Genomic DNA, 72,089 nt, shown 5'->3' with positions numbered 1-72,089 from the left:
AAATACGACTTCGGATTATCGATTGAGTTGATGACTTTGTAGAAAATGGCTACTCACGGGATCTGACAGAGTTTTGCCTTATTAATTTCTTGATCTCTCGATGGCGTGAAACTCGTGTGAGATATCGGATTTTGACAAAAATTTGATGAGTTTTGAAATTTGGATATTTTTTGTCGTGTTTTAACAAATCGGAGTTGAATGCAACTCGAAAGGGTTTTTAAAATTCTTTTGATTTTTGATAGATTTCTTGATTTTTTTTATTTGATTTTTGATTTTTTATTTTTTGTATTTTCTTAATTTTTATGGGTTTTTATATTTTCTTGATTTTTGATTTTTCTGATTTTTTGACTTTTTTTATTTATGATTTATGATTTTTTTTATTGATTGATCCGTGCTTATGATGTCAAGGCGAGTTCCTCCCTTGGTCTCGAGTGGTAAAGAGGAATGGTATGCCTTCATTTGCAACCTTCATGATGAAGAGGTGATATGGGTTGGTGCATTCCCACCTCGGGGGTCTCCCGTGATTACATTTGATTGGGCCCATTTTCTTGTATTACTACTCCATGAGACGACTAACTATGTACCATTTCGGGTTCTTCGACAATTTGGCTATGATCAAGGTGTGTTTATTCCCGATAATTTTAACGAGTTGGTTGGTCCCTTATCAAACGTATTTATGAGTCGACTCATGAAAAAATTGAGCCGAGTTGAGATTTTGAGTAGACCCGTCTTTGCAGCCTACCTATTCTCGTCATACTTGCATTGGATTCAAGAACTCATCTCTGGGAGGCAATCGGTATCGATAGTGCCCCAAGCACATCCTGGTACTTCATCCTTCTTTGATTATCAAGATCAAGTGGAGGAGTCCCCAAACTGATCATCGTCGAATTCAGGCTATTTGGCTCAAATCCGAGAAAAATATGCAGAAGGAAACTGCTCGACTGACATCCGAACTTGCATGATCGGGATCTAGTGATAGTGGTGAAGTGGATAGGTTTCGAGCTGAAATGGTTGAGTTGATGGATAGGCTTGCCCAAAGTCCTCATTTTGATGACTTTGCAGCAGATTTGGTGAGTCGTGACACTTCAAATGCTGAAAGAGTATGACTAACTAAGCTATCCGGATTCGTGCTTTGGAGGAACACCTTGACTCTTTTTTCATTTCTTACCATGATGTTTAACAGGTTGCGTGTTGTATTCCCATTTTTTGTATTTTCTTGACATTATCTGAATGTATGCAAAACGTTGAAAGATTTAATTCAAAGAAAATAGGTTTTGTACTTACTTAACCTCAGGTATATCTAACATTCTTGAAAACTTGAAGTTTTGTTGAATAAGTCCTAGATTTGTCGTTATTGGCCAAAATAATAGTTTTTTTTTAATGAAATGTCTTTATCAAATGAGTATGATAAGTTCAAAATTTGTGAAATCTTTGATTGCGATGATCTTGGTATTTTTGTCAAACACAGGGGATACGAACGTCAATTGTTCTTTTGATTTCTTTAAAGTTATCCCCAGTGCCTTGGTATTGGAAGGCTACTATTTGTTCGGGCCTCGGGATTTGTGGAAAGATTTTTACCGTTCACTGTTTATACTCTTGCGGGCCAGGAATTTTTTTCTATTTTTTTTTTCTATTTGCCCTTATTGCCCTTGGTGCTAGTTACGATTTTCACCATACCCGGTTTCCACATTTTTGCATATCAATGCCCTTTTGGGTTTTCATCGTGCCGATGACTTTGATCTTGTCATAATCTAATTTTTTTACTCATAATGCCCTTTTAGGTTTTCACTATGCCATTTCAGATTATGCTTATATATATTTTGCATTACAAAACTTATTTGGAGTCTTTGAGTTTGTGTGGCTTGGTGATTCAAGTTGAGCTGCAAAATCAATGACTCTACTCTTGTAGTGGTAATTTTTCTTGAGTGATCGATCTAAATTCTCCTCTCGAGTTTGCTAACAACTATTCGTGGTTCGACAACTCAAGTTGAGCCGAGAGATCGGTTACTTTACACTTCGAGTACTCTTTTTTTCGACTATCCGATCTAGATTCCCCTCTCGAGTCTTCTATCGACTAATAAGACTTTGAGATCCGGATCAAGTTACAAGATCATTGGTGTTGCCATCATCATTGTAATGCCTAAGAACATTTCCTGATCCAAAAGGATTTTTAGTGGGACGAAACGTTGGCTTAGGCTAATAGTAATTGAAGGATATAAAAAGGTTAAAGTTAGGGTCTTAATTTATTTAAAGTGAGCTAGACATGGGGTTCGTCTATTTATGTTTCGAAAATTTAATCTTTGTCTCCTTCCAACGTCTCTTGAACTTATTTAGGCTAGAGATTTGGGTCGAGTTCAAGATCAAGTGTCCGAGTTTTTTTGAATTTTTTTATTTTTTTGTATTTTTAGCCATTCATAGTTTATCCTCATGCAGGCCAGGAGTATTTTGATGCTTTTGATTTTTCTGTTTTTTCTTTTTTTTCATTTGTTTTTTGTTATGTTGACTTGCCCCAAGCTTAGGTTAAGAAATGAACGTGATGGCTCAAAAGGGTTGACTAGGACTGATAGTTAGTTTAGGATAGCAAAGATGGCCTTTCGTCATCTCAGGATCAGTTTTTAGGCGTAGTAGTTCTTAACAGTGTCAGTATTAATTGGTTGCGGGAAGACTTGTCCGTCCATTTCTGTAAGAATCAGAGCTCTTCCAATCATTACCTTCTGCACAATGAATGATCCCTCATAGTTTGGTCTAAAGTTTCCTCTAGCGTCTTCTTAAATTGGCAGGATTTTCTTTAATACAAGGTATCCTTGTGAGAAATCTCTAGGTTTGACTTTTTTTGTTATAGGCACTAACGATTCGCCGTTGGTAAATCTGTCCGTGGAAAATAGCTGCAAGGAATTTCTCGTCAATCAGATTCAGTTGATCATACTGAGCTTAAATCCATTCAGTTTCATATAACTCTACTTCTTTTAAGAATCGGGGGAAGGGAATCTCAACTTTGACGGGTAAGACTGCTTCCATTCCGTATACCAATAAGTGCGGAATTGCCCCAGTCGAAGTCATGAACGAGGTTCGATAGACATGAAGTGTAAAAAGAAACATGTCGTGCCAATCTTTGTACGTAACCGTTATCTTTTCGATAATTCTCTTAATATTTTTTTTGGTTGCCTCGATTACTTCGTTCATCTTGGGTCTATAAGGTACAGAGTTGTGGTGAGTGATCTGGAAGTCCTCGCACATCTTGATCATATCCTTGTTCTTGAAGTTTTTTGCATTGTCAGTTACCAATCCATTGGGAAGTCCATAACAACAGATGATGTTATTCTCGACAAACTTTAGGACGTTGCTTTTCATGACATTGGCATAAGATGCATCTTCTACCCACTTGGTGAAGTAGTCAATAGCAACTAAGATGAAGCGATGCCCATTTGCAATTTTCGGCGAGATCTGTCTAATGATGTCCATGCCCCAAAGGGAGAAAGGCCAAGGGGTGGTCATATAATGTAATTCTGACGGTGGAGCGTTGATCTTATTAGTATAGATCTGACAAAGATGGCATTTACGAACGTGCTGATAGCAATTACTTTCCATTGTAGTCTAGTAATATCTCATTCTCATAATCTTCTTAGCTAGCATATGACCATTCATGTAGGGTCCGCAGACTCCGCCATGTACAGTCTCGATTAATCATTTGGCTTCTACTTCTGTCACGCATCAAAGCGAGACTTCATGATGTGATTTCTGGTATAGAATTTCGTTGCTAAGGAAGAATTGACCTACCAATTTCTGAATGGTCCTTCGATCATTTGGCGTTGCATTTGATGGGAGTATTCGATCTTCGAGGTATGCCTTGATGTCCGAGTACTATGGCTTCTCTTCAGACTCTTCCACTTCGACTGGTAGACAATAGGCCGGCTCATCTTGAATCCCTATCTCGATGGGGTCAATGACTAAATCTTCTAAAATTAATCATGGAAGCGAGTGTTGCTAGCGCATCAGCAAATTGATTCTTAGATCTCAGCAGGTATGTGAATGAAATCTTGTTAAAGCTTGAGCTTAATTCTTCAAGATACTCATGGTAAGGGATCAATCTCTATTCTCGGGTCTTCCATTCTCCAATCGTTTGATAAACTACTAAGTTTGAATCTCAGAACACATCGATTTCATCTACCTCAAGATCTAACGCTGCTTTCAACCCTACGATACATGCTTCATACTCTACCTCGTAATTGGAACATTGGAATTTCAATCGGATGATGATCAGAACATGAGATCCATCTAGGTAGATCAAAACTGCCCTTATTCCATTTTCTTTCTGATTTGCAGCTCCGTCGAAATACATCTTGCAACCTTGATCTTCATCACTGTCTTCAACCTCGGTAAACAACATGGTTTCATCTAGGAAATTTGTCTTTAATGGCTCATAGTCAGGTAAGGGATGCTCAACTAAGTGATCAGCAATGGCTTGCCCTTTGATTATTTTTTGAGTGACATAGGTAATGTCGAACTTAGATAACAGTAATTGCCATTTTGTAGTGCGACCTGTCAGTGCTGGCTTCTCGAAAAGATACTTTAGGGGGTCCATTCTGGCAATAAGCACAGTTGAATAACTAAGCAAGTAATGACGCAGTCATTGAGATGCCCAAACTAATACACAGCAAGTCTTCTCCAGTGTCGAATATTTTACTTGATAATCAATAAATTTCTTGTTGGGATAATAGATGGCATGTTCCTTCCATCCTGATTCATCGTGTTGTCCTAGTATACATCTCATTGACGTTTCTTGCACTGAGATATACATAAGCAGAGGTCGCCCCAACGTAAGAGGGACCAAGACTGGTGGATTGAGCAAATATTTATTGATCTTGTCGAATGCCTCTTAATAGTCTTTGTTTCATTTCTTTGACATATCCTTTCTGAGTAGCTTGAAGACTAGCTCCCAGATAGGCGTAAGTTGAGCAATGAACTGGCTGATATACTGTATTCTCCTCAAGAATGCTCGAACATCTCTTTCTGAAATAGATGCATTCATCTCGAAAATATATTTTGTCTTTGTCGGATCTATCTCGATACCTCTTTTACTAATGATAAACCCCAGTATTTTGCCCGAAGTTGTCTCAAATACATACTTTGCCGGGTTGAGTCTTAAATTGTACTTCCTTAGCCTGTCGAACAAATTCTTTAGATTTACCAGATGGTCTTCTTATACCAGACTTAGCGATCATGTCGTCCACGTAGACTTCCATTTTCTAATGAATCATGTCATGGAATAATGCGGTCATTGCCCGTTGATAGGTTGCCACTGCGTTTTTTAACTCGAATGGCATGACTTTGTAGTGAAAAGTACCCCATGGCGTGATGAATGCGATCTTTTCTTGGTCTTCTTCTGCCATTTTTATCTGGTTATAGCCCAAAAGTACACATGTCTGCCCTGCTGTACTATCGACTAGAGTGTCGATGTGTGGTAGTAGGAAATCATCCTTAGGATTGGCTTTGTTCAAGTCTCGATAGTCAACACACATGCGTACCTTCCCATCTTTCTTGGGTTCTAGGATGACGTTAACTAACCACTCGGGGTATGTAGAAACTGTGAGGAACCCTGCTTCGAACTGTTTCATGACCTCATCTTTGACCTTGAGGGTCCATTCTGGCTTCAGTCTTCTCAGTTTTTTGCTTGATCAACTTGCTTCCTTGAGCAATTGGCAATTTGTGGACAACAAGATCAGTGTCTAACACAGGCATATCTATGAATGATCATGCAAAGATGTATTGATAATTTTGTAAGAGTTCGATCATTTCTTCTTTTTTTTGTGTCAGTTAAACTCCGATTTTGACGATTCATGGGTCCTCTTCGGTACCAAACTTGATTGAGTCTGTATCTTCAATGCTTTGCTGAACACCTTTCTCGTGATGTTCTACCAAGTCTTTGATTTCTTTAGGGGGGTATTCCATTTCGTCCTCAGACTCTTCTTTGATCCCTATGAGATCAAAGTCGAGTTCGATATCAAAATCATACTCATCCCTTTCAAATTCTGTTTTATCTGAGTACTCATTTGATGAAGACAAATCCCTTGAAAACTCTTTTTTTCATTTTTGAAAAATATCTATTTTTTGCAATTTTGAAATATTTTTTATTTTTTTTATTTTTGAGAAATATTCATTTTTTTGTTATTTTCTGAATATCTAAAATAAGAACAATCATGCAAATTCATTAGTAAAGATAGGGATCCCTCAAAACAGTTTTTACCCGAGGACGAGGGCTCGTTATGATCTTTGGGCAAATTGGATTTGTCTAATGGCATTTTTTGGAAGCCTCAGCAGCCTCAAGAGTTAAAGAGAATTCTTCCCAGTTGTTTAAGACTCCTTCTCTAAAGGGGCGGATGAAATGAGAGAGTGAGTCTTTTGATGGTTTGGAGATGGTCATTACATCCGGTTGATTTTTGTCAGAGTTGGGCATAGTCCCCCCCAAGCTTAGTGGGATGACGATTGATGCCCAGTCAATGCTGATAAGGAAAGGTGATTCTTTTCCTTTGCTCATAGTGAATTCTATTTCTGTGGGCTCTTGGGTTATTTCTGATAGACTCTCGTTGGAATCCCCATTGAATAGGGTATCAATTCCTTTCATGAAGGATGGTCGGGACTCAACAACTAAGTCTTCTTGAACGTGTTTGGGTTTGAAACTTACTGTTTTCGACTTTTTAGTTAGCTTTGTCGGCAGCTGTTTGGATAGACTGTCGGGTCTAACTTGAGATTTTGAAAAGTTGATGTTAATGTGAGGAACCTTGCCCAGATTCCAAATAATTGGTTCATGGTTCTGCTTTCTTGTTAGTTCTCTCTTTTTGTCGTACATATCTGATATATCCTTCTTCGTAGGCCTGAACCCCAAATTGAAATAAAAAGTGTGCTTCTTTGTTTTGACTGGCGTGGCTTTCCCTTTTCCTCCCTGTCCTAGCCATTACCTGGGTCGATAACCTGTCTTCTTCAAAACCCAACCAACCATCAGATTTGCCATTGAAAACTCTGTTTTTTCCTTTTTCTTCCCCTTTTTGACATGATTAACGGCAACAAATTGATAGAAGTGGTATAGTACCTTGTCCTTGGTCATTTCTATATCAATAAATGGCACATCCGGTGCTCTCCCAGTCGGTATCAAGTTTTCTACTAAGACAGAAATCATCCTCTACCATATGATAAACTTGATTCTCTAGTGCAAAGAGGAAGGCACTACCCCAAGCAATATGGATCCATGGCCTACCCAGTAGTAAGTTAAAGGTTGTCAGTATCTCCATGACCTCAAATGTTACCTTGAAGGTGTAGGGTCCTATAGTAATCGATAAATCCACTTCTCCCAAAGAGTCCTTTCTTGAACTATCAAAGCCTCGGACAACTTTATTGTTAGGTTTGACATGCGACCAATTAGCATTGAGTTTTTGAAAAGTTTCAAGAAGACAGACATTGAGGGCTAAACCATTATCAATCAGTACTTTGGCAACCATCATACTCTTGCACATTACCATGATATTTAATGGTTTCACGTGTCCCCGTCCCTCCGGTATGAACTTACTTTTTGTGAAGATGATGGGATTAGGGACCATGATCTGACCAACTATCTACTCTAATTGTGTTGGTGAGGTAGTTGCAGGTACATGTCACTTTCCCAAGACTCTCAACAGTCCTTCTTGATGTTCATCTGATTTCTGTAAAAGACCTAGAATGCTAATCTGAGTCGGTTGTTTATTCAGTTGGTCCACGATTTTGTGCTCACTCTTGTGAATGAGCTTAATGAAGTCTGCTGCTTCCTTGTCTGTCACTTCCCCTTTCTTCCCTTACTTGCGTTCTTTAATATCTCATTATCTTTGTCATGTGACCAATGTTGGCCACCATTGCCCTTTTCATTGTATCGACCCCTGCGGATGTGGTGATGATTGTCTCGTAGCTTCATGGGACCACTTGGTTAGAGTTATATGGAAATGGTTTTGGTGAGCGTATGGTTATTGGGGGTGGGATCTGGTTTTATATTGAGGATGAGGGATGGTGGCGATAATTTGGAGATAGACATGGTGGGAAGAGCTACTTGAGGAATTTGGAGAGTGTAGGGAATGACGAGTGGTGGTCATGAGGATGAAGTGTAAGGTATATGAAGGGGGGTCGATGTGGCGCCCCGCCGAACGCTAACACAAATCCCCATGTCAGATCTCGAGGTATTATGTAGCACCTCGAAATTTCGGCATGGTCTCCTCTGTTTATGTTAGCATTCCAAGGCGTTCAACCTGCACCTGATAAACGACATACAATCCTGCATACATATACGAAATATAATACTAGCGGAAGCTTATATATATGTCTAATATCGCACGATAGATCAGAATGCGGAAGAAGAAAACTTATATACAGGATTATACAGAGATTCCTCACTCTAACAAAAGTCCTAACGCTCATAACAGAATCTATAATATTACCTAGACAAACTAACACCACTAGACGGATGTAGCCCCAATACTCACCAAGTGACGAACTCTGGCTGTCTATCTGACCTACCAGATGATTCTCACTGATGCTCTATACCTGTCTCGTCAAACTTCAGATCTGAAACTAAAAAAAATAGAGAAGAAAAGGGTGAGTAACAATGGTTACCCAGTAAGGAAGCAACAATTTCTGCCAATAACCTCTCCTAACATGAACGAATAAACATACTGAATCATTTTAAAATAAACAAAATTTTACAGAAGAAAACTACGATTAACTGGTACATAATGCCAGGGATGAGCAACTAAACATTTTAAAACTCACATTACATCGATCAGCAGTACTCACTATAACATTCTCTTTTTATACAAATCTAATTGATCAAATGGAAACAATAAACATGCATTTCATCTTATATATCAAAATAAGCAACAGATACATAATACACAATGGTGGAGTATTGGAATTAGAGAGTTGGGATTCACGACTGGATCACTCCCAGTCGGGACATGATGTTACAATTCTTCTCGGGCTTTTAGTTCCTGATTTTGTGGCTGGTCGCTGTTTACCACGCTTGGTTGACCATTTATCCGGCTCAGGCTGGCCGTTTGACGTGACCGTAAGCAATGGGTCTCCTTTCGATGTGTCAGAACGTTCGACTACTATAGATTGTTAGTGATCACTGACTAATCATCTTCGTCTATGCCTATCAGGCGTACATGTGATTCCCAAAGATACAAACCATTCGTATACGACCACCTTTACATTACAAGTTCACTGGTAAAGATATAGAGGAATAAACCCGGATTCCAATTGTGACTCCACTCTCATGCGCGTCCCATACCACGTATGAGTTTGGTGGTCCCTACCGTACATCCCAGGATAGTACACCACTCCGGATGATATGATGCACTATCCCTTCAGGCATTCACAAACTCTTTAACAGCTCACAAAATAGCTACTTATATATATTATTTTCATTTGAAAACAAAAGAGAAATTAACAATACAAGGTTGAGAATAGATATCCAGTTTCCTACCATGCAAGTGTGGCCACCCGGCCTAAAATAAATAACATAACAGAGCGCCTCGCGCTAACAGAAAGTAAATAAACATGCAACCAGTAACATTATCCCTGGATATCCGTTCACCAACCTGCATACAACACAACAACGTAAAATGCAGACATCACCCCTCGGGTGTGACTCTGACATTTTACCGTTTCATACCCTTTTTCCCTTTTTCCGATTTTTACAATTTTCAATCTCTTCAATAAAACATTCATTTTCTGATATTCATCAACTCAACATGAGTTAATTGAATATTAAATCACATTTTCTAACTATAGAATTTATTTCTATCAATAATATTGAAAAAGAATACAATTTTTATATCAAAACGGGGTCCGAACAGTGCACAAGACCCAATTTATGGAAATAACCCGTTATAATACTCTACCCACGTATAATTTGTTAAAAATACAATTAAACATATCAAACATGCAATTTCTGACGTGAATTTTTAAATAACATAAGAATTCTATATTTTGGAAACTCACCACAAATTTTTAATAAAATCCTAAATGCAATTTTCACAATCTGCGATTACTAATAGAAATTGAGAGTTCCTTACAATCACTAGGCGACGGAATTGAAGCACGTGCGCGGAAATCGAGATGATTGGCGCGAAAATCGAGGCGGACCGAACTTCGAAGCGGCTGATTTTCGAAACTGGCTTGGTGGTTTCGAAGATCTCGATGTACTCGTCTCTTCTCCCTTCTACGGCGAAAGACGGTTTGACCCCGAAATCGATGAAAACCGAGGTCGAAGTTACGAAAATCTCCGTATAAAAATACGGCTGATTTTTTACTATACGGGGTGAAAAATACGAGAAAACGGAAGGAATTTGGTTGGGTTATGTAGAGAATGAGGCTGCGGACGTTTCTCCCTTCTGCGTCGAAAGACGGTTTGACCCCGAAACGGACGAAATCCGAGGTCAAAGTTTCGAAATTTCTGTATCCAAATACGGCTGATTTTTGACGATATTTGATGAAATAGAAAGTGAAACGAAGAAAGGTTGGGTGGGTTTTGTAGAGAACGTAGCTGCGGACCTTTTTCTCTTCTGCGGCGATCGTCGAAAATGGACCGTTTGCGAGAGATCTGAAGTGGAAAAATCGGAGGAAAAACAAATTTCTTTTTTTTCGTTTTTTTTTTTTTTTTTTCGCACTGTTTGGACGAGTGGGGAAGATGAGAGAAAAAAATTTTTAAAAATGTTATTTAAATAAAATGTGGGACGAATTCGGTATTTTGTCAATTGTTTCGATCGATGATAATTTGATCATCCGGATTCCAAAACTGACAAATGAATACTCTATTTCATCTAATTTTTCGTTCCGGATCTAATGGTATATTCAATTTCTACAAATTATGTCTTCATCAAAAGTTTACATTTTTGGCCTGAGGTGACCCATAAACTTGATGTCGTTTTCGTTTTTGACGATAATTCGACTTTCTGGTCTCCAAATTTGACAAATAAATAGTCCATGTTGAATAATTTTTCTTTATGAACCCAATGGTATGATCGAATTTTACAAATTATTGCTCTAATAAAAAGTCACTATTTTAGCCTGGTCCGACCCGGTAATCGAGGATTTTGCAACTTTTATATTCGAACTCGCATTTGAGCGTGCTTACAGGCTAAACTATGTTTTTCGATCATTTTGAATCTAATGGTGAGGTCAGATTCCATTAAAAATGATTAGAACAAGGTCCTACAGTTTTACCCTAAGTCCCACTTTCAAAATTTTCTTAAAATTCCACTATTTATTTGTTCCTCGAGATACGAATTAAAAATTCGGGATTTTACAGTCGAGTTGTATTCTGGGGACTTGGCGATGTATAAGGTGTGATGAGATGTAATCGGTAGCAATATCTTGATGAATGGGATGGATGGTGAGGTCAGCCACTCTGAGTGGCGATTGCGAGTTTCAAGGTAAATTGGTTGAGTACTGGTTGATGGTGTGAACTGTTGGTATCTCTGTTTCTTTTGCTAGATAGATCCTGACTTTCGATCCAGCGGGAGTTATTAAGGTTGATGGACTAAATTTCGGTTCCTCTTAGAATAGTGTTTACTGCATGCCCGCTTCCCCCTCCATTATGGGTAGGTAGGGGATTATGGTTGATGTTTTGTTGTTGAGTTGGATTTACCAGTCCATCCAATATGAGAGCTTTCTTGTCTATCAAGTTTTGTACCTGATGCTTGAGGTTCCAATACTGGTCCGTAGAGTGCCCTTGTGCACTCATATGGAATTCACAAAACAAGCTAGGGTTGTACCCTGGTCCATTTGTGGCTTCTGGGTTCGGTGACCGTTTTGTGAGATATTCTCCCCTGACTAAGATTGGGAGTAACTCTAATAGTGCCATTGGCAACTTGGTGAATACCTTGTTAACCCTGTTAGGCTGTGTTTGTTGGCCCTGTCCATACTGTTGTGCTTGTTGTGCGATTGGTGGAGGGTTTGCTCGATATGGGTTCTGAAGTGCAGGGGTCCAGACTGGTGGAGGTGCCGGAGCCCAAGAAGTTGACAGAACCTGAGGTCTTGATGCTGGTGCTCGTGCCGGGATGAAGAGGGGTCGGTTTGGTTGTACATTGTTAACCTTTGTTTCTTCTCTCTTCTTTCCTACAAGCACTGGCTTTCTCTGTGAGGGAATCCCTGTTGTTGCCCCTAAGCTTGTGAAGTCAAATATCAGATCGGTTCAAATCCCGTCCTCGACCCGATCTGCTACCTGTACAAGGTTTGAGAAGGTGCTTGTAGTGTGTCCTACTAAATGAGTATAAAAGGTGTGCCCTAATGTTGAGATAAACGTGGTGTTCATCTCTTGTTTAGTCATCGCATGCCTTACTTGTGAAGCAGACTCTCACCACCTCTGGGCGTACTCTTTCACTATTTCTCTCTATTTTCTCATCATTTTTTCATATAATTTCGATCCAGCCCCACACCTGTATTGAACGGATAATTGTGCAAGAACATTTCAACTAAGTCCTACCAATTCTTAATGAGCGTGTGGTCCAACCTAAAAAACCATTTGAGGGCCGACCCCGTTAAGCTTCTATGAAACAATTACACTAGTAGCTTGTCATCTTCGTCATATTGGCACATAGACCCATAATATAGTTTCATATGCGACAGCGGACACCCCACTCCATTGTATTTTTCGAATTCCGAACATTTGAACTTGATCGGTAGTTAAGCATTGGGGTAGAAACAGAGGTCCTTGAATCGAGTTCCACTCATGGTGCTAAGGCCTTTCATTCTCCTCATTTCCTTTTGAAGGGACTCGATTTGTTGGGCCATCTTTTCGTCTGTCACACTTTTCGCATCCGTGGCCTTATACTCGCACTTATCGTCAAGAATGACTACAAGAGGTGGTCGATTCTGCGGAATATAGAGCGGTGGCCCTTGGTAATCCGGCATTGTGGGTGGCAGTATGGTCTGTGGCCCTTGTGAAGATTGTTCAAGTAAGTCCTGGTTTGATCCTAATGCATAATGTTATATTGTCTGGGCCTGTATGATACTAGCGTTGGCAAACACGGCACTCAACATATTTTCTTGCCTGTCAATTATTTTCAATAATACTGTTATCATTGTATCAACCTCTGATATTTCGATCGCTGTAGACTGTGCTACTTCTGAAGTGCTCATGGTAGTGGTTGATGATCTAAGGAAGTAAGGAGGCACCTCTTGCTGTTTGTATTTCTTTCGTTTGGCCACCTATGGGTACAAAATACTAAGCGTTACTATCTTGTTTACAAAAAACAATGTATGATATTTTTATTAGGACGGGTCAAATTATTTATTATAAGTAAACGAATTTTAAAGGAAAATGGATTTCTCAGCGCAGAACCGATATCAATACGGAGTTGGCATCAGCACGGAGCTGGATTGTGTGTTTTTAAAAATGATTTCATCAACACGAAGCTGGGTTTTGAAAAGAATTTTATCAGCACAGAACTAACATCAACACTGTATTGGCAAAATATTTTGAAAAAGAAATTTCATCAGCACGGAGCTGGCATCGACCCGGAGTCGATAAAATATTTTGAAAAAGTAATTTCATCAGCACAGAGTTGGCATCGACATGGAGTCGGTAAAATATTTTGAAGAGAGAGTTGCATCAAAGCGGAGTTGTCATCGACACGGAATCGGTAAAACGCTTTAAAAAAGTAGATTCATCAATACAAAACTAGCATCGACACAGAGTCGGTAAAACATTTTGAAAAAAGAATTACCTCAACACAAAGTTGGCATCGACACGAAGTCGGTAAAATATTTTGAAAAAAAGAATTACATCAGCACGAAGCTGACATCGACACGGAGTCGATAAAATATTTTGAAAAAGTAATTTCATCAGTACGGAGCTAGCATCAATGCAAAGTCGGTAAGTCATTTTGAAAAAAGAAGATTACATCAGCACGGAGCTAGCATCAACACGGAGTTGGTAAAATATTTTGAAAAAATAATTTCATCGACACGGAGCTGACATCGACACAAAATCGGTAAAACATTTTGAAAAAGTAATTTCATCAGCACAGAGCTGGCATCGAAACGGAGTCGGTAAAATATTTTGAAAAAAGAAGATTACAACAACACAAGGTTGGCATCGACACAGAGTCGGTATGACATTTTATAAAAGTAGATTAACTGAAACAAATTGAGTTGGAAAAACATCATTTTTTGTTAGCCCCCAATTCAGTTCTATGAAATCAAGGCCGGCCAGTCAGATCCCCAGTAGAGTCGTCAAGCTGTAAATACGTGATTCTCAATCATGATTATCACTTCTACGAAAGATTGGAGTCGCCACCATTCATATTTGGAAAAAAATGTGTGAATGGTCACCCGATATTCATTTTTAGAAAAATTTCCATTTTGACGTTTAGTGACTCTCGATGGATAAGATACCAATCTAACTTTAATATCAGAGTAAGCGGTTCGATTAGAGAAAAGGGAAGGTGTTAGGCACCATTTTCTCTCCACCAAGTGCTGATAACCTCAACTCAATTCAATCATTTTGATTAAAAAATTACAGAATAAAATGTCACGTGTCGATAACTTGTACCCTAAGTAGGGATTTACTATTGGTTTTAGCTCGTAAGGATCATCTCATCAAAAGAGATGATCCTATGGACATTAGCCTTGGAAATCATATTTTTGAAAAGTGTTGGCTTCGGTTACAGATCCATTCTCATGAGTCGAGAGGAATCCGAATGTCGATTGCCATAAAACTATTTGAGGGTTTTAAAATGATTTTATTTTTGAAGGTGGTTACAACCCCTATACTTTCAACAGAACTGAAGTCCGATCTACCGGATATAGGAGAGGGGGAACATCACATCTTAGAAGTTTTCTAAAAGAAAATTTAAAAAAAAAAGTGAAATGGGAGGTAGAAGGGGAAAATGGAGAGGAGAAAGAGGGGGGGTGTGTTCCACTTTGAAACCTTAATGTCTTTCTTCTTCTTCTATGTCTTCTTTTATGAGTCCAAGTAAAATATGACTATATATTTTAGAGTAATGTGAGAAGGTTGAGAATGAAGTAAAAAAGAGTAGAGAATAGAGATAAGTTGAGAGTAGATTTTTTTTTCCTTTTTTTTGTATAAGACTTGGTGAGAGAAAATTGGTCACCATTTTTGGGAAAAGGAGGGGGTATTTATACATGTTTAGGGATATATTAGGGTGAATTGTTAAGAGAGTAGAGAATGGCATAGGTTTTGAAGGTGGGGGAGTATGAAATTTAGAGTGGAGAAAAGGGTAGTTATGTAATGAAGGTAAATGGGTAGTGTTTTGATCCAAATGGTTTGGATCTTACCCAATCCATTTGGATGGAGTATTTGGTTAGATGAGATGTTGGGTGTTAAAAAGGGTGGTTGATTGATTGAGTGGTGTTTGGTTTAAGAGAATGAAGAGTGTAAGATAGTGGTTGATTAGGTTTTGGGAGGGTAAGGGAGATGGTGACATATGGCAAGATGTGTGAAGATTAGGGGTTTAGAAGAATTGATGGAAGAGAATGAGTGTTTGATTTGAGAGGAGGGATGTAGGTTTAGGTTGTAGATATGGGTTTGTAGGGAATGATGATGGTAAGTTAGGGAGAGGTATGGGTTTGTAGGAATGATGATGATAGGTTAAAGGGAGGTATGGATTTGTAAGAAATGATGATGGTAGGTTAAGGGATGGTGATGGATTGATGTAAGTAGATAGATTTTTTTTAGAGAAAATGTAATGGGTTGATGATGTGTGAGTAGATGATGTATAGAGAAAAAGTGATGGGATAGGTAGTGGGATGAGGGAGGTGAGATGGGGTGATGACATGTGTCACATTTAATGATCAAGAAAGTAATTGATTGATATAGATAATGGTTTGTGGGTTAAGGTTATGGATTACATATATTGTTTGATATGAATAATGGTTTATGGGCTTTGGTGGGTTGGACTTGGGTTTTAAGAAGGATTTTAGGTTATTTGGAATTGATTAGGGTTATTTTTGAATGGGTTTTTCAGGGTGGGTACGTTTTAGGGTTTAGGTGATGTGGGATTAAATTTAAGTTAAGTGGGTAAGGTGAGAAAATGTACTTTTGAGAGTTGGGGATTCGTAGGCTTTGAACAAACTTAGGGTTTTTCAAGATTCAGAGATGGAGTGGTGAGGATTATGGAAGGTGGTGGGTATCCCAAGTCTCATTTTATATTTATTTATCTTTTTAGGGGTTTTTGGAATCATTGAATTGATCAAAATACCACGTGTTGGCAAATTAGGCTTTTTAGGCCCGTTAGCGACTTTTATTGAAAAATCCGTATTTTTTATTTTGGGAGCGGATCGGTGAAGGCGGAGGTACACCAAATCTTTTTTTGTGGGCCCACTAGACCCATAGGAGGTCTTAAGGGCCCTCAATTTTGATAAAATGTCATATTTTAGTGATTCGGGCTTTTGAGGCCCGTTAGTCAATTTTTATTGAAAAATTATTATTTTTAGGTCCTTTCGAGTAGGGGCCCGTTCAAATTGGGGTGTCTACAATTGTTCTTCTGCAACTTTAACTTGAGTGTTAGAGAATTATTCACAAGTACCACACGGGTGCGAACAGGAAAGAGGAATGAGTAACTTCGGATCAATAGGACAGAGTCTATCAAAGCATCACCAGATTTCTACTCTACACCTTACTAATCCGAAAATTAGGGATGGTGCTCACTCAAGTCAAAAATATTTTTCGAAGGTGAATTTCTATATATCAATCTCTACTTTCGAGAGGGAATATTATGGAGAGATATAAAATCTTCTCCAATCTAGACCATTCATTTACACTATTAATACACATCCCAAGGCAAACATGTGGCATTATTTGAAGAGGACTTTATCTTATTAAGGAAGAATTCTAATTTAAGAGGCAATTGGATCAATTGTAATAAGTAAGATTAGCATTCTTTTTGGATTTTTCTATTTAAAGAGGGCTAAGACTAAAATTGCCTCGACCCCTTTTCACTAAATAGTTAATAGGGGTCCAATTGGTAGATGGGGGATTTTTTGAAAAATGGGAGTCGCCACCTAGCTTAGGTTTAGGAGCCAAAAATAACTCCAAAAATAGATCATGATCGGTCCACGGATAAGAGAAATAGGCAAGGGGTCAGACTACGGATTTCGGAAGGTGTTAAGCATCAAACCTACCCGATCGAGGTGATCAATCTCTATTACGATCTAAAACTATCCTATGGTCGACATACAAAACTAAATATTAAACTAGGGTTCGATCATCCTCAATTTATATTGGATGTGCTAAACGAATCTTATGACTAATATTCTCCCAAATATCACATGATTTCTCGAAAAAATGAAAAATTTTGAAAAAACCTTAATCATCGCATGTTCTAAAGTCCACGTGACAACATCTCTCAATTAAAAATCCACATATGCAAATATTTTCCCAATCAATCAAAATAGAAATTTATGAAAACTTTCTAAATTAGAAAATTATGAATATGAAATTTCCAATTTGCTAATTTATGAAGTTTCTCAATTATAAATATGATATTCCCCAAATTAGAAATCTAAGAATACATGATCCCCAAATTAGAAATTTATAAGAATAAACTTTCTAAAATAGAAAATTACAAGTATATGAGGAGCTCTCAAAATTGAAAATTATGGATAAGGATTTTCTAAAATAGAATTTTACAAAGTTTCAAAAATGAATTTTTCAAAATAGAAATTCTGTATTTGAAATTTTCATAACTAAGAATTTATAAACACATGGTACTCAACATATCGGCAAACTTCAACACCACGTGAAATTACCAAATCTAAGAAATACGAATACACATGGATCGGCGAAAACCATGATCATATAAAATCACCAAATCAATAAAATAAGGATGTACATAAATCTCAAAATTAGTAAAACTCAATATCATGCAAAATTACCAAATCAAGAAAATATTAACATACATGGATCTTATAATTGACCAAAATCAATATCATGTCAAATTATGAAATCAGGAAAACATAAACATATATGGATCTCAAAATTTGCAAGTTATGAATATATATTAACAAATCCATGAAGGGGAGGTTCATACGTATCAAATTTCTAAGTTGGGTTCGTCATGAGAGCATAACAAACAAACGAACTGAGAATTCACACGAATACATGAAAATTCTTGAGTGCCAACATCAAGAACACGTGACAAATCAACGAATCAAAATTCATCTACACTGTAAGATGCTTAAATCAAAACGTCATGGATACATGGAAAATCAGGAGATCAAAAATTTATCTATATGTGCAAGATGCTTAAATCAAAACGTCATGGGCACATGGCAAATCAGAGAATCAAAATTCATCTACATGTGCAAGATGCTTAAATCAAAACATCATGGGCACATGGCAAATCAGAGAATCGAAATTCATATCTATGTGCTAAGCTCTTGAGTACAAAAAAAAAAATGGACACGTGGCAAATCAGCGAATTGAAAACTTATGTATACATGAAAAATTCTGAAATCCAACAAGTTAAAACTTTGTGATAAATCTTTGAACCAAGAACTCATGCATGCATGTAAAATTTTTGAATCCACAAAGTTAAGAATACGTGATAAACGTCACAAACATATTGTCAAAGGTTGATAACTTGTACCCTAAGTAGGGATTTATATTGGTTTTAGCTCGTAAGGATCATCTCATCGAAGGAGATGATCCTAATGGACATTAGCCTTGAAAATCATATTTTTGAAAAATGTTGGCTTCGGTTACGGATCCATTCTCATGAGTCAAGAAGAATCTGAATGTCGATTGTCACAAAATGATTTGAGGGTTTTAAAACGATCTTCAACTGAACTGAAGTCCGATCTATAGGAGATAAGGGAGGGGGAACATCACATCTTAGAATTTTTCTAAAAGAAAATTTTTTTAAAAAAAGTGAGAGGGGAAGTAGAAGGGAAAAATGGAGAGGAGAGAGAGGGGTGTGTGTCCCACCTTGAAACCTTAATGTCTTTCTTCTTTTCTTCCTTCTTCTTCTTCTATGTCTTCTTTTTTGAGTCCTTAGTAAAATATGACTATGTATTTTAGAGTAATGTGAGAAGGTAGAGAGTGAAGTAAAAGAGAGTAGAGAATAGAGATGAGTTGAAAGTAGATTCTTTTTTCTTTTTTTTGTATAAGACTTAGTGGGAGAAAATTGGTCCTATTTTTGGGAAGATGAGGGGGTATTTATAAATGTTTAGGGATATAGTAGGGTGAATTGTTGGGAGAGTAGAGAATGGCATAGGTTTTGAAGGTGGGGGGGGGGGGGGTATGAAATTTAGAGTGGAGAGGAGGGTAGTTGTGTAATGAAGGTAAATGGGTAGTGTTTTGATCCAAATGGTTTGGATCTTACCCAATCCATTTGGATGGAGTGTTTGGTGAGGTGAGATATTTATAAACGTCACGAACATATTGTCAAAAGTCAAACAATCATTTATACAACATGAAAATAAGGAAAAAGGACACCAAGAAAATAAACACAAAGGAACCAAACTTACCTATATGACAGAATAGTGGCCGCGGTGCGTCCCTTCAGGCACAACTCAAAATCAATGAAAGGTTTAATGATGAAAGATGCTCCGATTGGGAGATGTTATAACATGGAGAAGGAAGAAAAACGGTTATTGTATTATTGTGGGGCTGGGAATGAAGGATAGAAGACTACATTATTGTTGGGCATTCAAAAGAAAGGAAGATAGAACAGTGTTGCTGCCTTAGGGTGTGGGGAATAGAAGAGAGGGATGAGTGGTTACTACTGGACATTCCAAAAAAGAAGATATGAGGATGAAGATGTTGTTGGGGACGTCCCAAAGAAGAAGAGATGAGGCTGGAGATACTGTTGTTGGATGGTTCAAAAGAAGATAAGAGAAGAGAAAAGAAAATAAGGGTGATGGTTGTTATCTTCAAGAAAAGAAGAACAAAGATTGGAGCATTGGTTGTTGCCCAGGTAAGTCTGTTTTTTTTTTTTCTCTTTTTTTTTTTCTTTTTTTTTCTTTTTTTTTTTCCTGTTTTTCTTTTGTTTTCCCTTTTGTTGTTGTCTAAGAAGAGAAGAGAGAATGTAGGATGTGAAAGAGAGTTCAGGAGAAGGGGAGAGAGAGTAGAGGAGAGAACGTTAGGGGTTAATGGCGACTAAACTCCAGCAGACCCCCAAAGAGGATGTGAGAAAGAGCTTTAATAAAAAAATTCTTTCTAATTTTTTGTTTCTAAATTTTTCTTGTTTCCACGTTTTCCTCTTTCCTCTTTTCTTTTGTTTCCCTCTTTTCTTTTAAGAGAACAGGAGTTGTGATCTCACTTTATTCACAACTTGATAGTCCTCCTTAGACTAAGTGGTGATTGATTAATTTTTATTATTCTTTCTTGATTTCCAATGTAATCAAATTTTTATTTTGATTTTCAATGTTAAAATTCTGATTTGATTGGTTAATTGATTTTAATTTAAATTTTGATTTTGGTTTTTAACGAAATTTGAATTTGATCTTGAATTTTAATTTGTTGGTTAATTTCAATTTGATTGGCTGATTTAATTTTGATTCGACTGGTCGATTGAAATTTTATTTCAATTTTGATTGATCGATTAAATTTTAGTTTCAATTTGATTAGTCGATTTAATTTTAATTTTAATGTTAATTAGTCGATTAGATTTTAATTGAATTCGATTGGTCGATTAAATTTCAATTTCCACTTGATTGGTTGATTGAATTTTTATTTCTATTTGAATTGATCGATCGACTTTTGATTAGTTAATTAAATTTCAATTTTAATTTTGATTGGTTAGTTGATTTTTTTTATTTTAATTTTGATTTAGAATTTTTCAAGTTGATCATTCCATTGAAGTTAGAATTTTCAATTTCAATTTTCCTAAGAGCCAAGGTCTCTATGTAAAAGTCGGACCTCGAGGGGTGTTTTGGTCATTTTACAATTTTTCATAAATTTATCTGTTTTCATCAATTTAGGTCCCGTTAGACTCGAAAGCATATTCTAAAGGCAATGAAGGTACTTTTCGAGGCTTTTCAAATATCCGAAATTCATGAGGGGTATTTTCATCATTTTTTTTATTTTTGTCAATTTTTGCGAATTTTTGCATGAGATTTCTTTTAGTCCCAATGTAATTGTTTCTAAGTCTCAAGGTTTCATTTTCCTAACATTGCGAGGTCTCTAAGTTGTCAAAATGTGTGGCGAACCTAATCGTGCGTACTTATTAAATCGAGTGCATAATGTAGCGATCATAAACTTGCGTAATTCGATGTCGCGTGGCAAAAAGAAATAAAATTGTAGAATTAGAAAACAGAAATGGGGAAATAGAGAGAATTGGAAGAAAGCTTTTCCCAAGCTTTCGAGTTCTTTGCGCTCATCATTAAGAATCCATAACAACCAGGTGACAGATCATCAAGTCAAGCGAATGTAAAAATGGGGTGTCTACACTAAAACTATTGTAAAAAGGAAGGGATGGGGAGGAAAAGGGAAAAGGGGGGAAAGAGGAGAGGGACGGATGAGAGGAGGTCATGTAAATCAAATTTTTAGTGGAACGGCTCCCCAAACCTCTGGCGTAGGTATGTCTGTCAAACCACGTAAAAAATTTGTGTTATTTCTCTTTTTCATTATTTCTACGATTTTTTGGTGAATGATCTTACTAAAAATTAGATGTCAAGTTCAATCACAAATTTGACCTCCACGGTAATTATTTTTTTTTTTTAAAAAAACATGATTAGTTTAGTAACTTTATTTATTTTAAAAAGGGAAAATTACTTGAAGGGCCCTAGTAGAGGGATTTTTTTCTAATTTGTCCCTAAGTTTTAGGTGTTCTCTTAATAGTCTATTTAGTAAAACGTTTATTTCTAACCAGTCCCTAAACCCCACTCCACACATTTCTTACAATTGAAAGGTTGAAACCACCCTTATAATTCGAACTCAACATTTTCATCCAAAAATATTGGATTTACGACATCCTAATTGAATTTTGGAGACTCCATTTTGATGGAAAGAATTTGAAAAAGAAGATGAAACCATTTTCAAGGATTTTTCAAGCATTTTGAAGATGTATGCAAAAAAGTTTAAAGATTTTTTTCATTTCTTTTATTTTGTTTTTTACTAAAAATCGATCAAAGATGGTTCTTTTAATTTGAAATCATCCACACAACTTGATCGGTCAAGTTTTTAGTTAATCTTCCATGTATTTTATTCAAAAAATGAAAATGGGTGAGTTTTACTAGCATCGAACCCACCACTTTTTTATTTTTGGGTTCAACATTCTTTTAAAAATTGTCAAATTCAATAATAAAAAGTGCACGAGCTCAACAATATAAATAAATAAAAAACAAAAAATTTGAATGTTGACTTCATTCTTCGTTTTTTTTTTATTCTAAATCATTGGAATAATTCAAAAAATAAGTCTAAATGTTGGAACTAGAAATAAATCATTTCCTTTCATCATTCACGAAAAAATAAAATTTGTCAAAAATGATTGAAATCTCTGATGGAAAACCTAAGTATGTAAAGAAGATGAAAAAAAATGGTAGTTAAGTTATTTAAAAAGTATTATAACCTGTTGTGAGATTGAGAGAGGAATAAGAAAAGAAACTATCAAGCATCGGCTCAAAACTCGAGCTAAATCCTTCCGCCAGTGTCCCTTTTAAGTAATTTTTGCTTATAAAAAACATGGTTGGTTCAGCAGAACACTAATCATTTTCGTAACCCAACCCCCATTTTAACAAACCAACGTACATAAAGATCAAAATAGGGTTTTTGTGACGACAAAATTATGAACAACTAAACCAAGTATTTGTATATAAAATTCTAATGATAAGATGAAAGAAAGAAAGATGGTATATCTCTAACAAAAGTAAGAACATCTATCTATCTATCTATCTATCTATCTACTAAAGGCAAGTATTTTTGTATATAAAAATTCTTAATTAATGACATTATTAAAGTATCAGATTTCTTTGGTCGAGTTGGTCTTCATTTCTGTTTCATGTGAAGGATCACTTGTTCCATGTTCCATGGGGGGGGCCTGCAAAGGATTCAAGCTCTCCTTGTATTCCTTCATCTCTCTTTTGTATCTCTCCTTATCCTTCAGCCCAATGTTCTGATAAACCTAAACAGCCATAATACACAAGGCGGTAAAAATCAATGAAATAATAACTAACATCGGGACATGGCAATAATCTCAAATATACACCCCCAAAACCTGAAGGAAATAAATGTCTAAATTATAATGAAATTATTTGAGACTCAGGACCATTTTAGGTCCATGCTTTCATGATGAATATTTTCAAACTGATGACATTCTCATCCTTTCTTATAATTAGTAATAGAAAATGACCTAAAGCCCCTCATCTGCAACCTCAAGTAAAAAAGACCTTGATAAATTATTGTGAATCTAATCTTCATTCCATCCTTTCCTTAAAGAAAATCCTATTTTGTTATTGAGCTTTTTAATGGTTGAAGTACATAGACGCATAAGATTGATTGAAGATGAGGGTAACAAACATTTACCCAAGAAATTTAAATTACTCAGATTAGGAAACAAAAAAAATAAGGGGCTAGGCCACGAGTTGAAGATGAGTTCCATTGCTCGGTCTATAAGAAAGAAAGAGGAAGAGAGGGTAGGGTGGCAAATATTATCCAAAACTTGGGAGGGGCATATCTAAATCAATCAAACAAGGATATCGGTCAATTACTGTGAGATCCCACTACATGAAAAAATGGATAAATTCGACACCAAGTTTAGTAGAATTTACCCCCTTTTTTTCACATAATATCCAAACCTTAAATACTTCAGCATAATTAAAAACAATAGATATCTTTACTTACCATCCTTTCTTCTTGGCTAAGTTGACTCCATGATTCTCCAATCATTTTAGTAAACTCTCTTTCTCTGTTTGGGTACAACGACTTGAGCTTTGAATGCTTTTCAGCGAAGAAAAAGTTGTAACCACTCCGGTTTGGTTTCGGGCGCCCTGGATCCCCACCACCACCGCCTCTTCTGCGCCGCCATCTCCTCTTCCTATTACTACTATTGTAAGCAGTAGGAAGAGGAGACAAATCATAAGGGACAATGGCATTGTTGGGTTGGGCTGAAGCACAAGTTGAAGAAGCATGTGGATGGTAAACTACTCCGTGAAGGGTTTTTGAACCCCATTTCACCGATACCAAATAACCGCAGTCAAATTTTCCATCAATGATTCCCCTCACATGGACAACTGTAGATGCGGAGGCAAAACTCGAATGCTTTAAAAGACCAACTCAAGAATTCATATAATCAAACACCGATGAATCAATATATATATGTCGGACTTATAAATATTTTAATTTTTAAAATCACATTATTTACAACTAGCGGGCTGCCATGCACTTGCACCTGAGTAATAAAAAGTAAAAATAAAGTACACATGTAAGCTTGGTACTTTCTTTATATGTAATTTAAAAACTTAAGTTTAGAAATTCCAAATAGATAGTATAATTTTAAAAGAAGTTAGGTGGTCTATAATGAAAAATCCCTTTTTTTTTTAAATTAACTATGATTAGTTATTGTAATGTAAAAAATAAAAAATAAAAAAACGTATTGAATGTTATCTTTTGTGTCAATAATAGTCCCCAATCAGTAATTATAGTAAAGATGTAATTTTTACAAAATTCTGAAATATTTCAACCAAAGTTTCCAAGGCAATGTATAGAGTTTACAAGTCAACTTGATGAGTTTGAAGAGTGAGTTGACTTTGAGTACCTACTTAGTACCAACAAGTCAGAATTATATATATATATATATATATATATATGGGAAATGTTCAACAACAGACATTTTGGCAAACATTTTTCAAAACATGGGTTAGAGGTTTTGGAATGGGCTGATTTTTGGTGAGGATGATCTCTACGGTGAGGAGATCATCATCATCAAAAATCAGCCCATTCCAAAACTTCTAACCCCATCAAAAATGGTTTACAAAAGATGGACGGTCCACGATTTTTCAACTTGTAAACTGGGGCTAGAAGTTTTGGAATGGGCTGATTTTTAGTGAGGATGATCTCCTCACCGTAGAGATCATCCTCACCAAAAATCAGCCCATTCCAAAACCTCTAACCCATATTTTGAAAAATGTTTTGCCAAAATGTTTGTTGCTGAACGGGACCCTATATATATATATATATATATATATATATATATATATGGGGCAGTTCAACGGCCCTAACATTTACCTAGTTTCGTGCCAAGCTTTTACGGCCGTAAGATAGGGACGCATTTGACGGTTAAGAGAGATATTTACGATTTTAAAATAAAACGTAAGTAATTACAGAATACCCCCTCATCAATTTTTATTTCTTCTAAAAAATCCCTCTTAACAAGTTCCTTTCTTCTTCTTCTTCGATCTCTATCTGTAAACCAAGTTACAGACGTAACTTACGAGAACCTTTCTCTCTTTCCCCCAAGTTTCACATACTTTCGCCATCGTCGTCGCACTCTCGTCGTCTCTCTCTCTCAAGTTACATCGTTGTCTCTCTCTAAACCCTCTCTCGCCGTCGTTCTCCACGTGCTGTTAGCCCAGCCCGGCTAAATTTATATGGGTTTGTTCTAATTATAGTCAATTTATATGGGCATGTGATTTTTGAGTATGCCAAAGAGAGACCGATCATCTTCTCGTCTTTCCAACCAAGTGCAACAGAGCTGATCAGGAAATTGCAAAAAACCTATTCTGTAAGAGATTTTTGTATTTCTAATTATACTCTCTTTTTATGATTAATGATTATGAACTTTTAATCAAATCGATTTTCAATTTTTTATGACATTACCCTTTAATTAGAGATAATTTATTTTGTTCAAATACTCAAGTTTACTAATGTGGTTGCTTAATCAAGTGCTCTTTCTCACAAATGGGGGATCGAAAATTTACTCAGACGTTAGAAGGAATTTATTGGATGAAGCCATAAAACTATGCTTGGAAAATGGCTTGCAAGGGGTTGTATCTGAAGTGAAAGTCATTTTCAGAAATCCAAGAGCAATAACCAAGATCAAAGAATCTAATCTCTCTCTCATGACATATGGCCAATTGAAGTAAACCTTTTGATTATCATTTGGAGGATTTATGAAAATGGGTATCAGGGTATGCCCATTTTGGATAAAATGGGAGAGAGAGGATTTCATTCCAAAGAGGCTTCGATCTAAAACTTGAGAGAGAGAGGTTCTCGTAAATTACGTCTGTAACTTGGTTTACAGACAGAGATCGAAGAAAAAGAAGAAAGGAACTTGTTAAGAGGAATTTTTTAAAAGAAATAAAAATTGATGAGGGGGCGTTCTGTAATTACTTACGTTTTATTTTAAAACCGTAAACATCTCTCTTAACCGTCAGATGCGTCCCTATCTTACGGCCGTAAAAGCTTGGCACGAAACTGGGTAAATGTTAGGGCCGCTGAACTGTATATATATATATATATATATATAAGGAACAGTTCGACAGCCCTAAAGTTCGCCAAGTTTGGTGCCAAACATTTTTTGTAAATCACTTTTGATGGGGTTAGAAGTTTTGGAATAGGCTGATTTTTTGTGAGGATGATCTCTACGGTGAAGAGATCCACACAAAAAATCAGCTCATTTTGAAACTTCTAACCCTAGTTTACAAGTTGAAGAATTGTGGACCGTTCAATTTTTGTAAATCACTTTTGATGGGGTTAGAAGTTTTGGAATAGGCTGATTTTTGGTGAGGATGATCTCCTTATCATAGAGATCATCCTCACAAAAAATCAGCTCATTCCAAAGCTTCTAACCCCTATTTTTAAAAATGTTTGGCACCAAACTCGGCAAACTTTAGGACTGTTGAATCATATATATATATATATATATATATATGGGGTGGATCAAGGGACATATGTAAAAAACAATGGCTGTTCAAAATATGGATTAGAGGTTTTGGATTGAGCTGATTTTTTGTGAGGATGTTCTCTATTATTGGTAAAAAATCGACAGTCACATTCCAAATCACTTTTGATGGGGTAACAAGTTTCATATTGGACTGATTTTTTTTTGGGATGATCTTCTCATCATAAAGAACATCCTCACAAAAAAATCAGATCATTCCAAGACCTCTAACCCATATTTTGAATTTTTTTTTTATTATTACATTGTTTTTACACAAGTCCCATGATCCGTCCCCATATATATATAGGAACATGAGAACATTTAGACATACCCCTCTATGTGAGTTATCCATATGTTTTCAAACTCATAACATCCCACCTTAAGCTCGGTATTCTCTTTTTAAGATTTTTTTTTTTTCAAGAAAACCAATAATTTACACAAGATATTTTTTGTTCAAAGAATTTTTTTTATTTTTGTCATAGTGCTCACAGGCTCTTCACTGCATGCCACATCATCAAGTCAATTCATGTGATTGGTAGATATCAAAATTTTTGAGCAAAAAACATTCACCCTACTCCCTATCCCACCTTTAGGATGGTTGAAGAGCTTTGAAATCAAGGGATTTTTTTGTTATAGGTTTAAGATGACATAAATTAAAATATTGGGGAAGACCTCAGTCAAGAGGGCATGTCACCAATTTGAAAACACACAAGGATATTTCAAATATTCACCTTAAAAGGAGGGATATCTTTAATCACCAAAGAATATATGGAGATGAACACATGGGTGTTTCATTAAAATGCCCAGGAAGAATATATGCAAACATAGACCATTTTTATGCTAAAAGGACTCTTTGGGCATGTTTGGTTAACAGGGTGATAACATCGTCCCTAGCTGGTATAAGAAGAGACTACACAAAGTTCTTCACAGAAGGGGCAACCGGGATATAATCCTAATTCAAGGGTAATTAGGAAAGCACGCTCCCGAATCAATAAGGGCAACTCACACCATAGCCAAATTGTTTTGTCTTATATAATTTAAAAGATTGAGAATGAGCTGATTTTGGATGAGGAAGGAGATCATCCTCACTAAAAATCAGCCCATTCCAAAACTTCTAACCCCATTAAAACAAGGTTCAAGAATCGTAAATCATCTTCTTTTTTTTAAATCAGTTTTGTTGTGGTTAGAAGTTTCGAAATGAGCTGATTTTTGGTGAGGATGATCTCTGCTCATTCCAAAACTTTTAACCCAAGAGAAAACAATTCAGTTATGACGTGGGTTGCTCTTATTAATTCGTGTGGTGCTTTTATAATTATCCTAATTTCCAAGGATCATAAGATGCGTGTAAGCTCTAAATCCAGGATATTTATCCTTTAGTTCCGACTGCCAAACAAGCCCCTATAAGCACTGATAGGGTAGGGCCCACACGCAGCCTAGGTTAGCCCCAACCAGCAACCGACACTAGCACAGTAACACAGTCATACTCGTTCATGCTTGAGCCGTACACGTGACCATCCAATTACACAGAAGAAGATCAGAACTAGCATTTAAATCTACGAATACACAGTTGACTACATTAATAAATCTTAACTGTCGAAGCTATGCTACGCTGCAAGTTTTAATGATGATCAGCAGTGATTCAGGGGAACACTATATATATATAGATCATGTTCGCTAGGGTAAACCTGCTTCCAAAAGTCTCAAGACTTTTTCTAAAGTTCAATGACGTTGGACGCTGAATTGTCCAACCAACAAACAGATGAAATGAGAGGGGGAGAGATGTACAAATTTGTCCAGGGATCTATATTTCCTATGGCTTCTCTTCAAATCAACTTCTTAAGGAATCCACCAGTACAACTGGGTGATTTTTTCTTGTTCTTTTTTTTTTTTCCTACCATCGGCACCCCGACTTGTACCGCAGTTTCTTAAATTATTTGTCACCACAATTAACTATTAAAACACAAACATGACAAAGGTTTGGCTCAGAGAATAATCTCAACATTATAACACATTCAAACAATTTCAGTAAATGTTTATAATATGATTAGGCTCATTTAAAATCTTAAATCCAAAAAAATAAAAATTATTAATTGAGCAAAAAAAGAAAAAAAAATTAGAGAACTTCTATTGGCACCCCAACGTTTAGTTATTCTTAGCCATTCATTTATTTTATTTATTTTATTTGGCTCAGAGAATAATCTCAACATTATAACACATTCAAATAATTTCAATAAATGTTTATAATATGATTAGGCTCATTTAAAATCTTAAATCCAAAAAAATAAAAATTATTAATTGAGCACAAAAAGAAAAAAATTAAAAAAATGAGAGCTTCTATTGGCACCCCAACGTTTAGTTATTCTTAGCCATTCACTTATTTTATTTGGCTCAGAGAATAATCTCAACATTATAACACATTCAAATAATTTCAATAAATGTTTATAATATGATTAGACTCATTTAAAATCTTAAATCCAAAAAAATAAAAATTATTAATTGAGCACAAAATAAAAAAATAAAAAATGAGAGTTTCTATTGGCACCCCAAAGTTTACTTATTCTTAGCCATTCACTTATTTTATTTATTTTTAACTGGGTATAATAAGTAAAAGTTGGAGTGCCAATAGCAACTCCTTTATTTTTCGGTGAAATAATTAATTCTTTTAAATAAATGAATAATACGAAACTGATTAACAAAATAAAAGATACTCTACTGACATTGAATGTGCGTAGAGGAATAATATATTATGTGTATCTCATGGGAAAAAAATATTTAGTTCTAAAACATGTCCATGTCAGTTAAGTGTTTTTTTTTTTTTTCCAGTCTATTAAGTCTCGTCCACAATCAAAAAAAAAAAACGACCTCGAGATTCATAAAACAAGTCCGTGAGATTCATAAAAAAGTTTCAGGTCTTGTTTTGTGCATCTCGAGATTTTTTTTATGGTAGATGAGGATTAGAAAGGGCTTTTTCGTCACTATCTTAGTAAGGAAAGGGGGTTTCTCTAAAATATTTCTTATCTATAAAAGAGATTTTATTTTGAATCAGCATCACCCAATCTAGTTTATAATAGATTAGTGAGACGAGTTGACTTATCCGAGACAACTCGGTAAGTTCAATATAAATTGCATACCTTCATTTTGCAAATCGGGAGAATCTGTTGTCCCCGTCAAAGTGTTCTGTTGATGTTGTTGTTGTTGTTGTATGAGGAGCATGGAATCAGAAGTAGAATCGATGAAATCAGGCTTTTCAGGTCTGCTGTATGATGGGCTCTTTATGGACAATGAAACTGCCAACAAAGACCATCAATTTATTTTTTTTATAAATAAAAAGAAAAACCAACAAAATAACATAATTAGAAGGACAAAAAGAGACTGATCAGAGACAAAAAGAGAAACCCAGTTGTTGAGAAAGAGAATCATTTGTGCAGAGAAAATAGTTTTTGGGTAATTTAGAAATAACCCTTATATAGATTCGGTGGATCTTTGAGTTACACCCTCCTCTCTCCTACTGCGTTTTCAAATCGATGGCTGCCCCTTGACCATGATCTTATGATGTGAGATACTTAAAAAAAAGGAAATGAATTTATATATAATAAATATACCCTTTGTACTTTGCTGCCTCTTTTACCAAAAGGCCATTTCTTTATATTATCCTCTCAATACAGATATAGATAATACACACCTGACGTTTTCAAGTCTCAACCCAATGACAGATAGAGCCTAACACAAAAATGACAGTATAACCAAATAATGCTAATATTTCTTCAGAAAAAGCTTTTGATTTTTGTCCTTTAAGATTTGTTCATTAATTAACTAATTTTCTTTTCTTTAATATATATTTATATATAACCTCTCTAAGAGAAAATAACTTCTTTTTTTATAGATCTACTATTGGCACCCCAACTTTTAGTTATCACATCCCAATTTTTTAAATCATTTTTCACACCTCAATTAAAGATTAAAACACTCTTTAAACATTACAAAGGTTTAGCTAAAATTATAATTTCAACATCACAACACTCATTCAAACAATTTCAGTAGTTGTTTACAATTATGATTAGGTTCATATAAAATCCTAAACCCAAAAAATACAAGTCTAGCAAATAAATAAATATATAAAGAGAGTTTCTATTGGCACCCCACCTTTTACTTATACTCAATCATTCCCTTATTATTTTTAATTGAGGTGTAATAAGTAAAAGTTGGAGTACCAATAACAGCTTTCTTTCTGTTTTTTTTTTTTTTAACCTAAGTGATATCAGACTATATGAAATAAATCAAGGATCAAAGACTGAGTCTTTTGAAGGAAAAATAAAGATTTTTCTTTCTTAATAGAGGAATCAAGGATTACTAAATAAATAATGATTTTTAATTTATTTATTATATTTTTTTTTTAAACGTGAAGATTGCATAGAATAGATTTTTTAAGGAAGAAAAGAGATTTTGGCAAGATGGTGAAGATGTGGGCATTCTCATAAAATGCCCCTGTCAAAAGGGGGGGGGTTATATGTCATCAGTTTGAAAAAGAAGGGTAGGTATCTCAAATGTTAATAAATAAACAAAAACGAGGGGTCTTACTTTTTTTACTTGTTAGTTTTTTAATTTAATTACCTGCTCCTGGTCCAGTTGGAGTGAACAGGGGACCCTGTAGCTTAAAAAAGTAGACCTGCTCAAAGTGTTGGAGAAGGCTCAAGTAGTGTTTCCTCAACACATAAGAAGCACTTGTTGCAGTTGGAGATAAGCTGAAAACTTTGCTCACATCCCTCCATTTCTTTTCTTCAACCACCTGTCCGTCCATAATAACAAACAGTTATAGTGTTTATTATAATTAATTAAAAATATATATATATATATATATATATATATTAAAGAGAGAAAGTTAAAAAAAATAAAAAGGATAATCAAGAGATGCTTCTTTGATTTTTTGGTTTATAATTTGACAAAATTTAGGGAATATAAATTGTAATAAATATAATATAGTGGAAGATGTTGCATACCAAAAAATGGCAATTAATTTAACAAATCGATCAGTTAATTATTGAAAAATCAACAATTAATAAGATACTCAATTGTTGAAAATATTCCCTTTTCGACAAATTTTCAACAAAATTGTAATAAGGGTTCCTTGGCTTTTATGGTAGGTAGAGGGGTTTTCTGGTTTGAGATCTATCTCATTTTCAAATTTCTAGACGTTGAAGAAGGAAAGGGGGAGTCAAGCATGTTATGAGGGTATTTTAGTCATTAAAAAATTTCTTTAGTCCTTCATATGAGACTAACAGTCAAGGGAGAGAGATATACTTCAGTTTTATAACATTACATGAAGTATCTCAAATATATACTGAAACCTGGAGGGATATTTCAAAATTAGAATGTAACTAACCTTTTGAAAACCACCTCTTTTGGTAACTTCCACGTATAGAAGATGCAAGTCCAGCTCCTTCCCTCCAATCACCGGGATCCTTCCCAACATCCAAAACATAAATTTTAAAACCCATATAAAAATGTGTTTTTGAACCCATCTTCCCCGTTAATATTGCATATTAATTTACATAATATGTCAAGATAGAATTAGATTAGACTAGACAAGCATTTATAACAAAACAATTGTTTATTTTATGAAAATAATTGCCCATTAGTTTCGAGATATAGAGAAACAAAGATATGCATACTAAATAAATGCAAAGGAAGCTAAGATATAAGAAATATTTTTAAATTATAGCCATATTAAGTTTGGGTTCGGGTAAATTGGGTTGCCCAATGCCTATAGCCCGAACCCAACCCAATTCGATGTGGGTCAGGCATTTGGTTTTGTTGCCCGAACCAGAGACCGAGTCCAAGCTAACTATGCCCAAACCTAACCCAAGGTCGGGTTCAACCCATCGGGTTTGGGTTTGGCCAGCCCTAGTTTAGATTTGACCTGTAATCAATCCTGACTTCGGATTTGGTTTAATGGGGACCCATTGAGACCCTTAGGCTTATAGGTGTCTATTTGGTTCATACCTGATTGGATAGTATTATCATTGTCCAATCTCAACACTGGAAAACAAATCTAAATTTTGGATCTAAAGACCCATAGTTATTTAGATGGATCCTCACAGATCAAAAAATGGTTGATCCAAGACGGAATTCAAATCCTGGATCTAGACCCTTAGTTATCATATCAGAACTGATTTGATTTAAGGGTTTGATCTAATCTATTGGGAAACCTAACTATAAGTGGGACCGGCTACTTGTGCCCACCAAATCGCTCACTGTTCCCACTTATTATTTTATATATATATATATAGAAGATACATCTTTACCCGTCTCCATACACCCACCATCTTCTCCATCTATTATCGATCTAAAAATCTAAACCATCTTCTCTATCCATTCTCTCCTTCTCCACCATCTATATCTCTCCCCCTCAATTTTCTTGTTCTTCTTCTTCAACTTCATCTCCTTTTGAGTTTGTAAGAGATTGAATCAATGGATATTAAATTTTAAGGTTTTTTTTCTTTCAAAATTCTCTTCTTATATTATTTTTTTACGTTTTTGCATTTAATCATCAAAGACAATGGAAAAATCATTCATTAAAAACCTTCAAAAACGACATTTTCGAATCAAAGAACTCGGAGTCTTTTTACAATTTTGTTTGGTAGGTTCATATCAAATTTGTTTTAGTAAATTCGGTCTAAACCTACCGAACATTACAAAACTATTTAGGTGGAAACATACCTGAGCACTAAAAAACAAGTTATGTTCTTTGATAGATTTTGTTCAATAGGTTCAATAGGTACCTACCGAATGTTCTAAAACAAGTTCGGTCTAAACCTACCGAACATAACTTACAAAAAAAAAAAAAAACCTTTGAATTCTTAAATTCGAAATCGTCGTTTTTGAAGGTTTTAATGTTGGTTTTTCCATTGTGTTTTTTATGATTAAATGCAAATAAAATAAAATAAACAACAATATTTTATAAGAAAAACAACCTTAGAACCTAATATCCATTGATTCAACCTCTCACAAACTCAAAAGGAGATAAATTTGACAAGAGACAAGAAGAAGAAGAAGGATGAAGAGTAAGAGGAGGGGAGAAATGGATTATTGTTACATGGGCTGTCGATTAGATGGTGGGTGTGGAAAGAAATTCAATGAGGGTATTAGTGAAAAGTAATGTGGGTGCAGAGACCTCGTAGGCGGGTAAATTGAGTAAGTAGGAGCGGTGAGCATATTTGGTGGGGGCCATCAACCTGTGGCATAAGTAAAATCGGTTTAAGAGAGAGGGTTATTTTTGTCATTCAATGTTTTCGCTTCAATGAAGTAGTAGTCGATGGAATAAGTTCAAAAATGTGTGTAATCTAGCGAGGGCTGTTTAACATGCAATATCTCCAGGGGAGTTGAGAAAAATCAAAATATCCTACAAAATTCCTATATCTAATATTTGTGAAAGAAATTGACCTATTCCTTGCTACTTACTACTTTGACGATGTTTTTGAAACCGGTTGATCATCAAATTGAAATATCAAATATTTGTGAAATTGGTCCGACCACGGCCGTACCCACCCTAGTTCAATACTTCAATTGACCGATTTTGTTTATTAAAAAAAAACCTTATAAATACAATACAATTTTTTTTTTCTATAATATATATATATACAGTCATAATAGATGATACAAACAAAAACTGACGGTTCATTGCCCGAACAGAATTTACAGACAATACATCAGAAAAAAGGCATTTTCAAAGTTCTTCTCCAGAAAAAACAACAGAGAAAGCCCTTTTACATTTGATTAAAAAAAACAAATGAAGATTTAACTTTTTTGTTTTTTTTTTTTTTAATAAACAAATCTTATAATATTACGAGAGAATTAAGAACCTGAAAAAACCGGACTGATGGTTTGATTGAACCGACATAGTAAAAAAAACCTTCTTTCATTTTCATAAAAGAGAAAACACTTGCAAAACCAAACCAACTTCATTGAAGTTTCCAGTGGACCCGATCACCAGTCTAGGCCGGATTTAAAACGCAGATCAATCCAACCACATTATGTAAACATATAAATATATCCCAACCAACAAAGATAAATATTTTTTCTTTAAAAAAAAAAAATGCTAAGAAACTTACATAAATCTTGAACCCATCAAAGAGTGAAAACACCTTAGAGAATCCATGAAAAGCGTGGGATCTTTAACAACTTCATCATGAGAAGCTTGAGGCGTAGGATAACGCTTATCCTCCACCATTCCACCTCCCAGTGGCATTTCCGTAATTATCTTCTCCGACGAAGTCATTCTTCTCCAAGCGACCAAAGCCAACGAAATCGAAGAGAAGGTGGGGGGGGTTGTTACTGTGTTGGTGAAGACAAAGAGAGGGAAAATAAAGTAGAGATTAATAACAAGTAGGGTGGGTTAATGATAAATGTTGTGTGTAAGAAAAGAGAGATAAAAGAGATGGACACGTGTAAGGAAACGGTTATGAGGTTTTGGCTTTTATTGAGGTTGGGCAGGGAGGGGGGGTTATTATTATTAATGGGTAAACTCTGAATAAGGTCAGAGAAGAGGGAGGGATATTTAATTATATAGGGAGAGGGTCATAATTACATCTCTTGCCCTACTACCTACCTGAGAAAAATCTGACTCATTTTCTGACATCTCTCAAAGAGTTATATTGTTTAAACGTAACGTATCTCTATTCATATCTGATTGTACCCTTAGCCGTAAATTTTGACAAGATCTTATGACCTTTTTGGTGAGGTTGTGTGTATATGGTACATTTCAAGTGCACCAAGGTTACTACTCACGTACTCATCTTCATATCTTGATGTGGCTCATTGTTCTGTATCTCGGTTAATTAGGATTTTGGAGGGACTGAACGAATTAGTTTGTGAAGGGTGAATGAATCGTCTTGGTTGGGTTAAACATGACTCCATGTAGATTATATAAAAAGAAAACTGCTTTTTAAAAGACTCATGCTGAGTAATATTGAAAATGTACATTGAGGGGGACATTTTTAACATGGATGTGAGCTAAAATCATAAATGCTTTTCATCAAGCTACATATCTTTGTCAGAAATACTTCTCACGATGTACATTTTAATGTTACTTCAGCATTATCTTTTTAGAAAGGTAAAGTATCTATAATTCTTACATACTTCCAAGGTATAAACTTGAGGTCACTTCACAGCATTACTCTTCAAACATATTACTATGGATGTGATGAATGTTTGGGATAGCTTTCCATTTTAAGAAAATTACTTAATAGTTTCTAGCGCTAATTTTCTTTCAATTTAGTTCTTTATGCTTGTGGGTTATCAAAATGGTACATTTAGTAAGTCCCTCTTTTTTAAATAGTTCTTGAACTCCATTCCAGACATTTCTATTGATTAAAATGTCGAAATTTTCTTAACCATTCAAAGTCATCATTTTTGCCCAAAAAAATTACATTTTCAATATCCCGATCGAGTTTTTGAGACGTCATTCCAATGAAAGGGATTTGAGAAGGAAGAAGAAGTCATTTTCAAGTATTTTGAAGATGTATGTAAAAAATTATGATTTTTTCAATTGTTTTGCTTCCTTTTTGAATGAAAATCAATCAAGAATGATTCTTTTGGGTTTGAAATCATTTACACAAATCGTTATATCAAGTTTTAAGTTGATCTTTCCATTTATTTTAGTTGAAAAAACTCAAAAAAAAAAATGAAAACAAGTAGGTATTACAACGTCGAGGTCGACATTTTTTTATTATTATTGTCAACCTCTCCAGTCTTATTTATTATCGAGTTCACTAGTTTTTATTATTATTGAGTTCGACAATAATTAAAAAAAAAAATTTGTCAACATCAATAATAAAAATATTGAACTCAAAAATAAAATTGTCAACCTTGACATTGTAAAACCTACTCGTTTTCATTTTTTCAATTTTTTCCAACTAGAATACATGGAAAGATCAACTTAAAACTTGACATAACAACTTGTGTAGATGATTTCAAACTAAAAGAACCATCTTTGATCGATTTTCATCCAAAAAGGAAGCAAAACAGTTGAAAAATCCTAAATTTTTTACATTATATATATATATACCTTTGAAAATTGCTAATTCTTCTTTTTCTAATCATTTTTATCGGAATGTCGAAAATCCAATTTTTTTGGAAGAAAATGGTCAGTTTGAATGATTAAGGAAATTTCGACATTTCAATCATAAGAAATGTCTAGAGTATGGTTCAAGGATTGTTTTTAAAAGAGAGATTTACTAAATGGACTATTTTGATAACCCACAAAAGTCAAGGACTAAATTGAAAGAAAAGTTAGTGCCAATGACTATTAAGTAATTTTTTCTTCAATTTTTTTATAATGATCTTCTATAAGAGTGACGTACAACGATAGAAATACCTTTGTATCCATTTGATAACATTGTGCTAATGATATATTCTTTTGGGAAAATTACTTAAAGAACCCTAGCAAAGGGATTTATTTCTAATAGTCTTTAAGTTTTGTGTGGTAGCTTGATAGGACATTCAGTAAACTTTTTTATTTCTTAACGGTCCCTCATTATTGGTGAACTCTCCGTTTTTTTTTTATATTTATTATCAAGTTCTTTTTATTTATTATTGAACTCGATGTTTTTTATTTATTTTTCAAGTTCACAATTTTTATTATCAAACTTGACGTTTTTTTATATATTGTCGAGTAAATCACTTTTTATTAATTGTTGAACTCGACAATAAATGAAATGGTGAACTCAACACTGGTAAAACCCACCCATTTTTAATTTTCGAGTTTTTTCGACTGAAATACATGGAAAGATCGACTAAAAACTTGAGATAAGGACTTGTTTAGATTATTTTAATCTAAAAAAATCATTCTTGATCGATTTGCATCCAAAAACTAAGGGGGAAAAAAGTGAAAAAACCTTCAATTTTACATACATCTTTAAATGTTTGAAAAATACTTGAAAATGACTTATTTTTCCTTAAATCCTTTCCAACGGAATGGAGTCTCTGAAACTCAATTGAGATGTCAAAAACCAATTTTTCTTATGAAAATAATGAGTTCGAGCGGTTAAGAAATTCAATTGTTAGAAATGTGGGAGATAAGGTCCAAGGACTGTTAAGAAAAGTTTACTAAATGGATTATTAAGAAACCGCCCAAAACTTGGGGATTATTTTGAAAAAAGTCCCTATGCTAGGGTCCTTTAAGTAATTTTTCTAATTCTTTTTTAAAATTCTCATTTTTTGTAGCGCCTCCGAAACACAAACACAAAATCCCATGTTAGATCTCGAATCACTAGGTGACATCTTGAAATTTCAGCATGATTTCTGTAGATACGTGGTTTTCGTCATTACGATGGCCACATCTACTATGAATTGGAGTCACCACCATTCATGTTGTTAGTGGGTGTGAATGGTCACCTGATGTACATTTTCCAAAAAAAAATGATATTTTTGGCATATAGTGACTCGTGATGGGTAAGGAACTAATCAAACCTAAGGTTCGGAGTAAGCGGCTCGGTTGGAGAAAAGGGAAGGTGTTAGGCACCCTTTTCTCCCCGCCATGTGACGGTAACCTCGAAGAGCTCGGTCATTTTGATTTTTAAAAAAAGTGAAAAATAAAGTGTCACGTGTCGTGTACTTGTACCCTAAGTAGGGATTTATTTTCGGCTTGATCATAGGGTCATTTCATTGATGGATATGATCCTTATAGATCTTTAGCCTTGTGGTCCATTCATCCTAAGTCATCTAACATAAAATGAAGAAGAGGAGGATGATAGAAGAGGGAGAAGGAGAGGGTAGAGAGAGGGAGTGCACTTTGAACCCACCTTGAAGCTTCAAAGTCACTTTTCTTCCTTTCTTTCTTCTTCTCCTTCTATGCTTCTTAGGCCCTTAATGAATTATGAGAGTGAAATTCCCTCTTTTAGAAGATAATATGAGAGAGTAGTGGAGATAAGTAGAGAAAATGAATTTTTTCTTAGTGAAACTTGGTAACCCTTTTTGAAATGAGGGGAGGGGTATTTATAGATGCTTGGAGGATGTTTAGAGGTATAATGGGGTGAAAGGTTAGGAGAATGGATAATGGCATTGATTTTAGAAGGGAAGGGTATGAAATTTAAAATGAGAGTGAGGGTAATTGTGTAATAGATGAAAATGGATGAAGTTTTGATCCAAATGGTTTGGATTCTACCCAAATCCATTTAGGTAGAGTGTTTGATAAGGTGAGATGAGTGATGGTTGATGGAAGAAGTGGGGGTGTAAGGGAGTTGTTTTGAGGATGAGTGTTGGGTTGGTTGAAGAGGTGAGGTGTGTAGATTTAGGAGAATAGGTTATGTAAGAGGTTGGTAGATTGGTTTTTGGGATGATTAATAGGATGAAGACATGTGGCAATTATGATGAGAGGGTGAGGTGATGAGATTGGTTGATGGTGATTGTTTGATTAAAGAAAAGAGTATGGGTTGGTTAGTTGATGATGAGGGGGGTATGGGTAGAGATGATTTTGTTAGAGTATTTTAAGGAAAGTGATGGGTATAGATATGGGTTGTGATATGGGTGGTTGATGGTTTTAGAGAATGATGATAGGTTAGGGTGTGTAAGGTATGGGTTGTGATTTGTGTGGTTGTTGATGTTAGAGAATGGGGATAGGTTAGGTTAGGGTAGGGTATGGGTTGGGGTGATTTTGGATAGAGGTGATGTGAGTTAAATGATTTGTTTAAAGGATGATGATGGGGTAGGTGATTAGATGAGGGAGGTGAAAGGGGATGTGAAAGTGCCCTCGATCCGCAGGGTGCGTGGATCCACTTTTGACCTTTGAGGTTTGGGAGTCGCCACCTAGTTATTACGGTCTAGGAACCGAATACTGACTCTAAACGGATAAAGAAACTAATCTACTAAAGAAAAATTGAATCCGGGGATCACATTAAGGGGTTGGAAGGTGTTAGGCACCAACCCCGCCCAGCCAATGCCGGTCTTTACTTATCCCAAATAAGACTACATTGCTAACAAAAACCTAGATAGAAAAAATAAAAGAGATTTTACCTTCGAATGCAACAGTTTTATTCCCTCAGATTTGATAAAACTGCTCATTGTACCGTACTCTTTACTTCGTTCTGTCTCCAATTCTGATTTCGGATCTCCCAGGCAAGGTATTTCTTCCTTTGATTTGGATTCTTCGAATTTTGTTATCGATTTTGGGGTATTTTTGAAGGGCTTCTAGGTGTTTTTCAGGCTAAAATCGAAGTATGGGTGTTAGGTAAGGAGTTGGGACTTCAAAATTAGGATTTTGGGAAGGTTGTGGAGGCTTCTTGACCTATTTTTTCTAGGGTTTTTTCTTTGATACGAAAATAGGGTGTGGAAGCTCCTATTTATGAAGTTTTTTAGAAGAATTAGGGTTTCTTTTAGAGTTTTAATTAGGATTTTGACTTTAGTCTTATGAAATTGACTTAGTCTTTAGGGTTTTAATTTAGAATTTTGACTTTAGTCTTATGAGATTGACTTGATTAGTTTAGATTAGGGTTTTGACTTTAGTCTTATGAGATTGACTTGATTAATTTAGATTAGGGTTTTGACTTTAGTCTTATGAGATTGACTTTAATACTTTGACTTTAGTCTTTCTTGATTGACTTTTAGTCTTTACTTGATTGACTTTAGTCTTACTTGATTGAATTTAATTTTTGGAGAACCCCCTTTATTATATCTTTAATTCTTTGGGCCCCCAGATGGAGGGGTCCTTGAATAAATATCCTGGCAACCATCAACAATTTTGCCTGAAAGCCTGATTGATTGATTTTTTGGTTCAAAATTTTAAATTAATTTTATTAATGTTTCACTTTACATTATTTAATGTTTTATTTATTAATTTTAAAATTTTTAATTATTAAAATTGTGAAATTACCGTTTTACCCTCGGAGATGACTTTTTGTATTTTAAGTTATTTTTCAATGTTCTAGGATGTTTTGGAATCAATTTTTTGTAAGGAATTAAATGGGAATATTGGTATTTATCATTTATGAAATTTTTGTGCGAAATGGTTGCGAACTTTAGAGGGGCATTTTTGTAATTTTGTCGAATTTTGCGAAAATTGACGAAGTGATTTATTTGGTTTCAATTTATTGTTTTATGTGTTTGAAAGGATTTTCCTATGCATAACGTAAGCTCTAGGGATGTTTTGAGGTTTAGGAGTATTTTGGTAATTTGGTCATTTTTTAGTGATTTTTATCGTAAAACTTCTTTTTGTCTGCAAGATGATGATTTCTATGTTTCTAGGGTCATATTTTCCTAGTGTAGCGTGGTTTTTACAGTTTTGTCAGTTCGAGATACCTCATCTGGATTTCTGAAACATATATGGTAACAAAATAAAGCATTGGAATAAACATCCATCATTGGGAACTGTTGCAATCGGGTTGACGAGTTGATTAATCAGGCGAGTGCAAAAATGGGGTGTCTACAGATGCCCCTATTTGACAGAGGGTTGAAGCAAACTAGATAGCAAATCTATTTTGGTAGATAGTGCGATATCCGAATGCCAAAGCTAGTGACAGTTCATTTTGCAGTCTGATTTAGCAATTCGTCAGGGTGTTCGGATCCTTGAACGTAAAACTATCCCCGAACTAAAGGTTGTCAGGTCATTGAGTGAGAACTCTCATTGACAGTGTCAGATCCTTGAATTTTAAAGAATTCTCCTTGACTAAAAAGTGCAAGTGTGAGTGTGTGTACTGTGTGAAACTGAGTAAAAATGTGTCAGGTCCTAGAGATCTTCTCTCACTGACAATAATGATTCAAAATTGAAATGTGCTTATGCAACGAAAGCAATCATGGCAAGGTTGAACAATGAGGTAATTGGAGTCATAACATTGTAGGAACTTCGTTAAATCCTATTTGAAATTCTTTTTTAGAGTTTGAAAAAGTATGAGTCTCGTTTATCGGACTCGAACCTATTGTAGCCACGCTTCTCGGGTTAAAGAACTTAAACAATCCTATTAATTCAATATGATTCAAACAAAGCTGGAGTCTTGTTTCTCGGACTCTGACTAAGATTTACAAGAACTTAAACTATCCTATTAAAATTGGAGTCTCGTTTCTCGAACTCGAACTAAGGTTAATAGGCACTTCAAAAAACCTATTCATTCTATGATTCAAAAAGTTGGAGTCTCGTTTCTCGGACTCGAACCTAGGTTTGTAGGCACTTCAAAAAACCTACTCATTTTATGATTCAAAAAGTTGGAGTCTCGTTTCTCGAACTTGTACTTAGGTTTGTAGGCACTTCAAAAAGCCTACTCATTCTATGATTCAAAAAGTTGGAGTCTCGTTTCTCGGACTCGAACTTAGGTTTATAGGCACTTCAAAAAGCCCACTCATTTTATGATTCAAAAAGTTAGAGTCTCGTTTCTCGGACTCGAACTTAGGTTTATAGACACTTCAAAAAACCTAATCATTCTATGATTCAACAAGTTGGAGTCTCGTTTCTTGGACTCGAACTTAGGTTTCTAGGCACTTCAAAAAGCCTACTCATTCTATGATTCAACAAGTTGGAGTCTCGTTTCTCAGACTTGCACTTAGGTTTGTAGGCACTTCAAAAAGCCTACTCATTTTATGATTCAAAAAGTTGGAGTCTCGTTTCTCGGACTCGAACTTAGGTTTATAGGCACTTCAAAAAGCCTACTCATTCTATGATTCAAAAAGTTGGAGTCTCGTTTTTCGGACTCGAACTTAGGTTTATAGGCACTTCAAAAGCCCATTCATTCTATGATTCAAAAAGTTGGAGTCTCGTTTCTCGAACTTGAACTTAGGTTTATAAGCACTTCAAAAAGCCCACTCATTTTATGATTCAAAAAGTTAAAGTCTCGTTTCTCGGACTCGAACTTAGGTTTATAGACACTTCAAAAAGCCTAATCATTCTATGATTCAACAAGTTGGAGTCTCGTTTCTCGGACTCGAACTTAGGTTTCTAGGCACTTCAAAAAGCCTACTCATTCTATGATTCAACAAGTTGGAGTCTCGTTTCTCGGACTTGCACTTAGGTTTGTAGGCACTTCAAAAAACATACTCATTCTATGATTCAAAAAGTTGGAGTCTCGTTTCTCGGACTCGAACTTAGGTTTAGAGGCACTTCAAAAAGCCTACTCATTCTATGATTCAAAAAGTTGGAGTCTCGTTTCTCAGACTCGAATTTAGGTTTATAGGTACTTCAAAAAGCCTACTCATTCTATGATTCAAAAAGTTTGAGTCTCGTTTCTCAGACTCGAACTTAGGTTTATAGGCACTTCAAAAGCCCATACATTCTATGATTCAAAAAGTTGGAGTCTCGTTTCTCGAACTCGAACTTAGTTTTATAGGCACTTCAAAAAGCCCACTCATTTTATGATTCAAAAAGTTGGAGTCTCGTTTCTCGGACTCGAACTTACTAAGCCATGTTTCTCGAGCTTAGATTTATAGGAACTTAAACAATCCTATTATTTCATTCTATGATTCAAAATCAAGCTCAAAGTTTGAAAGATCGGGCATTTATTGAGTTATCATGCATTTGGATTCATAATTATCATTGGGTTTCGTCGGACTTTTAAGCTTTTGTAAGATTTTCTTTTTATCATGTGATTAAGAACAAAAACTTTAGAATTAAATGACCTTAAAAAATGCCCATAGTTTCAAGGTTAGCTTTAACTGGGACTTGACTACAAGACTGATGGAATGGATTACGCTTGAAAAATATGGATTCTGATGTAGGACAGATAGAAGAACTGACATTCTCTTAGATTATCATATGTGCAATAAGGGATTGATCATTTTCTTTCGAATTTCTTTTGAAAAATGCTTGAGCTGGACTTAAAAAATCTTGATAAATATTAGAATAGAAGATCTTTCTCTTCAAAGTGGTTGATGGTTCTATATCTTCCATTAGCGAACACTTGAATAAGAAAACACTCTTGAAGATCCTATAATATTCAAGATGACTTCTGATTTTTTCGACTTCAACATTGTCTTCGTCAGATGTCAGCTCTTGGCTGAAAAACGAATATTGTGGTTTGAATGATTCTTCAGTTTCTGTACAAGCTTCCTTCTGAATTTTCTTTTTGATGAGACTTTTCATCTCATTTGATGATGTCCTAATTTTTGCCTAGATCGCCTCTTCAGGTTTTCAATCTAGCGGGCTTTATTATTTTTTTTCCTGATGATGCCTTGATTTTTGCCTAGGTTGCCTTTTCAGGTTTTCAACCTAGCATGCTTTCTTTTTATAGTTATGTCCTAACTTTTGCCTAAGTCGCCTTTTTGAATTTTCGACTTAGCGGGCTTCTTTTTTTTTCTCGATAATCTTGAATATTTAACTCGACAGCTTCTTAGTTCCCTACACCTTAACCTAGTCAATTAGCATTCAGGAGGACTTAATAGGTGGGTTTAGGATATGGTTTAGAAAGAAAGGGTAAAAGGCTCGACTTCCCAAAATGCCCCTAGTCTTATATTATCTTTTTTTTCGTCATTCTTTTCTGTAAATTCTTTTGACTTTTTTTTTCTAATGCCCCTAGTTTGGCATTCTTTTTTTTTCTGCCAATTTTTTTTAATGCCCCTAGTTTGGCATTTTTTTTTCTTTTGAACCTTTCAATAGGGGATTTTCCTTTTGGATGACACTTTTCTTAAGAGAATACATTTTTTTTACGTGACTGGGCCTGAAGTAACTTCTCAGGTTACCTACATACCCCAAATATTTCTTTTTCTTTTGGGATCAGGTCAAAACGTAATTCATACCCAGACTTCCCTCCCGAGGTTGGTTGGTGTGGTTTATAAAGAAGAGGCTATTATTTATTTATTTTTTTTAAAGGCTGCGAGGGGTTAGAGAGTTATCTTTTTCTTAGTAAGATAGGAAAATGATTCGACCAAAGAAGGCATTCTTTAGTGAAATACTAGTTGATTTGGTGAAGGTTTTAGGAACTCGATGTCTTGATTGCTTTGTCGAGTAAGGTCTTCTTTTGAGAAGGAGTAATCTTCAGTCTTCTTCTGAGAATGAGTAATTTTCAGTTTTCTTCTACGGAGTTGAGGGAGATTGAGTTCTTTGTATTTTACATTGACTCGTTCAACCATTTCCAAACTTCGAAAGAAATCTCATATTCTTTTGTGAATGAGAACTCTCTTCACTCGAGTGAAAAACATGATGAATCCCTTTTTATAGATCTTAACACTTTTGTCGATGGTTTCAACTACATCATTCTTGACTGATAATCTTTGATTTTGAAGTTCATCATCAACTTTAGAACTTGATCTATTTTAGTGCAATCTATCAATATATCATTATGAGACCAAGTAAGAATGTTGTTGAATTTTTCAAGTAAGTTTATAATTCTCTCATGTTCCCTTGGGGATAATATAGTACCAATTTGCACTTCTTGAGTGTACTCTTTAATTTCAATATTTATCAAGTTCGATTAGTGAGTTCTGATGCATTCTTCATGTTTTGATATTATGCTCAAATCGTTTTTTCACGCATGATAATCAGAAGCTTCTTTATTTTATTGGAATTAAAAAATATAAACTGACAAACTCGTCGAAGACTCGAGAGTTGAAGAAAGACTAACGTAATTAAAATAACTAACTGGATTTAAAGACTGACGAAAACTGGATTGAAACTCAAAGAAAACTCAAGGACAATTATCTATAAAGCAAGAAGGTCCTTCTGGGTGGATGGATTACTTGGACTTGACATTGGTACTTTGACTAAACGATTCTTTTGAATGACCCAAAGTGGCATAGACAGGGGTTTAGAACGTCTAAGAGCAATTCTTACTTGAGTAAAAATACACCAAGATTAACCATTGATTCTGAATGTTTGACTCTTAACCACATGATTAAAATTTTGAAACTAGCCCAAGTCTGGTGGAAAATATTAAATCCAAATGTATTATAAGTCTATAGTGACCAAGAAGGTGAGAAATGTTAGAAATGGGTCTACCCCTAATTGGGATTGAGTCTTTGATCAGACAAATTAATTTGATCCTAAGATCGAATCTTTCTATATAAAGTGGTCTGGATTTTTAAAAGTGAAACTAATTGGTCCAACTGGTTTGGTGTTGATCAATTTGATCCATTTGTCAATTGGCCCAACTGGTTTAATTGGTTCAAATTGATCGGTACATTTCACCGATTGGGTCGGACCGATATTGCTTATTTTGTTTGATTATTCTGGATCGGTCCGCCCACTTACCTGTTGGTTGGATTGAATAAAACAACCCGGGAACACCCATAGTCAGTTCAGGTCGTGACCTATAGGAAGGCTTCTAGGCTCTAGGTTTACTACGTGCAATGCAATTTAGCTGGCCACCCTTGCCCAAGCACACCTATATACCTCTCAAGCGTACTCAATCAGACGGTACGTGGTGACTTGGTTTGATATACCGTGTAGGTGATAATCTAAAACTTCAACTCACTTCTCTTAAGCCAAAAATAGCCAGTTTGATTTTCAGTTGAGAGGTGGCGCACGATGCTGAGTAAGGGCCCACTTAAATATCTCTCGTCTAGAATAGACATAGTCTATCCCCCTCGTACAGTAGGGTACATCGGGTCAGGACCTCGCTTAAGCACCGATTTTGACCAAGAAGTGCAATTGATGTACTTGGATTATCTTTTATATACCTAACAGGTACGAGTCAAGAGTTGTAGCTTTCATAAATGGTTTGGCATCCCACGAGGGGACCGACCACGTACTAGTACTACGTTGGCAATCGGGACATGTGACTGTGTGGCTCACAATAGGTCAAAGGCTCAGGTCGCTCCAGCCTGGGTGCATTGATATACCTTTCAGAGTCACCTGATCAGACGGTACCGATGCCCCAGTTTGATGTACCCTAAGATACGTGACTGGAGTCGTGATTTTCATGAATGACGTCGCATCTCCGAAGAGACCGGGCCACGCACTAGTGCCACGTTGGCTATATGGGACGTGTAAACGTGCAAAGCAGTAAACGTGCATGTGGTGTGTGCAAAACAGGGTTGGGTGTGCCCGGGGCCTTTTCAAACAAATGGGCCCATGGGTCTGATCATACCATCACACATTGATACCATATGAATATTAGCTAAAACAAATATCAGTCCAATAAAATCATTAAGATCACCAATAAATAAGCACATCAACTATATATCTGATCAAGATCAATGGCAAATCAATTAATGAGTATGACATATAATAATTGATCAAACAAATATTGCAATAGGCATAATTTTTTTAATTTTTAAGGTCCAATCAATTATCACTTTTGGATGATCCAAAATAAATCGAGATTCGAATAGATGTTACATTGATGATAGGATGATAATTGTTGAGATGAGCTCGCTCTCAGGAACATTAACTATGCTAACACTAGATAAATTCGGATTTTCTGTGAATTAGGAAAATATAATCCGAACTTGCATCTATGATATCTAAGGCTCCTGATAATGAAATCGAGTGAATTCAGATCCTAAATTAATCTACTCGATGGGATCTACGTTTTATTAATAGGTGCCCAGACCTAATTCTAACTAGAATGTTTCGTAAAAACGTTTTAACATTACTGTCCCAACCTTCATTCAGCAACAATTCCAAATTTACAGATTGAGCTTGCATCGATGATATCTAAGGCTTTTGATAACGAAATTGAGTGAACTCAGATTCTAAATTAATTTACTCGATGAGATCTACATTTTATTAAGAGATGTCCAGACTTAATTCTCATTAGAATATTCTATAAAAACGTTTTGACATTGATGTCCCAACCTTCATTCAACAATAATTCTAGATTTACAGATTGAACTTTCATCAATGATATCCAAGGCTCCCGATAATGAAATTGAGTGAACTCAGGTTCTAAATTAATCTACTCGATGAGATCTACGTTTTATTAAGAGATTCCCAGACTTAATTCTCACTAGAATATTCTGTAAAATTGTTTTAACATTACTGTCCCAACCTTCATCAGCAACAATTCCAGATTTATAGATTGAACTTGCATCGATGATATCCAAGGCTCCTGATAACGAAATTGAGTGAACTCAAGCTCTAAATTAATCTACTCGATGCGATTTATATTTTATTAACAGGTGCCCAGACTTAATTCTCACTGGAATGTTCTGTAAAAATATTTTAACATTGCTGTCCCAACCTTCATTCAGCAACAATTCCAGATTTACAGATTGAACTTGCATCGATGATATCTAAGGCTCCGGATAATGAAATTGAGTGAACTCAGGTTCTAAATTAATCTACTCGATGAGATCTACGTTTTATTCAAAGGTTCCCAGACTTAATTCTCACTAGAATGTTCTGTTCAAACATTTTAACATTGCTGTCCCAACCTTCATCATTCCATCATTTTCATATGTCAATTTGAATCTTTCATTATTTAGGGATCATCAAAAAGTGATCCTTAATTAGACAAAAATGCAATACCCAAAATCATCCACAATCAAACCACAAAAAGAAAGAAATAAATAAATAAAATAAATCGAACTACATAATAAAAAAAACTAGGTCATCATGGCAATGCTCCCATACTTGGGGTTTTTCAAGTCTGATCCTCAATAGTCCTTAGTGGAGTCGCCACTGAAAGTGCCCTCGATCCGCGGGGTGTGTGGATCCACTTTTGACCTTTGAGGTTTGGGAGTCACCACCTAGTTATTACGGTCTAGGAACCGAATACTGATTCTAAATGGATAAAGAAACTAATCTACTAAAGAAAAATTGAATCCGGGGATCACATTACGGGGTTGGAAGGTGTTAGGCACCAACCCCGCCCGACCAATGCCGGTCTCTACTTATCCCAAATAAGACTACATTGCTAACAAAAACCTAGATAGAAAAAATAAAAGAGATTTTACCTTCGAATGCAACAGTTTTATTCCCTCAGATTTGATAAAACTGCTCCTTGTACCGTACTCCTTACTTCGTTCTGTCTTCGGATTTGATTTCGGATCTCTGAGGCAAGGTATCTCTTCCTTAGATCTGGATTCTTCGAATTTTGTTATCGATTTTGGGGTGTTTTTGAAGGACTTCTAGGTGTTTTTCAGGCTAAAATCGAAGTATAGGTGTTAGGTAAGGAGTTGGGACTTCAAAATTAGGATTTTGGGAAGGTTGTGGAGGCTTCTTGACCTACTTTTTCTAGGATTTTTTCTTTGATACGAAAATAGGGTGTGGAGGCTCCTATTTATAAAGTTTTTTAGAAGAATTAAGGTTTAATTAGGATTTCTTTTAGGGTTTTAATTAGGGTTTTGACTTTTAGTCTTATGAGATTGACTTAGTCTTTAGGGTTTTAATTTAGAGTTTTGACTTTAGTCTTATGAGATTGACTTGATTAGTTTAGATTAGGGTTTTGACTTTAGACTTATGAGATTGACTTGATTAATTTAGATTAGGATTTTGACTTTAGTCTTATGAGATTGACTTGATTAATTTAGATTAGGGTTTTGACTTTAGTCTTATGAGATTGACTTTAATACTTTGACTTTAGTCTTTCTTGGTTGACTTTTAGTCTTTACTTGATTGACTTTAGTCTTACTTGATTGAATTTAATTTTTGGAGAACCCCTTTTATTATATCTTTAATTCTTTGGGCCCCCAGATGGAGGGGTCCTTGAATAAATATCCTAGCAACCATTAACAATTTTGCCTGAAAACCTGATTGATTGATTTTTTGGTTCAAAATTTTAAATTAATTTTATTAATGTTTCACTTTACATTATTTAATGTTTTATTTATTAATTTTAAAAATTTTAATTATTAAAATTGTGAAATTACCGTTTTACCCTCGGAGAGGACTTTTTGTATTTTAAGTTATTTTTCAATGTTCCAGGATGTTTTGGAATCAATTTTTCATAAGAAATTAAATGGAAACATTGGTATTTATCATTTATGAAATTTTGTGCGAAATGATTGCGAACTTTATGAGGGGCATTTTTGTAATTTTGTCGAATTTTGCGAAAATTGGCGAAGTGATTTATTTGGTTTCAATTTGTTGTTTTATGTGTTTGAAAGGATTTTCCTATGCATAACGTAGGCTCTAGGGATGTTTTGAGGTTTAGGGGTATTTTGATAATTTGATCATTTTTTCGTGATTTTTATCGTAAAGCTTCTTTTTGTCTGCAAGATGATGATTTCTATGTTTCTAGGGTCATATTTTCCTAGTGTAGCGTGGTTTTTACGATTTTGTCTGTTCGAGATACCTCATCTGGATTTTTGAAACATATCTGGTAACAAAATAAAGCATTGGAATAAACATTCATCATTGGGAACCGTTGCAATCGGATTGACGAGTTGATTAATCAGGCGAGTGCAAAAATGGGGTGTCTACAGGATGATGACATGTGTCATCTTTTGAGGTTGAGGGGGTGATTGGTTGATGTGGGTAGTGGTTAATGGGTTAGGGTTGTGGGTTGGATAATGAATTGGGTATGGATATTGTCTTGTGGGCTTTGTATTGTTGGGCTTGGGTTTTAGAGATTGTTTATATGTTGTTTTGGATTGGGTAGGATTTGTTTTGGATTGGATTTTTGAGGGTGGGTAGGTCTTCGGGTTTAAGTGATATGAGATTAATTTTAGGTTAGGGGGGTAAGGTGGGAAATTAGTTTTTGGAAAATTGAGGGTTCATGGGCCTTGAATGGGCTTAGGATGTTTGAGGATTCAGAAGTGAGCGGCGGAAGTAGAAAGGGGTAGGCATCTCAAGTGTCACATTTTTTTAATTTTTTAATTTTTTGAGAGTTTTACAATCATTGGTTTGATAAAAAATGCCACGTGTTGGCAAATCAAACCTTTTAGGCACGTGAGAGAATTTTGTCGAAAATTTGATATTTTTTGGATGCACGGGCGGAGCGGCGAATGTTGGATGAGTGTAAGATGGCTCGAACCCCTTTGGTGGGTCCCTTAGACCATTGGAGGGTCTTAGGGGCCTCGGTTCAATCAAAATGCCATTTTTCAGTTATTTGGGCCCTTGAAGCCCGTTGGCCAACTTTGTTGAAAATCAAAGTTTTGAATGGAGCGGGGTAGATGGGAGAGTGTTGAGTCCTTTTCATGTGGGCCCATTAAACCCTTAAGGGGTCTTAGGGGCCTCAATTTTGACAAAAGTGCCACATTTCAATGATTCGTGCCTTCGAGGCATGTTGGCTAAGCTTATTAGAAAATTGTTATTTTTGGGCCCTTTCGAGTGAGGGTCCGTTCAAATTGGGGTGTCTACAACTGTCCTTCTTTGCAGGAATTGCGTGCAAAGAACTGCAAAGAATAGACTAAACCCCTATTTGTACGGGCCAGACGAAATTTTGTAAAACACGACTTCGAATTACCGATTCAATTGTTGACTTTTGTAGAAAAAATGGCTACTCAAGCACGGGGTCTGACAGAGTTTTGCCTTATTAATTCCTTGATCTCGATGGCACGGAGCTCGTGTGAGATCTTGGATTTGACGAAAATTTTGATGAGTTTTAAAATTTGGATATTTCTTCGATCGTGTTTTGCCAAATCAGAATTAAGTACAACTCGAAAGGATTTTTGAAAATTCTTTTGATCTTTTTGATTTTTTGATTTTGATTTTGATTTTTGTTTGCTTTTTGATTGATTTTTTTTTTCATTTCTCCCCCTTTTGTTTACTGACTGATCCGTGCTTGAGGCACGGATAGTTCTTGATTCACTTTCGTCCGTGTTTAAAACACGGATTGCTCGATTTTTGTTTCATCCGTGTATGAAACACGGATGGAGTTATTTTGGCCTTATCCGTACTGGTAGCACGGACCAGTACGAATTCAATCGTTTTAAATCCTTCGCGCCCTCTCATTTTCCTTTTCTCTTTCGTCTTCTTCAGTTTTTCGATTTCTCGTCTCTCTCTGACGATTTTTCTCCTTTCCCTCTACTCTCTCTTTGATTTTCGTTGATTTGGTCCTTGAGTTCGATCGTGAGAGCAAGTGGGCGTGTGTGCTGCATTTGGGCGCTCGTGAACGAGGTCTAAAGCTTCGAAGAATTTGTTTGGACTACGATTTCTCTTCATGGTAAGTCCTTAATTGATTTTCCCCTTTTTAATTTTCTCGTTTACTTCGTATGAGAGCGTTTGCTTTCGAATCTGTTTTATGCACCAATCAGCACTCCCATTTTCCCTTGACTTTTCTTTTCCTGTTTGTTTATGAGAATTATTCTTGCATGCTGTCCGGATATCACTACTTATCATGTTTGTTCACTCATTTTCTTATTTGTTTCGAACTGTTTGTTGTGAAATTGGTTAAATCGTTTATGAATTGGATTGTTCGTTATTTCCTTTATCTCTGGCTGTTTATATTTCTTTCGTTTGGCTACCTGTGGGTATAGAAGATCAAGTATTATTATTTTGTTTACAAAAAAGAAGATGCATGATGTTTTTATTAGGTTGGGTAAAGTTGTTTATTATGTGTTTTAACGAAAAAGTAGTTTTTCGGCGCGAAGCCAGCATCAACATGAGGTTGGTGAGGTGCTTTAGAAAAGAATTACATCAGCATGGAGCTGGCATCGACACGGAGTCGGCATCAACACGGAGTTGGCATCAATGCGGAGTTGGCATTGACATGGAGTCGGCAAAATATTTTGAAAATGAAATTACATCAGCACGGAGCTGTCATTGACACGGAGTCGGTAAAAATATTTTGAAAATGGAATTATCTCAGCACGGAGCTGGCATCGACACGGAGTCGACATCAACACGGAGTTGGCATCAGCGCGGAGCTGGCATCGACACGGAGTAGGTAAAAATATTTTTGAAAAAGTAATTTCATCAGTACGGAGCTGGCATCGACACGGAGTTGGCATTAACACGGAGCTGGCATGACACGGAGTCGGTAAAACATTTTTGAAAAGTAATTTCACCAGCACGGAGCTGGCATCGACACGGAGTAGGCATCAACAAGGAGTTGGCATCAACGCGGAGCTGGCATCGACACGGAGTCGGTAAAATATTTTTGAAAAAGTAATTTCATCAGCACGGAGTTGGCATCGACACGGAGTCGGGAAAACATTTTGAAAAAGATAATTTCATCAGCACGGAGCTGGCATTGACACGGAGTCGATAAAACATTTTGAAAAAGGTAATTTCATCATCATGGAGCTAGTATTGACACGGAGTCGGCATCAACATGGAGTTGGCATCAGCACGAAGCTGGCATCGACACAGAGTCGGGAAAACATTTTGAAAAAAATAATTTCATCAGCACGGAACTGGCATCGACACGGAGTCGGTAAAATAATTTGACAGATGGTTTCTGGGATAAAACGAGTTGGAATAACTCATGTTTTTGGTAGCCTTCAATTCAGTTATCTGAAATCAATGCCGACCAGGCAGATCTCCAGGGAAGAGGCGGCGCACAATGACACTCTTAAATGACCTCATTTCTTCGAATAGACATAGTCTATCCCCCTCGTATCAACATGACAAGATCTTTTTAGGCACCGACTTTCAAGGACTGCAATTGGTGCCTTTAAAATCTTTTTTTCTTTTGTTTTTTTTTTTATTTTTTTTGTGAAAAGAGATTGAATTCACTTGCGTTGATTGATTGGTTGTTATCTTTGTTGGATCATGGACTTGGTTCAAAATTGGATACGGATCTGATTTGTAGTGGATCTGGGTCTTAAACCTAGTCGAAACGGATCTGAGTCTGGGATCCAGTTGTAATAGATCTGGGTCGTGGACCCAGTTGTAATGGATCTGGGTCATGGACCCAGTTGAAATAGATATGGGTCATAATCCCAGTTGAAAATGAACCTGGGTTGTGGACCCAGTTGAAAATGGATCTGGATCGTGGACCCAGTTAAAAATAGATCTGGGTCGTGGACCCAGTTGTAATGAATCTGGGTCGTGGACCCAGTTGAAAATGGATCTGGGTCGTGGACCCATTTGAAACGGATCTGGGTTGTAAACCTAGTTGAAAATGGATCTGGGTCGTTGATAAGTCGGTTTGTAACGACTTATTCTATGAAATTTTACTTTACATTTTGTTAATTTGAGAGTGATTTTATTTAGTAATCGTTCTTTTTATTGTTTGAGGTAATAAATGGCTAAGAATACGAAAAGGAAACAACTCGGGGTGAAATCGGAAGAAAAGACGATGTTTTGGAGAATGAAGTACAAGATGCAGAGGCCGCCGCAGCGGTGGATACATGTCCGCCGCGGCGCTCGTATTTAAATCAACAAAGGCCCCAAGACATAAGCTAACCGCCGCAACGGTGGGTACATGCCTGCCGTGGCACGTGGCGCGATACCGTTTTCTGCACTTCGTCTCGTGTTGTTATCATATCGTTTAGATTCGATTTAAAGGGGATTTAACCCCAATTGTATTCAGAACGTATGGAGGCTATAAATAGTTGATTTTTTAGGGTTTATTGATATATTGGAGACTCTAGAGAAGAAGGGGGAGAAGAGATCAAGTGATTGCTACGGCAATCTCAAATTTTACTGGTTTATTATTCCTTTCTTCTATGTTTAATTTCAAGATGTTTGTTTCGTATTTCGTTATGAACTAAATTTCATTTCTAGGGTTGAGATGTAACTCAGATACAATTTCGTAGTTGTTCTACTCAAATTCAATTATTTGTTTTGCAATTACTTATTTGTGTGTCTATTTTGAGTTTAATGCTGTCAATTCTGAAGGCCAAAGTTTTGATTGATTTATTGATCTAGGTTTATAATGAGAAGTAGAATCTAGGTTAGATCAATAAAATAGATCACGTTGGAATGAATGAACGGTAGAGGTACTTTAGCATGTTCTAAGAGGTTATTAATTTAGTTTACGATAATTTCACAGATTTTATGACTCTTTGGTATTTAAATTCACATAGAGATGTGCTGAGTTAATATTTAAAGGAGTAATCTAGCGTATTTCGAGAGAAAACACTAGTTGGTATAGGGAATTAAACTTCCAAATAAGGCAAAGCAGTAATTACTTCGAATAATCAATTACGTAGGAGTATTTGTAGTGAAGTCGAAAGCCCTAGGTTTTTAATCCATAAGAATCCATTCTTTCTTGTTTCATTGTTATTTCAATTTGTAATTCTACAATTCTCGATTCATCAAATAGTAATTTAAGTGATTATTTTTGGTACTTACTAACTTAATCCTCGTGGGAACGATATCTTATATTATTACTTGAAAAGATTAGTGCATTTGCTAGCATAAATTGATCGCATCAAATTTTTGGCGCCGCTGCCGGGGATTAAAGATTACTAATATTAATACCAATTGATTTTATTGCTAATTTGATTTTTATTTATTCTAACTTTATTCGTTTTTCTCTTTTCAAGTTTTTCTTAGTGTATGAGACGGACAAGGAGCTCTGATTTAGTGCCAATCGACCTTGATATCAATAAGGCACTTAAAAAGCTAAATAGGGAGCGCAAGCAAAGAGCTGAAAAATGAGTTTTAGCAATGGCGGAAGAAGAGAATAATGGTGGTGGTGGAGATGCAGTCCCAAATAGAGCACTAAAGGATTACTCTATTCCTAATGTGGGTGTCTCTAGTATTCGAAGGCCACCTATTCAAGCAAACAATTTTGAGATCAAGCCTGCCATTATTCATATGATACAATCTTCGGTTCAGTTTGGGGGGTTGGCTAATGATTATCCAAATCTGCATATTGCAAATTTTTTGGAAATTTGTGATATATTCAAGCACAATGGGGTGATTGATGATGCCATAAGACTGCGTTTGTTTCTGTTCTCATTGAACAGCAAGGCTAAGGCATGGTTGACCTCGCTACCTTCAGGAACCATTACTACATGGGATGGGCTGGTGAATGCCTTTCTGACTAAGTACTTTCTACCAGCAAAATCTGCAAAGATGAGGAACGATATAACCAATTTTCTGTAGCAAGATCAAGAATCTCTCTATGAAGCTTGGGAGAGGTTTAAAGATCTCTTAAGGAAGTGCCCGCACCATGGACTACCGTTATGGATGCAAGTGCAAACGTTTTATAACGGTTTGCTCTCAAACACTCAAACCATGGTGGATGCAGCAAGTGGAGGAACATTATTCAACAAGACACCGGAGGAAGGATATGAATTTATTGAAGTCATGGCTAGTAACAACTTCCTGAAATCTGATAGGAATGCACAGAAAAGGACAGCCGGAGTTCATGACATTGATGCTTTTACTAATTTGGCTGCTCAAGTTGCTATTTTAAATAATAATTTTAATAAAATGAATGTTGTTGCAGTTTCTAATGTAGTTTGTGATAATTGTGCAGGGAATCATCCTACTCTAGAGTGTCAAGGCCCATATGAAGCAAATTCTTCCGAACAAGTGAATTATGTGGCCAACAATCAAAGACAATACAATCCTAACTCCAATTACTACAATCAAGGGTGGAGGAATCATCCGAACTTCTCATAGAGCAACAATGCGAATATGCAAAAACCGCCTCCTTCTTTTCAATCTCAAGAGAAGAAACCAACCATGAAAGAGGTCTTCACCCAATTCATGCAAAAGACCAATGCATTCATTGATGATACCCAAGCCAATTTCAGAAATCAAGGTGCAAGTATTTGCAACCTTGAACATCAAGTTGGGGAGATTTCCAAGCTATTGACGAAAAGAGCTCAATGAGCACTCCCAAGTAATACTGAAAAGAATCCCAAGGAGCATGTGAAAGCTATAACTCTTAGAAGTGGGAAGGAGTTAGAACAATCAAAGAGGGGTAGCAAGCAAGCAAATGAGGATGAAACTGCTCTTCCTAAAGATCAAGATGCTACCGCTCCTATTCAACAACCTATTCCACAACCATCTTCTAATCCCATTCATTTTCCTCAAAGATTGCGAAAGGAAAATTTAGATAAGTAATTTTCTAAATTTATTGATATTTTTAAATTTTCCCAAAAGAAAGCTTCCCCAAAAGATAAAAGATCTAGGGAGTTTCACTATTCCTTGCACTATTGGTGATTTTAATTTTGATAGAATTTTATGTGATCTTGGTGCAAGTATTAATTTGATGTCTCTTTCTATTTTCAGGAAACTCGATTTAGGGGAAGTGAAGCCTACTACGGTATCCTTGCAGCTTGCAGATAGATCTATCAAGCATCCTAGAGACATTATTGAGGATGTTTTGGTAAAAGTGGACAAATTCATATTTCCTGCTGATTTTATCGTTTTGGATATGGAAGAAGACAAGGATGTTCCACTCATATTGGGAAGATCTTTTCTCGCCACAGGTAGAACTCTCATAGATGTTCATCAAGGTAAGTTGATTTTAAGGGTTTAAGATGAACAAGTAACTTTTAATATTTTTGAGACTATGAAATTTCTTTTCGATATTGATGCATGTTTTGCAATAAGTGTTTTGGATAGGGTAGTAGCTAAAAATTTTAATGAATCTTTTCCTCCCTTACCTTTGGAAAATTGCATATTAAATGGTAGAACTTTAGGAACTCTAAGTGATGATGAAGATATAATTGAATGTGTGAATAATCTTGATGCTTTGCCACTTTGTGAGTTTCCAAAAAGGCTTAAATTTAAAGAGTTAGGAGTTGTGCATGTTAATGAACCATCATCTAAAAAGGAACCTCTTAAATTTGAACTTAAACAATTGCCATCACATCTTAGGTATGCTTTCTTAGAAGAGTCTTGTTATTATTAACTCTTCTTTGAATGATTTGGAGGAGAAAAAGTTATTGAGGATTTTAAGGGAGCATAGGAAAGCTATTGGATGGACTATTGATGATATCAAAGGAATTAGCCCATCTATTTGTATGCACAAGATTTTGATGGAAGAGAACTACAAGCCATTGGTACAACCTCAAAGAAGATTAAATCCTTCCATGTAAGAAGTGGTGAAAAAGGAGGCTGTGAAACTTATGGATGCAGGTATAATTTATCTAATCTCGGATAGTTCATGGGTAAGTCCGGTCCAAGTGGTTCCTAAGAAAGGTGTATAACCGTAGTGAAGAATGACAACAATGAGCTTATACCCATAAGAACGGTGAGCGGATGGAGAGTTTGTATAGATTACCGAAAACTCAATGATGCCACAAGAAAGGATCACTTTCCTTTGCCCTTCATTGACCAAATGGTAGAGAGACTTTCCGGGTATGACTATTATTGTTTCTTAAATGGATATTCAGGCTATAATCAAATTCCAATAGCATCGGAGGATCAAGAGAAGACCACTTTTACATGTCCATATGGAATCTTTGCTTATAGAAGAATGCCATTCGGATTGTGCAACGCCCCTGCTACTTTTCAACATTGCATGATGTCAATTTTTTTTGATATGGTTGAAAAGTACATTGAAATGTTCATGGATGATTTTTCTGTTTTTGGTTCTTCTTTTGATAATTGTCTTTCTAATTTCTCTTTGGTTTTGTAACGATGTGTTGACACAAACTTGGTCTTGAATTGGGAAAAATGCCATTTTATGGTAAAAGAAGGAATTGTGTTGGGACATCGAATTTCTGTTAAAGGAATTGAGGTGGACCGAGTAAAAATTGATGTAATTGAGAAGCTTCCACCTCCTACCAATGTTAAGGGAGTTAGAAGTTTTCTTGGACATGCAGGATTTTACAGGAGATTTATTAAAGATTTTTCTAAAATTGCTAAACCTCTTTGTGAATTGTTGGTAAAAGATGCAGTTTTTGATTTTTTCAAAGAATGTTTAGATGCTTTTGAAAATCTTAAAGTGAAATTGATATATTCTCCTGTTATTGCTGCACCCGATTGGGAATTGCCTTTTACTTTGATGTGTGATGCTAGTGAATATGCCATAGGTGCTATTTTAGGGCAGCGAAAAGATAAGGTCTTTCATGTGATTTACTATGCTAGCAAAGTTCTAAATGAGGCTCAATTGAATTATGCAACTATCGAAAAAAAGCTTTTAGCAGTTGTTTATGCTTTTGACAAATTTCGATCTTATTTAATAGGTTCTAAAGTGATCGTCTACACCGATCATTCGGCTTTGAGGTATTTATTTGCTAAAAAAGATGCAAAGCCAAGGTTGCTAAGATGGATTTTACTTTTGCAGGAAGTTGACTTGGAAATTAAGGACAAGAAATGAACCGAAAATGTAGTTGCAAATCATCTTTCTAGGATGGACCATGTGCAGTTAAATAAAGAAGTTGATGGGGGATATTAATGAGAAATTTCTGGATGAGTAGCTGTTTGTAGTTGGAGAAGCCCCATGGTATGCTGATATTGTCAACTATTTGGCTAAGGGGATTGTGCCTACCGAACTCACCCACCAAAGGAGGAAGAAGTTCTTTTTAGATATTAAGTATTTTATATGGGATGATCCATTCCTTTACAAGATGTGTGGTGATCGTATAACTAGAAGATGTGTGTCGGAAGAGGAGATGGAGAGTATTCTTCAACATTGTCATTCTCGCGAAGTTGGAGGACACTTTGGAGCAACCAAAACAGCAGCAAAAATTTTACAATCAGGATTTTATTGGCCTACTCTTTTTAAAGATTCATATAATTTTGTTGCCAATTGTGATAAATGTCAAAGGGTTGGGAATCTATCTAGGAAAAATGAGATGCCCCTAACAAATATTTTGGAAATTGAATTGTTTGATGTTTGGGGTATTGATTTTATGAGTCCTTTTCCATCTTCTTTCTCTAATCGTTTTATTTTGGTTGCTGTAGATTATGTGTCCAAGTGGGTTGAAGCTGTAGCATTGTCAACCAATGATGCTCGGGTGGTGGTGAGATTTCTGAAGAAGTATATTTTTGCAAGATTTGGAACACCAAGAGTTATCATAAGTGATGGAGGATCACACTTCCGTAACAAACAATTTGATTCACTTTTAAGTAAATATGGAGTGACACATAGGGTGGCTACACCTTATCATCCGCAGACAAGTGGTCAAGTTGAGGTATCCAACCGTGAGCTAAAGAGGATTCTAGAGAAGACAGTCAATTCTTCAAGGAAGGATTGGTCAAGCAAATTGGATGATGCTTTATGGGCCTAACGGACAGTGTTCAAGACACCTATTGGAATGTCTCCATATCAATTGGTTTATGGAAAATCTTGTCATCTGCCAGTTTAGTTGGAACATAGATCATATTGGGCTGTTAAGTTCTTGAATTTCAATTTACAGGCTGCAGGGGAGAAGAGACTGTTACAGCTAAATGAGATGGAAGAGTTCTGGAACGATGCTTATGAGCATGCTAGGATCTATAAGGAAAAGACGAAGAGATGGCATGATAGGCACATTCACAAACGAGAATTCAAAGAAGGACAACAAGTTCTCCTCTTCAATTCAAGACTTAAACTTTTTCCGGGAAAATTAAGATCACGGTGGTCCGGTCCTTTCACTGTCAACAAGGTCTTACCATCGGGGGCAATAGAAGTTAAGCATCCGTCGAAAGGGATTTTTACAGTAAACGGGCAGCGATTGAAGCACTACTTCGAAGAGAACTTTAGTACTGAGCGGGTGTCCATTTTGCTCTCAATTCCGAAGTGAAGATTCAAGAAAGTCTAGCTAAAGACTTAAATTTTAACGCTTCTCGGGAGGCAACCCGATTTATTTCCAAAATTAAAATTTCAAGGATTTAGGATTTCACTAGTTTATTTTATTTTAGTTTTAGTTGTTATTTTATTTTATTAGGTAGTTTAGGATTTGTTTTATGTTATTTGTTTTGATTTTAATTATGTTTGTTTTATTTTTCAGGAGAGTAAAGGATTTCAGTGCTGTCCAATCAATTCCGCCGCAACGGTGGGTACATGTGCGCCGCGGAGATTTCTCAAAATAAGAAAAGAGGCCAAGCCCCAAATTGAAGGAATTAGGGCAAGAGTCGCGGTGGAAATGACTTACCCGCCACGGCGCGAGTCGCGAAGTTAGAATTTTAAGGGGTTAAACCCGTCATTTGGTTCAAACCTCTCACATTCTCTCCGCCTCTTTCTCTTCTTTCTCCAAAAACCTCTCATTTTCCTTCACCTCTTCATTTTCCTCAACCTTCTACCTCCCCTAACTCTATTTAAATCCACAAAATTTCTTTCATTTGTTCATATCACTCTCATTATTCTTGTTTCTTCTCAGAAAAATGAAAGGTTGCTACTAAGTTCGGGGGAAGGAAGGTGATTGCATTGAAGTTCGGATTCGAGATTTGAAGAAGAGGTTGAGGTTTACAAAAGTGGTAAGGGTTTTCTTCTCTCTTGATTGAAGTTCTGTGTTTGATTGATTTCTGATTAGAAGAATTTTATTTGGGTTATAATGGCTTCATCAAGTACTTTTAAGAAGAGGAAATCTAGGGTTGTTTATGATAAAATAAAATTTGTTAGTGAAGATGCACAGAATAGGTTCTATGAATCGGTAATTGGTAGAAATCCCATAGCAGAAAGGGGATTAACTGTCACAGCTGTAGGATATCCTCGTATTAGGGGATTATAGAAGAGAGGAAATGGGAAACGTTTTATGCACAACCTAAGCCTGCAATAGTACCAGTTGTGAGGGAATTCTATGCCAATACTCCTGAACATGACCATAGGAAGGTGTTTGTTAGAGAAAAACAGGTCAATTTTAGTGGGGATCAACAAAATTTTCAAATTACCTGATATTACAAAAGATGATTATAATAGATTCATTGGGAGGCAAATAGATTATCAAGAGATATTGCAAGAGATTGCTATATCAGGTACCCAATGGAAGCTAATAGAAGAAAAACTCGTGACATTTCCAAGCATTGGGCTCACTAAGGACTGTAAAGCTTGGTACTATTTTCTGGCGACTAGAATGATGCCAATACAGCATTTTAGTGATATTAATAAGGAAAGGGCAATTCTCTTGTATTGCATTGTGACTAAAAAATCTATTGATGTGGAAAAATTCATATCTTCTCATATTATACAGTGTTACAAGCACACTTCCATGTCATTATTTTATCCTTCCTTGATCACTGCTTTGTGTGTTGCTGTTGGGGTCCAATTTGGGGCAGATGAGGAGACGTTGGCTCTTATGGCTGCACTTTCTGACAGTAAAGTGCAAGGTATGAAAGGGGTTGACAGAATGGCACCAGTTGTTCAGAGTCAACAGGCAAGACCACAGTCCTCCAGATCTCTCACTATGACTGAGCGGATGGAGAGGTTGGAAGAAAGGGTTAATCAGCAAGGCGAGCAGCTCCAGCAGTTTACAGAGTATCAATATGCCTGCAACAACACTCTTGAGTTGATGATGAGGCAGCTAGCAGTGGGGATAGTAGTGGACATGTCACAGTTTCCTAACATGCCAGTTCATCCAGGAAAGTCACATGGAGAGGGACTGGGGTCTTCTCGGGCAGAGGACTTAGATGGAGATGAGGGTGATGGAGCAGCTGAGGAGGAGGAGATGTAGTCTCTATTTTTATTTCGTTTTACTTTTCTATCTATTATTCTATTTTTTATTTTAGTTTTAGTTTCTGGATTTATTAGTTATGTTTTGTTTTATTTTGGATATTTGAACTAAGTATCAGTTTTCTTTGTGTGAGTTAACGACTTAACATTGGTTGCAAGTGTGGCTTTTTCTTTTTCTTTTTAGGATACTGTTTGAAAAGAAAGGAGAAAATGTCGTTGTATCCGAGATAAATCGAGAAGGGAGTTTTTCTGTCCCTTAATTTTCTTACTTTAGTTTGTTTGCTTTTGTTCGTTGAGGGCAATGGAGATAATTAAGTTTTTGGGGGGGGAGGGGAGGATAATTTGATTCTTTTATTCTTTGAGTTGTTAGCTGCATTAAAGTCATACTATCATTCTTCTATTTTTCATTCTTTTATTCTTTTCTATTCTTTTATTTGTTTTCTGCATTAAAATTTTTGCAATTAATTTTCAACTTTTGAGTATTTCTTTTGTTTTCAAGTCAATTCATAAAGTCAATGATGATAACTTGATTACTGTGATATGTGGCTGTTGAGTTGGAATTCGATATTACTTAGACTTTGAGGATAGCTTAGACATTTGTTTTGTTTGAATTGGATATTCAATGTTGGTCTAGTATGGTAATTTTGAATAATGATCCTGTTTTGCTACTTAGAGACATTTTATTTAGATATTTGTGAATGAAAAATAGGCTTCAACAGATTTTAGAACTTGGCTGATTGTCACTCGAGGCGAAATCCTAGACTTTCATGTTGCTTAGGAGATGATTTAAGCTATCTTTGGACCGTTTGAGCTTTTCTTGCCTGCCTTAATTATTTTTATCCGCTAGTTACCTATTTGAGTCTTTTATTTAATTTTTAGCCTTAATTTTCTTTCTTTAAACTTATTTTCCTACCTGGTTTTGAGCCTAAACACTTATCCTTACCTTTAATGAGAATTTCACTTGTGTGTGATTTATTGAGATTGAAGAGCAAAAATCTATTGTTAAGGGAGAAAAGGATAGAAAAGAATGTTGTTGACCCCGGTGATAATCAAAGATAAGTTAGGGGGTCTTGAAGAAAAATGAAGGAGGGATACAAGTTTGAAGAAAAGTGTTCTGCATTTATTTATTTTGTTTTGCAATTAAAAAAAAAGAATTTGATGGTAGTAGTGGTGAAAGTGTGCGAAAGTGTTATAGCACAAAAGAAAGAAGGAAAGTATGAAAAAGTGAAGTTGTGATGTTAATATTCTTAAGCTCTTTAGAATGTTACATTTTGTTTGATTGTGAGTATTCTCATTCTTTGAATTATCCTATCCATTCTTTTTGAGCCAATACCTAAACCTAATATTACAAGCTTAATTAAGACCTTTTCATCTGAGGTGGCGTGATGAGTTTACATTAGTGGAGAGTGACAAGAAAGCCAAGCTTATGAGATTTGATATTTTCATTACTATTTAGAGGTCAAATTTGTTTGTATTGTTTTTATAAAATTATCCGGGTAATAGAATGGATTGTTTTAGAGATTGCTTGCTTGGATTTTTCAGAGGATTGATGATTTGAATGGGATGAAAGTTTGGGTGATTTTTCTAATTTTTGTAATGTCCAATAGATTCTTGACGCTTTATGTTATCAGTGATTTTTGAGACACTATTGTGAATTGTGCTTGTTAAGTGAATCTTGTTCTTGAAAGTTGAAGAATCTGAAGTTAGTTTTGATTCAGTCCGTTATATGTTAGGTTAATTTATGTTTTTGCTCGAGGACTAGCAAATGTTAAGTTTGGGGGAATTTGATAAGTCGGTTTGTAAGGACTTATTCTATGAAATTTTACTTGACATTTTGTTAATTTGAGAGTGATTTTATTTAGTAATCGTTCTTTTTATTGTTTTAGGTAATAAATGGCCAAGAATACGAAAAAGAAGCAATTCGGGGTGAAATCGGTAGAAAAAACGATATTTCGGAGAATGAAGTACAAGAGGCAGAGGCTGCCGCAGTGGTGGATACATGTTCGCCGCGGCGCTCGTATTTAAATCAACAAAGGCCCCAAGACAAAAGCTAGCCACCGCAGCGGTGGGTACATGCCTGCCGTGGCACGCTACGCGATCCCGTTTTCTGCACTTCGTCTCGTGTTGTTATCATATCGTTTAGATCCGATTTAAAGGGGATTTAACCCCAATTGTATTCAGAACGTATGGAGGCTATAAGTAGTTGATTTTTTTACGGTTTATTGATATATTGGAGATGCTAGAGAAGAAGGGGGAGAAGAGATCAAGTGATTGCTACGGCAATCTCGAATTTTACTGGTTTATTATTCCTTTCTTCTATGTTTAATTTCAAGATGTTTGTTTCGTATTTCGTTATGAACTAAATTTCGTTTCTAGGGTTGAGATGTAACTCAGATACAATTTCGTAGTTGTTCTACTCAAATTCAATTATTTGTTTTGTAGTTACTTATTTGTGTGTCTATTTTGAGTTTAATGCTGTCAATTCTGAAGGCCAAAGTTTTGATTGATTTATTGATCTAGGTTTATAATGAGAATTAGAATCTAGGTTAGATCAATAAAATAGATCACGTTGGAATGAATGAATGGTAGAGGTACTTTAGCATGTTCTAAGAGGTTAGTAATTCAGTTTACGATAATTCCACAGATTTTATGACTCTTTGATATTTAAATTCACATAGAGATGTGCTAAGTTAATATTTAAAGGAGTAATTTAGCGTATTTCGAGAGAAAACACTAGTTGGTATAGGGAATTAAACTTCCAAATAAGACAAAGCAGGAATTACTTTGAATAATCAATTACGTAGGAGTATCTGTAGTGAAGTCGAAAGTCCTAGGTTATTAATCCATAAGAATCCATTCTTTCTTGTTTCATTGTTATTTCAATTTGTAATTCTACAATTCTCGATTCATCAAATAGTAATTTAAGTGATTATTTTTGGTACTTAGTAACTTAATCCTCGTGGGAACGATATCTTATATTATTACTTGAAACAATTAGTGCACTTGCTAGCATAAATTGTACGCATCAGTTGTGGACCCAGTTGAAACGGATCTGGGTCGTGAACCCAGTTAGAATGGGTATGGATCTTGTTCAGGGACCCGGATTGAAGCGGATACGGGTGGGTCTATAAGGTTGGTTCCATTTTGAGAGGCTTCGTGCACATTTTTTGTTTTTTTTATTTTTTTTTTGTTTTTGTATTGAAATCCATTTTATCGAATATTTCAAAAAAAGTTGAGGATACACACTTTTTTTTTGACGTATGGCATGGATATATGTAAACAGCAAGTGTTGTGGGAATTAATACTGGTCCGTGTTCAGGACACGGATGAGACCATTATTGATGCCATCCGTGTTTTGGGCACGGATGAGACACATTTCATTTGAACCGTGCTCCGAGAACGGACAAAGCACTTTCTGTTTCAACCGTGCCCTAAACACGGATGAGGCACATTTTTGGCAATCCGTGTTATGGACATGGACCAGAAAGAATTCCAGTTTCTGGAATTTCACAGAACTGGTTCTTTGGTCCACTACTTTGCTTTCCTCCTTTACTGTTTTTTTTTTATTATTTTTTTTGTTTTAACATGAATGTAATTCATTCCTCCCTTTTTACCTAAGGGGAGACGGAAGGACAACAAAATAAATAACCTATGGTCTATGTGTGCCTCTTCGGGCTTACAACTTGGGCTTCGAGCCCCGAATACAACTTGTACAATTACAACATTGCTTGGGGGTCGATGTAACATTGAAGACTTGTGTCCTGTCATTGTCTAATCGTGCATATGCATGCGGCTTAGTAGGTGGTTTCATGGCTACCCGATCTTCAAACCTCGATGCATACCGAGGTACACACGTCGTTGGTTGGTGATCGGGTTTGATGTGTTCATTCCCGATACTTTAAATAACGATCTCAAGACATGGAACTATTAAGCATTGGGGCTAAGTATATTGAGGGTGGGGTGGCTTGTGAAGTGGGCTATGCTCGCAAGTGCTTGTGCAACATTATTTTTCATTTCTTTTCATCGACCCCCTTACAAATATGCAATAAAAGCAACAAAAATAAATAAATATTACAATTGGATCTTGTGAAAAAACACATAGGAGACAAACAAACAACGTTAGTAAAATAAAAAATATTTTTTTTTTTTCAAAATAGCCGATTTGTCACGAGGGATGAGCCATGGTTTCCTCAGTGGAGTCGCCAATTGTAGATACATGATTTTCATCATTACGAAAGCCACATCTACTAGGAATTGGAGTCGCCACCATTCATGTTGTAAGTGGGTGTGAATGGTCACCCAATATACATTTTATAAAAAAAATGATATTTTTGGCATATGGTGACTCGCAATGGGTAAGGAACTAATTAAACCTAAGGATCGGGGTAAGCGGCTCAGTTGGAGAAAAGGGAAGGTGTTAGGCACCATTTTCTCCCCGCCATGTGGCAGTAACCTCAAAGAACTCGGTCATTTTGATTTAAAAAAAAGTGAAAAATAAAGTGCCACGTGTTGTGTACTTGTACCCTAAGTAGGGATTTATTTTCAGCTTGATCATAGGATCATTTCATTGATGGATATGATCCTTATAGATCTTTAGCCTTGGGGTCCATTCATTCTAAGTCATCTAACATAAAATGAAGAGGAGGGGGATGATAGAAGAGGGAAGAAGAGAGGGTAGAGAGAGAGAGAGGGGGAGTGCACTTTGAACCCACCTTGAAGCTTTAAAGTCACTTTTCTTCCTTTCTTTCTTTTTCTCCTTCTATGTTTCTTAGGTCCTTAATGAATTATGAGAGTGAAATTCCCTTTTTTAGAAGATAATATGATAGAGTAGTGGAGATAAGTAGAGAAAATGGATTTTTTCTTAGTGAAACTTGGTAACCCTTTTTGAAATGAGAGGATGGGTATTTATAGATGCTTGGAGGATGTTTAGGGGTATAATGGGGTGAAAGGTTATGAGAATGGATAATGGCATTGGTTTTAAAAGGGAAGGGTATGAAATTCAAAATGAGAGTGAGGGTAATTGTGTACTGGATGAAAATTGGTGAAGTTTTGATTCAAATGGTTTGGATTCTACCCAAATTCATTTAGGTAGAGTGTTTGGTAGGGTGAGATGAGTGATGGTTGATGGAAGGAATGGGGGTGTAAGGGAGTTGTTTTGAGGATGAGTGTTGGGTTGGTTAAAGAGGTGAAGTTTGTAGATTTAGGAGAATGGGTTATGTAAGAGGTTGGTAGATTTGTTTTTGGGAGGATTAATAGGATGAAGACATGTAAAAATTATGATGAGAGGGTGAGGTGATGATATTGGTTGATGGTGGTTGTTTGATTAGAGAGAAGAGTATGAGTTGGTTAGTTGATGATGAGGGGGGTATGGGTGGAGATGATTTTGTTGGAATATTTTAAGGAAAGTGATGGGTATAGATATGGGTTGTGATGTGGGTGGTTGATGGTTTTAGAGAATGATGATAGGTTAGGGTGTGTAAGGTATGAGTTGTGATGTGGGTGATTGTTGATGTTAGAGAATGGGGATATGTTAGGTTAGGGTAGGGTATGGGTTGAGGTGATTTTGGAGAGAGGTGATGTGAGTTAGATGATTTGTTTAGAGGATGATGATGGGGTAGGTGATCAGATGAGGGAGGTGAAAGGGGATGATGACATGTGTCATCTTTTGAGGTTGAGAGGGTGATTGGTTGATGTGGGTAGTGGTTAATGGGTTAGGGTTGTGGGTTGGATAATGAATTGGGTATGGATATTGTCTTGTGGGCTTTGTATTGTTGGGTTTGGGTTTTGGAGATTGTTTATATGTTGTTTTGGATTGGATTTTTGAGGGTGGGTAGGTCTTCGGGTTTAAGTGATATGAGATTAATTTTAGGTTAGGGGGTTAAGGTGGGAAATTGGTTTTTAAAAAATTGAGGGTTCATGGGCCTTAAATGGGCTTAGGATGTTTGCGGATTCGGAAGTGAGCGGCGGAAGTTGAAGGGGGTAGGCATCCCAAGTTTCAAATTTTTTTTAATTTTTTAATTTTTTGAGATTTTTGCAATCATTGGTTTGATCAAAAATGCCACGTGTTGGCAAATCGGACCTTTTAGGCCCGTGAGAGAATTTTATCGAAAATTTGATATTTTTTTGATGCACGGGTGGAGCGGCGAAGGTTGGACGAGTGTAAGATGGCTCGAACCCCTTTGATGGGTCCCTTAGACCATTGGAGGGTCTTAGGGGCCTCTATTCAATCAAAATGCTATTTTTCAGTTATTTGAGCCCTTGAAGCCCGTTGGCCAACTTTGTTGAAAATCAAAGTTTTGAATGGAGCGGGGTAGATGGGTGCGTGTTGAGTCCTTTTCATATGGGCCCATTAGACCCTTAGGGAGTCTTAGGGGACTCAATTTTAACAAAAGTGCCACATTTCAATGATTCGGGCCTTCGAGGCCCGTTGGCCAAGGTTATTGGAAAACTGCTATTTTTGGACCCTTTCAAGTGAGGGCCCGTTCAAATTGAGGTATCTACAGTTTCTTCTATTTATGTTAGTATTTCAAGGCACTCAAATACCTATTTCACCTAATAAACGATATTAATAATACCATGTATATATATATATATATATATATATATATATATAAATAGAAAAGCAATGAAAGTCTAACTATATATAATAACATAGGGTAGATCAGAGTGTGGAAGAAGTAAATAATATATAAAATTTTTATATAGTCTCCTTTATTAGTAGAATCCTAATGCTCAACCAAAACCTATTATATAACTTGGACAAACTGACGTAGCTAGTATTTATAGCCCCAATGTTTAAAAAAATAAGTTTCGTGGTATGTCTCAATGAAATTGTTTGAAAAAATGATGACGTTTGGAGATATGTAATGTATTGGATAGGCTTAGGTAAAAGTTTGGATGGTTTAGGTGAGATTTTTATTGACTTGGGGTGATAAATTCATGTCGAGCATGCCACATGTTCAGCAAAATGCTTCAACGAGATGGATATGGGTTTGGGGTAAATGGCTTGAGGTTTGAATTGGCTAAGGTATGGCATTTTTAGGTGTTTCGACATTTTTTGATATTTTTTTTTATGATTTTTGGGTATGACTCTCAATTGGTTTTTGACATTTATCATCCTTTCTTTTCTCTTCAGATGATCCGATTTAATATTTTCAAAATTTTGAGAGGGGAGTCTTCCGGTAAGAGTAAAAACAAGAAAGTTACACCTCTTGAGGATAGTTCTTTGAACAGTTTAGATGAGGTAAGGCTTCAAGTACCCTTGGATAGTGGAAAGGAGTATGAAGCAATACATGATCCTCCTTTAATAATAGTAGAGCCTGGGGCGGTGGCAGTTGAGATTGATGATACTGTGAGGGTGATCATTCCCCCTGAGATTGTTGTCCAAATACATTATATTCCTTTACTATCCGGTCTCTTTTTGTCATATATCTGCTTGCATGCATGCCGACATCAAAGTACCTCTACCCGATGGACAATTTATGGGTAGTTGGTATACTTTCTATAGCATTTATGCGACCTCTTCTGACGTGCTTAAGACACAAATGGGGTTGACGGGATTCGGTACCTTCTTTAAGATTCTCAACTTTATGGTTAATAGGACTCTTATCATTGTACTTATGAAGAGGTAGTTTCCTGAAACTCATACTTTCCATATCCCTGATGTAGAGCTTGGAATCCGACCCTCTGATTTTGTGAGTATCACCGAAATTGGAATAGGATGACTGCCTATAACTCTCGTGAGGGTTGATGATGAAGAAATGTTAAGACTTCTTGGTCTTCGAGCTATTCTTGCTTGTGAGTGACTGAAGGAGAAAAGGTTGAGCATCACCTGGCTAAAATATATGTTTTTGAAAAACGACCTTTACTCACAGATTTGAGCCAATCACCCTTGTTTTATTGTCATGTTTAAACAACTTGTAGACACGGGATTTCATCATTACGATGACCACATCTACGATGGTTTGGAGTCGCCACCATTCATTTTTGGTAAGTGGGTGTGAATGGTCACCCGATGTGCATTTTTTTTAGAAAATGTGACATTTTTGATATTTGGTGACTCTCGATGGATAAAGATAAATCAACCCTTGAGATTCGGGTAAGCGGCTCGGTTGGAGAAAAGGGAAGGTGTTAGGCACCCTTTTCTCCCCACTAAATAGTGGTAACCTCAACTCAACTCGGTCGTTTTGATTAAAAAAATACGAAAAACGATGTGCCACGTGTTGTGCATTTGTACCCTAGATAGGGGTTCATTTTCGGCTTGATCATAGGGTCATTCCATTGATGGAAATGACCCTTATAGACCTTTAGCCTTGGGGTCCATTCATCCTAAAAAATAAAATGAAGGGGAGAGGGTGATAGAAGAGGGAGGAGGAGAGGGTGTAGAAGAGAGAGAGGGGGGGGGGGATTGCCTTGAACCCACCTTGTATCTTCTTTTTTATTTTCTTCTTCTTGAGTCCTTAGTATTTTATGAAAATACAATTCTTGTATGGTTGAAGGAGTAGAGAAGAGATGATGAGAGAGATGAGTGGAGTATAATATTTTTTTTTTTTGTATATGAGACTTGAGGAGGATTGGTGATGGTTGTTAGTAGTGAGAGTTGGAGATAATTTAGTAGTGAAAGTTGTGGGCCATTTTTGGGAAGAGGAGGAGGGTATTTATAGATGTTGAGGAGTTATTTTAGGGATATAATGGGGTGAAGTGAAGAAAAAGGGTAGAATGATTATGAGTTTGAGAGAGAAGTGGGTGTAATTTAGAGGAGATTGGAGGGTATTTAAGGAATGGGGGTTAAATGGGTGAGTTTTGACCCAAATGGTTTGGATCCTACCCAACCCATTTGGGTGGAGTGTTTGGTGAGGTGAGTTTAAGATGGTGGTGAGATTAAATGGTATTTGGTTTAAGAGAATGGAGGATTTAAAGAGGTGGTTGATGATATTTTGGGAGGGTGAGGGAGATGATGCCATGTGTCAAAGTGGTTGGAAATGAAGGGTTGAGATAGGTTGATGGGAGAGGTTGAGTGTTTGACTTGAGAGGATGGTGTAGGTTTAGGTTGTAGATGTGGGTTTTGTAGGGAATGATGAGGGTAGATTAGGGGAGGTATAGGTTAGGGGTGTGGGTAGATGTGTTTGATTTGAGAGAAAAGGTGATGGGTTGATGTGTGGGTAGATGGGATTTAAAGCAAATTAATGGGGTAGGTAGTTGGGTGAGGGAGGTGAGATGGGATGATAAAAGAGTGATGATGTGGGTTGTGTTTATGTTAGGGTTTTTGGATAATGAATGGATATGGTTAATGATTTGTGGGCTTTTGTGGGCTTGGGTTTTAGAAATGGTTTTGGATTTTAGGGATTGGTTGAGGGTTGTTTTGGAATGGATTTGAGGGTATTGGTTGGTTTTAGATTTTAGGTGATGTGGGATTGATTTTAGGCTAGGGGTAAGATGAGAAATCGATTTAGGAAAGTGTTGAGGGCTTGTGGGCCTATGGTTTTTTGCGGATTCGGAGGCGGAGCGGTGGTAGTAGAGGAGGGGTAGGCATCCCAAGTCTCACATTTTTAATTTTTTAATTTTTTTAGATTTTTGCAATCATTAGTTTGATAAAAATGCCACGTGTTGGCGAATCGGGCTTTTTAGGCCCGTTGGTGAAATTTATCAAAAATTTGGCGTTTTTAATTTTGGAAGCGGAGCGGTGAATATTGGAAAGCGTAAGGTAGGCCGAGTCCTTTTGGTGGGCCTCCTAAACCATTGAGAGGTCTTAGGGGCCTCGGTTTGGTAAAATTGTTACTTTTCAATGACTTGGGCCCTTAAGGCCTGTTGGCCCATTTATTTGGAAAATCGATATTTTTGGGCCCTTTTGAGAAGTGGCCCGTTCAAATTGAGGTGTCTACAGCTGTCCTTCTTTGCAGGAATTGCGTGTAAAGAACTACAAAGAATAGAATAAACCCCTATTTGTACGGGCCAAAAACATTATGTAAAAACACGATCTTGA

The 72,089-nt window shown here is 36.1% G+C and overlaps 1 protein-coding gene and 1 non-coding gene across 2 annotated transcripts; both read right to left on the bottom strand.

Moving 5' to 3' along the window:
• Window positions 1-22,773: 22,773 nt before the first annotated feature.
• On the bottom strand, window positions 22,774-35,202 carry LOC147404697 (high mobility group B protein 9-like). Its single transcript, XM_086440752.1, has 6 exons — window positions 34,973-35,202; window positions 32,245-32,323; window positions 31,476-31,650; window positions 29,996-30,151; window positions 23,828-24,216; window positions 22,774-23,108 (listed from the first exon to the last, which is right to left on the bottom strand). The coding sequence occupies exons 1-6, from the start codon at window positions 35,137-35,139 to the stop codon at window positions 22,947-22,949; spliced, it is 1,128 nt and encodes a 375-aa protein (XP_086296878.1). The 5' UTR covers window positions 35,140-35,202; the 3' UTR covers window positions 22,774-22,946.
• A 20,424-nt stretch (window positions 35,203-55,626) lies between these two features.
• On the bottom strand, window positions 55,627-55,733 carry LOC147404696 (small nucleolar RNA R71). The gene has a single exon (XR_015178184.1). It is a non-coding gene; the product is annotated as a small nucleolar RNA R71 (small nucleolar RNA).
• Window positions 55,734-72,089: the final 16,356 nt, after the last annotated feature.

Source organism: Akebia trifoliata, chromosome 4 (assembly GCF_017979445.1).
Source record: "Akebia trifoliata isolate Shusen 1 chromosome 4, ASM1797944v1, whole genome shotgun sequence".
Classification (NCBI taxonomy): domain Eukaryota; kingdom Viridiplantae; phylum Streptophyta; class Magnoliopsida; order Ranunculales; family Lardizabalaceae; genus Akebia; species Akebia trifoliata.
Note: the sequence above shows the minus strand (reverse complement) of the source record. Positions and strands in the feature narration are given on the sequence as shown.

What these genes read in the sequence shown, in the direction of transcription:
- LOC147404697 (XM_086440752.1), bottom strand. Translation starts at nt 35,139, where the DNA reads ATGACTTCGTCGGAGAAGATAATTACGGAAATGCCACTGGGAGGTGGA. An exon ending in AAAGAGGTGGTTTTCAAAAG is followed by an intron (nt 31,651 to 32,244) that starts GTTAGTTACATT and finishes ATGGACGGACAG; the next exon opens with GTGGTTGAAGAAAAGAAATG. An exon ending in TCCAACTGGACCAGGAGCAG is followed by an intron (nt 30,152 to 31,475) that starts GTAATTAAATTA and finishes CTTTGTTGGCAG; the next exon opens with TTTCATTGTCCATAAAGAGC.